General features: G+C 50.4%; 2 protein-coding genes across 2 annotated transcripts; both read left to right on the top strand.

Annotated features, from left to right (window-relative positions):
* Window positions 1–29671: 29671 nt before the first annotated feature.
* On the top strand, window positions 29672–33645 carry AEN (apoptosis enhancing nuclease; the record flags this gene model as incomplete). The annotated part of the gene is made up of 3 exons (XM_080691696.1): window positions 29672–30211; window positions 32691–32891; window positions 33409–33645. The coding sequence occupies 3 exons, from the start codon at window positions 29672–29674 to the stop codon at window positions 33643–33645; spliced, it is 978 nt and encodes a 325-aa protein (XP_080547822.1).
* A 6220-nt stretch (window positions 33646–39865) lies between these two features.
* On the top strand, window positions 39866–59927 carry ISG20 (interferon stimulated exonuclease gene 20; the record flags this gene model as incomplete). The annotated part of the gene is made up of 6 exons (XM_080691695.1): window positions 39866–40093; window positions 47646–47846; window positions 48965–49074; window positions 58419–58524; window positions 59609–59709; window positions 59774–59927. The coding sequence occupies 6 exons, from the start codon at window positions 39866–39868 to the stop codon at window positions 59925–59927; spliced, it is 900 nt and encodes a 299-aa protein (XP_080547821.1).
* Window positions 59928–70903: the final 10976 nt, after the last annotated feature.

Raw genomic sequence — 70903 nt, 5'->3', positions numbered from 1 at the left:
AAACTAAAAAATAGGGCTAGGGGTATAGCTCAACGGTGGAATGCCCCCAGGTTCAATTCCCAGTACTGCAAATAAATAAATAAACAAACAAATAAACCAACCAGCAATTTAGGGTCTCACTAAATTGCTGAAGCTGGTCTTGAACCCACGATCCTCCTGTCTCTGCCTCTCAAGTACTAGGATTGCAGGCTGCATCGCCACACGAGGCTCCTTTCTGTGGAAGTAGGGACGCTGAGAAGGAGCATACCCTGGGGACATCCAGATATGCTGGTCTCACTGACTGAATACAGGAAAAAGATGTCATTTAAGGAACATTCATAAAGAAATGGGCTCTGTCCTAAGGCAGCTGGGATGGGCATCGGGCAGAGAAAATTGATTGCTAGAGAAGCTGGATGTGAAATTTAGCCCCCTTTCATGAGTGAAGACAGTCAGAGTTACTGTCTTTTCCCCTCCATCCCATTGAGCATCTTGACATGACAAAAACTAAAAGATGAGAGGCTAGGTCCAGCACAGGAGCACAGAACCGTCGGGGTTCAGCTGTCTGGTATGCCAAAGCCACCCAGCGTGACCCCAGTAAGATCAGTCACCCTGCTGCTCCGACAGGAATCTGTCCTCACGGGAGCAGGAGGGAGTTGCCTTAGCCCACTCCCCTGCCACTCTGGAAGTGGCGAGCTTGGGAGACAGCCGAGGTCCTTCTAGGAAGCGGCAGGATGGGGCCAGACTGACTGTCCAAAGCTGAGAACCACTGGCTGGCCCTCTGGACAGCATGGGGGACGTTAAAGAGCTGGGAGGCCAGAGGGGGGCACCGTCCCCTGCCGCCTTCACAGATGATCAGTCTGCTGGGGCTGGGCCCACGGTGCATCTGATAAGGTTGCTAAGTCAGCCCGAACACCTGCCTGGCCATCTGGCACTTTCGTCCTTTAGACAGGGCCGTCAGGGCTTCCTTGTCCACCTCTGCAGTGAGCTGCAGGGGTCCCGGAACACCTGCTGAGGGAGGTGAGGGCCCTCCGAGCCCCAGGCACTGCAAAACAGCCTTCTGGTTTCCCAGGAAACACTTTAAAAATACCTCTCTGCCTGATTAGGAGACGGCTCTCCAGTAGTAGAGCGGTGAGGGCGGAGGGCTCACCAAGGCTCCGCGGGTCGTTTAAACACGGCCGGTTCTGACCCTGTGAAGATAACAGTGCAACGTAGGGTAGTGGTGGGGCTGGAAGAGGGAGAGTTTAAACAAGGCTCTCCTCTGTCCATATCAGACAGAATCGGAGCAGCAGCCCGGGGAACATCAATCATCTCAAATGCTGGGCTTATCTGCTGTACAATCACCTCATCCCCTCCTCGTCTGGGCTCTGGCAACCATAGCATTTGAGGAGAAAACACAGCACCTATGTCAGCAAACCATGTTAGGCTTTATCTAGCTGCACATGACCCGTTAATGTATATGCTTAGTTGTTCCAACAGAGTTCTGATTTGTGTCAAGAAAAGCACTACTGGGGCTTCTGGAAATGTCCCAAATCTTGGCCCAGTTGATCATATAGTGGTTCTGCAGGTGTATGCTTTTGGAAGACATCATCAGACTGTACAGTAAAGTGTCCTTGCTACACCTAGTCTCAAGACTCTCATAGGTGTAATATAATATATAATATTACATATGTTATATATTATAATGCAATATACACAATATATACTATAACACAGTATACACATAATGCACAATAGGGCATACTCCACTCTCCGTGCAACCAAGGGTCCAGCTGGGTGTGCACAGGGCAGCCTTGGTAGCCAGGCCTCTGGCTGCTCAGGATGAATCAGGGTGGGGAGAGGAGGTGGCTTTTGAAGGAGAGCACATCCGAATTTGAATCCTGACTACGTCACTCTCTAAACTCAGTCACTCTGGGCCCGGGCATTTGTCCTCCCTGTATCTCCATTTTCTCACTGGCAAAGTGGGGGTGGTGTTGCCTGCCTTACTGGTTGTTGAGATGATTAAAGACAAATAAAGGGGGCCGGGTGTGGTGGCACATGCCTGTAATTCCAGTACACTTGGGGGGCTGAGACCGAAGGATCTCCAGTTCAAGGCTAGCCTCAGCTTTCAAGGAGTCTTCTCCTGGTTAAAGATCCCATATTCCTTCGACCTTATCTCAGGCGTGAACCTAAATGTCCTTCTTGTTGAGTGCTATCCTGTGTTCTGTCACAGAGGCAGTAAGAGATGAAGATTTCGTCACTGCATGATCTACAGAGATCCTTAAGAAATCATGATTATTATCAAATTGGCTCCCAAGAGCCCATTCTGGGCCCTCCTCTGCTCTCTTCACACCCTTCTGGCCATTCTGCACCACCCAGCTCCCCTCTAGAATTGATTCCTGGTTCACGCTAATTAGGCCCTGCTTGGACTAAAACAGGAAGGAGAGCTGTGCCATTTTCTTTAAGGAAAACATGTGAGAGGCTGACCTGCTGTGGTTGCCAGGCAACCTTGATGCTCCTGCAGGAAAGACAAACTCCCGGGGTGTGACGGGGCAAGAGAGTCTAGTTAGCAGCTATTGAATAGGAGCCTCTGCTCCACCAAGAGGTGCAAGAAAGTTCTGGCTGACATTGGCTCTGATTGCTCCAGTGCCTTTTTAAATGGTGTGTGTGTGTGTGTGTGTGTGTGTGTGTGTGTGTGTGTGTGTTTTAAAGGGTGCATAGTTCCATAGTTAAAGGGTGCTGGGAAGGTAAAGGATTATTAGTCTTGCAGGTAGAATAATAATATTGGATCCTATGCGGCAGGATAGATAATAGATTGAAATATTGCACTCTACCTGTTTACCTTTAGTTTCTTTTCTGCTCCCTTGAGTCCACAGCTGACCAGAGCTTGCCATTCCAAATCTGAGAGCAGAGCAGAAAGCAGAGGCAGTGTGTAGGCAAGTAAGTGACGGAGCAAGGGACCAATTAGGGAGACTTGGAGAGAGACGTGAGATGCTAGGGACGGAGGATCTCCTGGGGTCAGGAAAGAAGAGAGAAGTCCTGTGTCTCCGCCGCTCAAGAACCAGACACTGCCCCAGCAGGACACCCTCATGGAATCAGACCCTTACTTGTACATATTTCTGTGCATATGTCAATAAAAGTTTACTTTAAAATGCTACATTGAGAGAGCATTTTTCACCTATTAGGCTGGCAAAAAGCAAATCAGTTGATGATGCATTGGGTTAATAAAGGTATGGAGGGAAAATCTTTTCTCATATATTGCAAATTGATAGAACTGCAATAGGGAGATGGTCCTTTAATACCTGTGGAAATTACAATGTGCTGCACTGCTAAGCTATGGTGTTTGCTATACTATGTATATTAAGTGCTTTTTTGGGGGGGTAGTATTGAGGTTTGGACCCAGCGGGGTCCTACCTCTGAGCTACACCCTTTTTATTTTTATTTTGAAGGAGGGGTTTGTTAAGTTGCTGAGAGCCTTGCTAAGTTGCTGAAGCTGGCCTCAAACCTGTGATCTTCTTGTCTCAGCCTCTCAAGTACTGAGATTACAAGAGTGTGCCACCACTCCCGGTGCTTTTATGACTTACAGTGTTTTCCCTTTAAACGACAGGCTTATCAGGACATAACCCCATCATTAACTGAGGAGCAATAACATAATGCATTGCTATCACAAAGAGACCAAAATATTGAAAGCTAACTGGGCTGAGGGCCCTTACCGGAGAATCCTTACAATAAGATGCTTTAACAAAGAGTATTTCTGTACTAATTAGTATTTCTGTACTAATATAGACCCATCTCCAAGGTGTGTCTTAAGTAAGAATGTAAATTAAGGTATAGAACTACACATAGGGTATACTATTATTGTTTTTTTTTAGAAAGGGAAAGGAATAAAAATAAAAATAGTGGCCAATGATGCATAAATGTCCTTGCATGGTAGTCAAGAAGCTGATACCACTGGCTGCCTCCAGAGACAGCAAGTGACAGCAAAGGAACAGGGATAGGATGGAGATTTTTCTCAAGATACGCAGAAATAGGTCTGGAAAGACATCATATACCAGATATTATCTTGGGGCTAGACGTGGTGCTGAATGGTAAGAGTGAGGGGGAACTTTCCAGTTATGCTCTGTGGATTGAAGCTGAGACTGTACGTGTGTTACCGGCGTGATTAAAATATTGTTTTAAGAACTCATTCCTGCATCTGCAGCGAGTACAAAATAGCAGAAGTCAGAAGGCAAAAGTTTTGACCAGGTACAGGATTCTAGCATCATCTCAAAGCATTTCTCCAAGATACTCATCAAGGATAAAGGTAAAAATGACTTCATAGTAGAGAGACCATTTTAACCAAGCGAACAAGATTACTGACATCCTGGCAACAAGATAGCAACGCCGTGCACTCCCAGAAATGCCATATCAAGGAGGACACATTTCTCTCCCGCAGTGTTCTTCCCAGTAATGCCCAGCATCGATGCGGCCAGTGGGAAAGCACCATTAGATACAGAGACGTAAGATAAAATAATTGAACCCCAGCTCAATGCTCCTTAAAAGTGTTCGAAGGCCCGAAAGGTAAGGAAAGAATGAAGAACTGCCCCAAATGGTGAACGAAGGAGATGTGACAAGCAAATGCAACGTGAGATCCTAGAACAACACACACACACACACACACACACACACACAGTGGGGGAAATGGTGACATGTGGACAATCTCTTTAGTGTCATCAATAGTATTGTAAAGATGCTCATTCTCTGGCCTTGAAAATCAGCCACTGGTTATGTGAACAGTGAGCATTAGGAAGATGAGACAGATGTACATGGGTTCTCTACTGTTCTTGCAACTAAAGGAAAAAGAAAGAGAAAGAGAAAATGAATGAATAATTGTAGATTCAACAGAAGGGAGGTTAGTGAAACGTTGAGAGAGAGAGAGAGAGAGAGAGAGAGAGAGAGAGAGAGAGAGAGAGAGTGTAGAGAAGCAAAATGTGACCATGCTTAGATCCCTTTGTCTAGTGGGCAGTGTTCTAACTCCAGGAAATGACTCAGCTTCCTTGGGATTTTATCCTATTATGGAGAAAGATGCCCGGGCTACTCAATATTGACACCTATATGGAAGGCTCCAGGCCTTACTCAAAATTTGCCAACCGACCACATGAACCCAAATACAGGAAAAAATGGGCCAGCTCCTAAGTCAGCCTAGGAGCTGTGAATGTGTGAGCCCTGAGCGTCTGCTGAGGTTCTGAACCTGCAGTCACCAACATGAAGGCCATGACCCTGGGGCCCCTGGAGAGTTCCCAGCTCTGTCCACTTCACTTCTAACAAACATTTATTGGCACGTGCTACAACATGCCAGGACTGCAACATGCTGGGAATTCAACATGGAAACAAACAGAATCCTGGACTTCATGCTGGCTTCAGTCTAGCTGGGGACATGGACTAGTTAACAGGAAAACCAAATGCCAGATGACCCATGTTGAGGAAGATTCCACAGTGCCGTGGACTGTATGGCAGGAAGACCTCATCTGGACCTGCCAATGAGGAATGCAAACCCAACCTCAGCACATAATCTCAACAGTTGAACCTCAACAGTTGAACCTCCATTGAACCTCAACAGTTCTCCACTGCCAGGGTGGGAGTAGAATTTGGAAACTGAAATAAGGGAGCCCATCCTTTTGAAATGTAAGCCACCAAGTTCTTCTCTCTAGAGGGCTAGCGCCAAGGACATTGCTGGCTGGTCAGGGCACTAACAAAACCAGGGCACACTGGCTCTGTCTTGAGGCAGGTCCAGCAGGAACGAGAAGGGCAGGAAGCTTTAGGAGAGGAGGTGTATGTTTCTCCTCCGCCAGGAAGAAGCTGAGAGGGGCTGTGGGTAACCGGGCAAGTCCTTGCAGCTTCTAGATCACCGTTTTCCTTCAGCATGCCTCCAAGTCCCAGCCTCTATCAATTACCTGCTTGACCTCTACCTCTATAACCCAACCACCTTCATTTAGACCCAAAGCTCTGGGATGTGGTACAAGCCTGTAATTCCTGTCAGTACGTGAGAGCCTGAGACAGGAGGATCACAAGTTTGAGGACAGCCTCAACAATTCAGCAAGACCCTCAGAAATTTACTGAGACCCTGTTTCAAAATAAAAAACAAAGTAGGGCTAAGGGTGTAGCTCAGTGGTAGAATGCTCCCGGTTTCAATCTCCAGCACCACAAAAAATGGCGGGAGGGGGAGATTTATATCTACTACTAATTCTGAAACTGTTAAATGGAAACGCTGCCATGACTGTGCTCCTGACTCATCTTCTAAGAGTTCATATGTAATGAAGGAAAAGAGGACACAACCAGGAGGGAGCAAATTGTCTCTGTGTGTATTTGACACACATTGCAAACCTCCAGTTCACCCGTGGATCTCCAACAGTTAAAAACACATGAAGGTCGCTGAGCCTCGGAGCCGAGGGCCACAAGACATTTTTTACGGAGTGAAAATGTTATTTTAGAATGAAAACCTAGCCAAGGCTGCCGGGGGCTGTGGAACACAATCCCATAAAACTGAGGGTTCTTGGAGAATCTAATAAGATTTCCACCTGACGGCTGAAAAATAATTTTGTTATCGACATTTCCCCCTGTCCAGCTGGTGGGCTGAGCACACCTTCATGACCACAGGAAGGGTGGGAAGCAGTGAGACAGCCCCTGTGCATGTCCATCGACTCAGTTATCCTCCCCAGCAAGGCAGGAGAAGTCACTGCTCAGAGAGGGTCTCCGTGGTCTTTTTCCTAGGAATATCAGGAACTCGCTTTGGTCTCTGGTCTCAGAGTTTATCTTGGAGACAAACTATGGACGGCTGGGTGAGGGAGAACTGCTGAGGGTTGATGGGCAGTTCTGGGAGAGTCAGAGCAGTGATTTATGCTTACCCCTCCCCAGGTCAGCAGCCTTTATCTGCGCTGCTTGGAACACCCTGGGGAAATGCGAAGGGGAAATTGAGTGCCTTCTCTATCTGTAACATAATTCAAAATCAGTATGCGCTGTCGGTATAAATCTGATGCAGTCGTTCTTAGCACGGTAAGTTTTTGCCATTTCATTTTAAGTGATAGCAACGGTACCGTGGGGTAGGCTGAACTGGTAGTTTTTTTTTTTTTTTTTTTTTTGCGGGTCTGGGGATGGAACCCAGGGGCATTTGACCTCCGAGCTACACCCCCTGCCCTGTTTTTTTATTATTTATTTTGAAACTGGGTCTCACTGAGTTGCAGAGGGCCTCACTAAGTAGCTGAGGCTGTCCGCGAACCGCGATCCTCCAGGTCTCAGCCTCCCGAATGCTGGGATTACAAGCGTGCGCCACCACACCAGGCTTGGACTGGTAGTTTTCAAAGTGCCGTCTTTGTCTTATGTATTAGCATATTTGATTGCCATCGGGTCAAAAATGAAGGGTCACCGTTGCCTTCTGAGTGAAGAGGGACTGTGACAAAAGAGCTCCCCAGTTTCTACAACAAAGAGCCTTGTGCAGAGATTGTGTCTACTTTTAAAAATAAATCGCTTGCCAGGCGTGGTGGCGCAGGCTTATAATCCCCGCGCCTGGGAGGCCGAGATAGGAGGATCGCACAGGTTCGAAGCCAGCCTCAGCTACTTAATGAGGCTCTCAGCAACTTAGTGAGACCCTGTTTCCAAATAAAATAGAAAATAGGTCTGGGAGTACAGCCCAGAGGTAGAAAGCCTCTGGGTTCCACCCCCAGTACCACCAAAAAATAATAACAATTATAAAATAAAAATAAAAATAAAAATAAATTACTAACTACTTTGAGGATTTTTTTTTTTCTTGTGGCATTGGGGATGAAACCCAGGAGCATTCTGCCTCTGAGCTACATCCTCAGCCTTATTTTGTATTCTTTATTTTGAAACAGGGTCTCACTGAGTTGCAAAGAGCCTCACTAAATAGCTGAGGCTGTCCATGAACTGCCATCCTTCTGTCTCAGCCTCCCAAATGCTGGGATTATAAGTGTGTGTCACTAGGCCTGGATGAAAATATTTAAAATAGCAAAAATATAAAAGATAGCCAGGTAGCTACTTCCCAGTTTTTGTTTTTATTTTTGTTGGAACTGGGGATTGAACCCAAGGACATTCACCCCAGTGTTTCTTAATTTTCACTTTGAAACAGAGTCTTGTTAAGTCACTGAGGCTGGCCACAAACTTGCGATCCTCCTGTCTCAGCCTCCCAAATACTTGGAATTACAAGTGTGCACCAGCACGCCTGGCTCGAACTCCCAGTTTTAACACTTATTAATATATGCGCCAGATATTTTTTGACAAGAAATGGAATGATAGCGTTATCAGCAGCCCTTTCCTTCTTTCTTTGTCAGAGATTATTGCTACACCGAGGATGCGGCCTATGCTCCTATTCCTATTATTAAACATCGACTACATCTGTATTTACCCATAATAATATCCTTTAGTACTGTGTGTGTGTTATTTTTTAATATTCACACTATTGCTTGTGAATCTCTTTGTGGCTTTTCTCTTTGAACATATTTTCTAGATGTCTGAGTTGACACCTATAGATCTACAAATTAACTGATCTATTTTGCTGATCAGTTAACTGATCTTTTGCACTATAGTGTTTCTGTTATGATAAGTACTATATTTTATCATTTTATATAATTTATATAATTTTATAACTTATATAATTTGCACTATAGTATTTCTGTTATAATAAGTAGACCACAATATATCATCCATACCCCTCCCAGGGGAAATTTAGGTTGTCTCACTAGGAAGTGAACATTTTAGACTGCTGCAGGTGACTCCGGAGTGGAACACGGTTTCCAGTGGTCACGTCTGAGTCTCCTTCAGGGTGTGTACCCAGAAGTAGGGTTGCTGAGGCTCTGTACTCACAAGGGCTGTTGGTCTGCAGCATTTTTCTCTCGTACATGATGGCTTTGGTTTTGAGATCAAGGTAATACTGGACTCGGAGAATGCATTTGGAAATGTTTTCTCCTCTTCTATTTTTTGAAAGGGTTTACAGAGGACTGTTTTTAATTCCTTTTGAGTCATTAGGTAGAATTCAGCAGTGAAGACTTCTGGTCCTGTGCTTTTCTTTGTGGAAAGTCTTTTGATTATCAGTTCGGCTTCTTTGTTGCAGTCTGTTAAGATTTTTCTATTTCTTCTTGAGTCAGCTTTAGACATTTGTGTGTGCTTAGACATTTGCCAGTTTTATCTAAGTTATCTAATATGTTAGTGTCTGATTGTTTATAATGTTTCTTCTTTCTTTCTTCTTTCTTTCTTTCTTTCTTTCTTTCTTTCTTTCTTTCTTTCTTTCTTTCTCTCTTTCTTTGCAGTACTGGGGATTTAACCCAGGGGCATTCTACCTTCGAGCTACACCCCCAGATCTATTTCTTATTCTTTATTTTGAAACAGGGTCTCACTAAGTTGCAGAGAGCCTCACTAAGTAGCTGAGGCTGCCCGAGAACTTGTGATTCTTCTGTCTTAGCCTCCCAAGTACTGGGATTACAAGCGTGCGCCACCACATCTGGCCTCATCCCTGACCTTAGCAATCTTCCTCTTCTCTTTTTCTCAGTCAGTCCCGCTAGAGGATTATTGATGATCCTTCCAAAAAATCAGCTTCTATTTTATTGAGTTTCTCGTTTGTGCTATTGATTTTTTGAACATTGATATTCTGTGAAAAAAAAAACTATATTGGTTCATATCATTTATAGAGTATCCTAAATTTTCTAGAAGAAGATCCCATTATCTGAAGTAAGGACATTTGATGTCTTCAAGGACTGATCCAGTATCATGGCAATTTCAGGCAGTCACATTCCTGACCTTAAGGAGAATGCTTCTCATATTTCATTACATGTGGTGCTAGCTGTGAACAGATACCTTTTATTAAGAAGAGGCAATTTCCTCTCATTCCAGTTTGGCAAAGCTTTTATCTTAAATCAATATTGAATCTTATCAAATGTTTTCTAAATTTCTTCAGTGTTCATAAGATTCATACCCCTTTTAATTTATTAGAGTTGCATTCATTTACATGAATAGATTACCAAACATTAAAATTCTTACATTATGGTCATGATGCGCCAATTTAAAAAAATTCTTATATACCTAGGATAAACCTTACTTGAATATTTTGTGAATTTAGCTTACTAAAAATTTATTTCGAGTGTGTGTGTGTGTGTGTGTGTGTGTGTGTGTGTGTGTGTGTGTTACTAGGGATTGACCCCAGGGGCATTCTACTTCCAAGAAATAGCCCCAGCCCTATTTCTATTTTTTGTTTTGAAACAGGGTCTCGCTAGGGTGCTGAAAGTCTTGCTACGTTACTAAGGCTGGCCATGAACCTGCAATCCTCCTGTCTTAGTGTCCCTAAAACTGGGATGTGTATGATACCTTGTCCAACTTTATTTAGGATTCTTTACATCTATGTTTCTGTGTGTGTGTGTGTGTGTGTGTGCGCGCGCGCGTGTGTGTGTGTGTGTGTGTGTTTTATTGGGGATGAAACTCAGAGGCCTTCTACCTCCAGCCAACACCTCCAGACATATTTTATATTTTATTTGGAAACAGGGTCCCACTAAGCTGCTGAGGCTGGCTTCAAACCTGGATCCTCCTGTTTCAGCCTCCCGAGTACTGGGATTACAAACCCCATGCCCAGTTTACATGTATGTATCTGGACAGGCCTACACATTTTTTTCTATATTTTTTGTTCCTCTGTCTCCCTTCTTTCTTTTCTTTCTTTTTCCTTCCTTCCTTCCTTCCTTCCTTCTTTTCTTCCTTCCTCCATTTGTTTTTCTTTTGTTTTTGTCTGCAGGATTTTATAATATAGAATACTGTTTCTCAAAATTATAGAATTTGCATATAAAACAATCTGAATCTGATAGCATATGTGTTTTAGGGCAAGTGGTGGTAGATTTTTGTTAAATATTTACCATTGTGTGTGTGTTTGTGTGTGTGGTACTGGGGGTAGAACCCAGGGGCATTCTATTTTCTCATGGCTATACTCCCAGACCTATTATATACTTTATTTGGAAACAGGGTCTCACTAAGTTGCTGAGAGCCTCACTATGTAGCTGAGGCTGGCTTCGAACCTGTGTGATCCTCCTGTCTCGGCCTCCCAAGCTCAGGGATTACAAGCATGCACCACCACGCTCTGCTAAGATATACTAATTTTAATCAGTACAAGTCTAAATATTAAAATTTGGTTAGAGCCAGTTGTGGTGGTGCACGCTTGTAATCTCAGCATTGGGAGGCTGAGACAGGAGGATCACAGTTCTCGGACAGCCTCAACTACTTAGTGAGGCCCTTTGCAACTCAGCGAGACCCTGTTTCAAAATAAAGAATAAAAAATAGGACTGAGGGTATAGTTTTTGGAGGTAGAATGCCCGTGGGTTCCATCCCCAGTACCACACACAAAAATTTTTTTTCGAATGTATTAGTGTGCAGCTTTCATAATCTTTTGCCACTTAAAAACTCTTTACTATTTCTATAGATGTGGTTTCTTGTGCTTCTTCTTTATGTATTTATGTATTTGGTACTGGGGATGGAACCCAGGGACATTCTACCTCTGACCTACACTCCCAGCCCTATTTATTTTTTTCTTTGCAGTACTGGGGTTAGAACCCAGGGCAGCCTACCTCCACACTACACCCCCAGCCCTATATTTTATTCTGTGTGTGTGTGTGTGTGTGTGTGTGTGTGTGTGTGTGTGTTACTGGGGGTGGAACCCAAGGGCTTTCTACCTCTGGGCTATACTCCCAGACCTATTTTATATTTTATTTGGTAACAGGTTCTCACTAAGTTGCTGAGAGCCTCACTAAGTAGCTGAGGCTGGCTTCGAACCTGTGCAATCCTCCTATCTCAGCCTCCCAAGCGCGGGGATTACAAGCATGCACCACCACGCCAGGCTGGCTTGCTTTCTTTCTTTCTTTCTTTCTTTCTTTCTTTCTCTCTTTCTTTCTTTCTTTCTTTTGGTGGTACTGGGGTTCCTGGAAACCCTTCTACCTCCGGGCTATACTCCCAGACTTATTTTTATATTTTTATTTGGAAACAGGGTCTCTTAAGCCAGTGAGGCTGGCTTCGAACCTGCACGATCCTCCTGTCTCCGCCTCCCAAGCGTGGGAATTACAAGCGTGCGCCACCACGCCCAGCCTATTTTTTATTTTTGAAACAGAGTCTCACTAATTGCTAAGACTGGCTGAGAACCTGCAATCCTCCTGTTTTAGCTCCCAAATGCTGGGATTACAGGTTTGTGCCACCAGTTTAAAACCATCATTTTATTTTTTTAATTTTTTTTAATTTTTGGTGGTACTAGGGGTGGAATCCAGGGGCTCTTCTACCTCTAGGCTATACTCCCAGACCTATTTTATATTTTATTTGTAATCTCACGAAGTTGCTGAGAGCCTCACTAAGTAGCTGAGTTTGGTTTCATATCTATGCGATCCTCCTGTCTCAGCCTCCCAAGTGTGGGGATTACAAGCGTGTGCCACCACGCCTGGCAACTCATCATTTTAATAATAATTGTAAATGCAATCCTAATTCTGCTCACTTCTTTAATATTTTATCATGCATTTTTTCATGTTTCAACTTTTTTTTTTTTTTTTTTGGTGGTACTGGGGATTCAACTCAGGGGCAATTAAAATTCCCAGGAACATTCCACCTCTAAGCTGCATCCCCAACCCTTTATATTTTTATTTTTTGTTTTTAACAGGGTGTCACTAGGTTAGTTCGTTGCTGAGTAGGGTCTTGAACCTAAAATCCTCCCGTCTCAGACTCCCAAGAATTGGATTACAGGCATGTACCACCATGCCTAGCATGTTTCAGCTCTTCATAGAAGAGCCAGACATGGTGGTCCATGACTGTAATCTCAGTATTTAGGAGGCCAAGGCAGGAGGATAGCAGGTTTCAAGACCAGGCTCAGAAATTGTGAGACTGTCAGCAATCTACTGAGACCCATTTCAAAATAAAACTAGGGCTTGGGGTATAGCTCAAAGGTAGAATGACCCTGGGTTCAATCCCCAGTACCACACAAAATTAAGAAAAAATACAAAATAGAATTGGTAGATTATACCCATTCCATAGATGATATATCAGTCCCCTATTGTTAGATATTTATATTGCTTCCATTTTTGAAAATATTAAGCAATACTATAACATACAGCTTAATGTATCTAGCATTTCCTATATTTAAGATTATTTGAGCCAGACATGATGGGGCACATCTGTAATCCCAGTACTTGAGAAGCTGAGACAAGAGGATCACAGGTTTGAGGCCAACTTCAACAAGCAGTGAGACTCTCAGTAACCTAGCAAGATCCTGTTTCAAATAATAAAATAAGATAAAATAGGGCTGGGGTGTATGTTGGAGATAGAATGCCCTTGGGTTCAATCCCTAGTACTATACACATGCATGTATACACACACACACACACACACACACACACACACACACATACACACACACAGATTTTTGGCTTTCAACCAAAAATTTTAGGCACTTGAGTAGGAGAACAAATATGTATTTCTGTTTGCCCCTCCTAAAAAGGAAAGAAAACAATGTCTCTCCTCACATATTATTGCATACATTCAAAATCCCCATTTAATGGCCATTCCGGTCTGACTGTGAGAGAGAATTATACCTCTCTTGTACAGTTTTTTGTTTTGTATGTTGTATTGGTCAGTTTTTTGTTGTTGTTGTTGTTTTTATTATTATTTTTTTGTGTGTGTGGTACTGGGGATGGAACCCAGGGGCGTTTTACCTCAGAACTACACCCCAGTCTAATTTTTTTTAAGTCTTTTTATGGTTTTTTTGTTGTTGTTGTTTTGTTTTGTTTTGTTTTGTTTTTGTGGTACTGGGGTTCCTGGAAGCCCTTCTACCTCCGGGCTACACTCCCAGACCTATTTTTACATTTTTATTTTGGAAACAGGGTCTCCTAAGCCAGCGCGCGCGGCTGGCTTCGAACCTGCGCGATCCTCCTGTCTCCGCCTCCCAAGCGCGGGGATTACAAGCGTGCGCCACCACGCCCGGCAAGTCTTTTTATGTTTTGAAACAGGGTCTCGCTGAGTTGCAAAGGGCCTCGCTAAGTAGCTGAGGCTGTCCAAGAACTGTGATCCTCTGGTCGTGGCCTCCCAGATGCTGGGATTACAAGCGTGCGCCACCACGCCCGGCATGGTTAGTTGTTCTCGTGAGAATATGTTTTACAGCTGCATCTAACCTGCCAGTCAGAAAATGTAAACCATTGCTAGACGTACCTATCAATAAGTAAGGCTGGGAGTGGTCCCATTTTTTTGTCTTGTTTTTTTCCCCATATATTTACAAATAAAATATCATTCCCTAAGTTGAAAAAGGTGAAGAATGTTGTTTCTTGAGGTGCTGGATTTGATCTCTAGCATTGAAAAAAAAAAAGTGTTCTATGTGACCAAATATCTGGATGATAAATGAAAATTATTTTTAAATGTTTCCAAACACCTGCATATTTTTTTTCTTTTTGTGGTACTGGGGGTGGAACCCAGGGGACTTCTACCTCTGGGCTAGACTCCCAGACCTATTTTATATTTTATTTGGAAACAAGGTCTCACTAAGTTGATGAGAACCTCACAATGTGTCTGAGGCTGGCTTCGAACCTGCACCATCTTCCTGTCTCAGCCTCTCAAGTATTGGGATTATAAGCATGTGCCACCACACCTCGCAACACCTGCATGTTTTGAAATATGAAAATAGAAGCACAAAGCAAACCCCTGTCTTCCCAGCAGGAAATGTGCTGCTACCTGCGCTAGCAGGATGTGGGTGCAGATGTCGGTGTGTTGGTTCAGGTCTGACCTGCTGGGCGCCAGCCAGTAACGCAGTAAGCAGCTCACCTGAGAGAAGCCATCGACGGCACCTGCTGACCAGTGGGGGGAAGATACAGGGCAGCAGGCTCACAAGCCTGTGGGGCCTCGTGGCTTAGTAAGCAGGTGAGGTGAGGACAGTTTTTTTTTTCTGCTTTCCTCTTTAGGGCAAAGAAAAAAATATATAAGATTAATGATCTATAGCAGTGGCAACGAGAAAAAGGAGGGGCAGGCCTTGACCACAGCCCTTTCTCCTGGGGTCAGGGCCTCTCCACAGCTGGCAGGATGCCCCATCCAAAAGATACGGAGGGCCAGCTTGGTGGCCCATGCCTCTAATCCAAGGACTAGCAAGTCTGAAACAGGAGGATAGCAGGTTGGAGGTGAGCCTTGGTAACTTTGTAAGGCCCTGTTTCAAAAAAAAAAAAAAAAAAAAAACAGAGCCTGTGGTGTAGCTCAGAGGTAGAACCCCTCCCCTTCAATTCCCAGTAACACACACACACACACAAACACACACACACATGCAGATGGAGACCCCAGATTTCTGTGTGCAGTCTTCCAATCTTGTTGCCAAGTACTTCAAAAATTTAAAACACAGTAGGAGACCAGCAAACATGTTTCCTCTGGCTCCTTGACCACTAGTTTGTGACCCCCTCCCCCCACAAAGCACACTAGATCCTTGAAGGGTTATTTTCCTGTTGGGCTGGCTGTTTTCTGGAGCCTGGGTTTGTCTGCTGCACTTAAGGATCAGACAGTGCACTTCTGTGTGTGTGCACTGAGAGGGGGCAGCGTCCCCATCCTTGGGTACAAGGAAAGCATGTGTGTGGTGGTGGCCCAGATTCTATTAGGCCTGCCAAGGTGGATGGCGGGAGAACAGAAATGTCCCAGGGGACAAGAACATCCATCAGGAGCACCTTTGGGATCCCGAGGCCCTTCCCAGTCGCTTTCCCGGGCTCTGCCAGTCCCTCTCCAGTCTCACCACCAGCCCAGGCAGCAGGAATGGAACCGGACTCAGGCCGGATTCAGCACCAATCGCTCCAGCCAAGCAGGAGAAAGAAAGAGGTGCGGGTGCGCAGACCCCCACTCCAGAGCCGTTGCCATGGCCACACGGGACTTTTGATGTGAAACGCGGTGACCTCCTCCACCCCCTCCCTCTGCTCGCCTTCGGGATGACGTCAGGAACGTCCGTGTCCCTGACAGGCCACCTGTAGGTTGGTCTGGGCTTTAAAGCAGCGGTTCTCCCCTGGCCCCCGCAGTCGCGTACTGAGGACCGAGCCCGGCCCTGCCTCCCACCCTGGCTACGCGGCCACACCTGCGGACAGGACAGCGGCCGGAGAGAGGCGAGGCGAGTATTGAAGCCTCGTCCCTGCCGGCGCCCTGGCTCTGCTTGCTGAGCAGCAGCTATGAGCCGGCGACCGGGTAGGGAGAGGAGTTTTCTTCCAGAAAGAAGCGGAGCGTGCATTTTCCTCCCTGGAGTAGGCGATCGAGCCAGGTAAAACCCCAGGCAAAGCCCCTGTCCGCTCACCCCAGGGGCTCGGGAGTGGACGCTTCCACGCGTTCTCTGGCCGCCCCCAACCCTGCCCCCCAATCCCCCAGTTCCAGGTGGAGCAGACCTGTTGCACGCAGAAGAGTGGCCGGGTTCGGCGTTCCGGGATCTCCGCGCCAGGAATCCCCGGACTTGGCTGGCACTCAGCCCGGGAGTCCAGCACCGGTGGGGAGAAGGTGAAAAGTGAGGAATTGACTGGGTAATTATCTCAGTGCAATGGGTCCTTCTTCCAGCCCCTCGCGATCGCTGCAAATAATCCCGATAACCCTGGGAAGGGAACGGACAGGCTCAGGGATCGCGCCCCGGGGGAGCCCCATCTGCCAAAAAAGTGCGTCTAGCTCAGATACACGTCCATCTCGCCTTCCCTCCCGTCGAGTCCCTGTCTCCAGGTGAGAAGCGGGGTGGGCAAGGTCCCGAGCCCCTCCCGGGCAAGGGCAAGCTCCCAGCTTCAGCACCAGGCGCTGGACAGCGACCTCCCCACCGCGCGCTCTCAGACCCACGCGAGGAGGCCAGGAGGTGAGCTGGGATTTGTGGAGGAAGGAGGGACCCATCTTTCTCGTTTCTCTGGGAGGTTGAGGTGTCGGTTTCTAGGAGGGCAACCGCTATAACCAGTGAGAAAATAGCGCTGAGTGCAAGAAGCAAGCGGCCCAGAGACAGGGTCTAGCCGAGCTCCAGGCACAGGTGTTCGGTGAAAAATCGCCACATCCGAGTCCTTTACCCACCCCCTCTCCTTCCCTCCCTCCCCACAATCTCCGTAAACATTTCTGGGAATGAATGGAGGGAAAAGCGTGGGGGTGGAGAGAGAAGATATTGAGGCCAAGGTGAAAAGCACATTTTATCTGGGTGTCAACCTTTGGGCGTAAATGAAATCTGTCCAAAATGAACAAGGTACGTTTTTATTCATCCAAAGGAGACCAAAGTGCCCTTTGTACGAGGAACAGAGATTATTGTTTTGCCAGGAAGGGGGGGAGACGACGGAGGGGGGGAAGCTGTCACAAAAGGGCTAACGGAGAGGTGGGGGAGGAGGAGAGCGGATGGAACGCAAGCTCAAGCTGGTTACCAGGCAACCAGCAGCAGCCCCTGCCTCCAGTTGCCTTGGTTACAGTGAGTAACCAAGGGGCTTTGGCCACTGATTATCTGTGAGCACCTTGATTCTTTAAAATGTCTCCTGGGAGTCCCTACCTACCTTCCCATGTCTGGGTGGGAGTCATCACCATTCTTTTATACCCCCCCCCCACGCAATACACACACACACATCCACGTACACACCCAGGGAAATCCTGAAGAATGAATTTTTCCCTTTTAAGTCAAGGCACACTTGCAATTCACCGGCAATCCTTCCCACCCCCGCATCAGAGAAGTAATCCTAACCTACCCTGCCTTTGTGTGTGTGTGTGTGTGTGTGTGTGTGTGTGTGTGTGTGTGTGTGTGTGTGATTTGTAGTTTGGGCCTTTTTTTTTTTTTTTACAATTTCTTTACACTGGAGGAGCTGATCTCTGCCCATCTCTGCTCTCCCTGCTTTTACACAAGAAATATATGTTTGCATTTCATGGATGAGCAAAAGGGAGTCAGGGATGGTGCCCAAGTGTGTTTACTCTCAGGCTCTCTCCTTGCATGGAGAGGGGTTGGATTCTGGATGGTCTCGCCCACACAGACCTCACAGAAAGCACAGGTAGGTGGAAACGGGTCTTTGGGAACAAGCAGCCACTAGCATCCCCTCCCTGTGATTCTTAGAGATTCTCTTCCCTTTTCTTCCTCCCCAACACCGGCTTCATAACTCGCACAGGCAGCCTGGACCCTGCCTGTCTCCCTTGATTGACAAGTATTGACTGGGCTATTTACCTGTCAGCCTAGCCTGCCTGTGTTCACTTGTAACATCATAATCTCACAGAAGGCAACTCTGACATTCTCAGGGTGACTTGAGGAAAACCTCAAGTGAGTCACTGGAGCAACCTGGGCTCTGTGCATTTTGTCATCTAGAATCTTCTCATTAAGAACCTACAAATTTCTATTCCAAAATAATATCCTCTCTTATCTATGATGCCTTGCATCAGCCAATGCAAACATCTTTCCTTTTCTCTTCACCCATTGCTAATATGATTTTAAAAATTATTATAATTTCAATATAAGTTTAAGGCCAAACATGCCCTTTAAAGACTTGCTAGATACAGTTGGGGGCATTTACATAAAAATACCTTTCTCACATGTTACTATAAAGACTTCCTTTTAGATGAGACCAGACAGCTGGTCTGATTTTTGTAGTTTTCTCTCCAAAGTGTTTTTCTTTATCAGTTCTCTGGAGCAGCTATCATGGACCACATCAATAATGCCCCATAGCAACAGCAGTTTTTGTTAATTAGTATTCCTTTTTTTTTTCTCTCATTTCTTTATGGACAAAGGGTTTACTTCGCTTTCAAGAAGATAACTGCAATTTTATTGGCCATAAAGGAAGAACCATCATTTCATTGGTTGGTATGTATTACTGTGTCAACCAATAAGAGGATGCCATTTATTCTTTTCTGACTAGCTGAACGAGCAGGGTATCCAGAGTGATTGAAGCTGCCTTCGTTCTACCCAGAAGCAAAAGACAGAACTGTGTTCTGGGACCCAGGATCTGAGATTTACTTTGGCTAAGATTTTATCTGACTAGCAAGGATGAACTTTTTGACCCAGCCATTTGCAGATTGCTTTAATATATTTGCAGAATACAGTGTTCTGCGGCTACTTTGTCACTTCATAGTATTATCATCCTTCCAAGTCAATGCAGGTTGATCGGTATCAGCACACTGAACGTTTGGATTCACTCTGCTGAGTTGTAGCGTCCCATGGTCAGATTCGTTGCTTTCTTCACTTGTATTCTTTACAGCTGTCCTATTGGCCTGAATCTTCAGTGACAAGGAGAAAAGCTGAGTGGAGGGAGATGCCGACCCTCTAATTCAGTGGAAGAGCGGATCCATCACTTCCCAGGAACGCTCGTGACAGGTCGGTGTTGGCAATCTTGGAACTGAAGATTATCCCAGTCCCTCATGTCACTGGAGATGAGCAGGTCTGTCTCTTCCCTCCCTCCCTCCTTCCCTCTTTTCCTCCCTCCTTCCACCAAATAGTACTATTTAAGGATGCTAGCAATGATTTCTACTCTAAAAGAAAGGGGAGTCACAGATACTCCTTTTTCCAGGGCAAACTCTCCCATAACAACCTGGAAGCAGTCTTAAGGTGAGTACGCACACCACGGGCCGGTGTGCCCTTGTCTGTCACTAGAGGGGCTACTGGGAGTGGAGAGATGCCCGATCACGATGTCGCCATCGAGAGCCAGCTCCTTGATGGGCCCCATTAGAGTTCAGTGGGACCATGAACTCCACATTAGACTATAAACCCTTCAATATTAGGGACTATGTCTTGCCATTTTGGATTCTCTAGAGCTTTGTCATGTTTAAAGTACGGGCTCAACACATGTCTGAACTAAATCCCGTCAGCTAGTATTAGGACAGGAACCCTCACTACCTCTTATGAGATGGCGGCTCTAGCCCTGCTCCCCTAGCCCCCCCCCCAATCTAAAGCTTTATATTCCCTAGCCCTCCTCACAAAAGATAAATGAAGGCTCAGCTAATTGTTGCCATGGTTACATGGAGTGGCCACACCGAGGATCCCTATCACCCATTACTGTCATGAAGTAAAAAGAAGGAGGGGTTGGGGAATCGTTGTCATGGAGGAAACCATAGCAACCAGTGTTGCTAAGGGGACAGCTCTAAATTCAGAGGAAAGGAACTGGAAGTGGGGAGTGGACTTGGTGGGCTCAAGGGCAGGTCACTTTTTCAAGGTACATTTCTCGGAGCTTTTTTTTTTTCTCTTTGCACCCCACCACCACCAAGATAGAGCCCAGTGTCAAAGAATCTCAGAAATTTTAAAAATCTGAGCCTGCCACTGGCTCATCCATCAATATATCTACAAGGGAAAAAAGCCAATGAAAAGGGATTTATCCTAATCACACCACATAATGCTACTCTATCTCTGAACTCTGCCTCTTTGCCAACTATTATGGGCTGGGCTGTGTGCTAGGCGCTAGGAGAGGATGCTGAGCAAGGTTCTCTGTTTTCATGGTGAGCTTGCAGCGGGGCAGTGACTTGGTTGGTGGCTTTAGAGCCAGGTTGCTCTCATGCACAGACCTGCAAGCTGGTGTCGAGACCTGCCAAGATTCTCCAAACTCCCTTTGTGATATCTTTTGTGAATCTCACTTGGGAGCTCCCTGCGAAAGGCCTGTTTTTTTTCTTAGAGACTAACCTCTCTGGTTAATACCTTAGACTTGTTCTCTGGTATTACACACAGGTCTTTGTCTTAGAAACAAAACACCAAGGCCGATGTCCTAGCCCTGTCTCAACAATGGCAAAGAAACATTTCTTTTAATTCTAAGAGAAATTAAAGATGATAATTCCTGTCTGTTACATGATGGGTTAAATGGGGTGGAAGCAGCTGCCTGCAGGTTGTCCAGCACTCCACTGCGGAACACAGGAGTAGACTGAAGATAGTCTCAGCCTCCTGGGGAGGGATGCCTCTCCCTCACATCCTCTAGGTGAGAACTTGCCGGTATTTTCTCAGGACCATTCAGGACTGCTGTCTCTGGCTGACTGGTGAAGGGGGCTGGGCCCCCAAGCTGGCCAGCTTTCTGCTCATCCTCCCTGCCCCGAGTCTCTCGTCTCCAGGCAAATCTTTCCACTCTGGAAGGGAAGAATCAACTGAAGGATGGAGGGGTGGGCTAAAGAGGAAGAGGTTGCAATTAAGATGCAAAAGAATTAAAAGCACCAATAGGGAAGGTAATTGTCCTTCAGCTGCTACAGAAATACAATTAGGGCCATGCTCTCTGGGCTGCCAGGATATTGAGGTTTTTGCTAATTAAGGAGCGGATGTGCCCTGCCAGAGCAATTAGAGGCTGGCCCAGGCAGAGGGGACCTCCCACCCCTCCATCCGTGCCACCTGCAGGGGAAATTAACCGGGAGTCCAGCCCTGTGTCTGCGGGAGGGAATGCCGGGGCTCACCCTCCCAGGCCTACCACCATTCACCTTCTTCCTTTCCTTTCTGTTCTGCGTGCCCCAGCCACTGGCCGGGCTGTGGGTCCATTAGCCCTGCAGGAGGAGCAGGGGAGCTGGTGTGGGGCAGGGGCACCTCTGCCTGGAGCTGGCTTTTGCTCCTTCCCCGTGACAGGAGGTTGCTTCGTGATTTGTGAAGAAAAGATAGAGACACGGGGTGCCCGCTGGCTGCTGATTTTTAAAAATAAGATTTCCCCACTATTAAAGGAAGTGTGTTCATTACAGCAAGTAGAACTCCCCAGAAAGGAAGCATAAAGATTAAGAGAATTAATTCCCCACCTTGAGCAGAGATTTCAGGGGATTCCAAGAAGAGGGAGACACAGAGGGATGGACTTGGAAATTCTGAGAAGAGGTGGGAGGGATGGACTTGGTGCCGGGAGAGGGGACGAACGCTGGCCCTCCCAAGGAGAGTCTGCGGGGCTGGCTACCCTGGAGATGGGCTCCGAGCCCGGGAGAGGGGTGGTCAGGAGGCCATGATCGGCTGGCCCCGTCTGGAAGACTAGTGATTTTGTTGTTGTATGGCTATCTCAACAACAAGTCCCGGTCTGCCACACGGTGCTGGTCACTGCAGCGGGGCTCAGGGAAGCGGTGGGGCCCTGTCTGACTCTTTCCATGTGGCCTTTTCTGCGCCTCAGTGCTTCTAGAAAACACCCCCAGAAACTCCCTGCACCCCACAGCTGAGCGCATCTCAGGAGAACTTCAGAAACAACGACAGACTCAGGGCCTCTGTCTGCGGGGAACCCTGGGCTGCTTCTGCGCCCCTCACCAGGCAGGGAGAGTCTCCTTTATTCTTCCCTCATTCATGAAATGTCCAGGTCTCGGTCCCCACTAAGGGAGGCTCCATGTGGCCCCCATGCCCGGGAGCTGGTGGATTCTGGCCTGAGAGCCACAGTGAGCGCTCATGACCAGCGTGTCCCGGTGCTCTGTGCCCCAGCAGCCAGGTGCACCTCACACATGGCCCTGGCCATCCAGGAGCTTGTCCCTTTCCTGAAGCCAGAGGGGTTTGGGTCCCTGGGCAAGGAAGTCCTTAGCCCCAGGAGATGCCTCAATACTGACACCTAGTGGTAACACTGGAGAAGAACTAGGGCAGGGGAGCCTGGTCCCCTTCTACCCAGCCTTTCTCCACGCCCCTGCTGGGGGCTGCTTTAAGATGGGCACCTCGTCCCCATGTTGAGACCCTTGGTGGAGATAAATGTCTCAAGCAACAAGCTCAAGCTCCCCGATGTTTCCTTCCAAGTTTGTTCTTACCCTCTGACCCAAGCAGCAGAGAACACTAAAGCACCCTACAAACTCACACTGGGTTGGGAGCTGCACGCTTTTCTGAATGATAAAAAAACACAACCCTTTGCTGAGCTCTGCTCCTGCTTGGGAGCTGTGTAACCTCTGCTAGGGCGTTTAACCTCTCAGAACTCAAGCCAGCCCTTCGCTTTTGCGCCTTCTTGGCCGCTTCTTGGCCCCCTCCCCTCCTCCAAATGGGCCCACCCTTTTCCTACATCCACTCTGGTCTCTTTAATTTCTCTTTACTCCTAACCTTGTCTGAAACCCGTGGGCAGCCAGTCCTATTAGAAATCTCATTCACACTTGAGCAGTCTGTAAATTGGTGTCACTCAGCAGGTGTCTGTTCTCCACAGGGGGAAAGGGCCCAAGGGATGGACTGGATGGGCAGAGCTGGGGACAGAGAGGAATCTCCCCAGGCAGCCCCGGGCATCTAGGTGGGTGTGGGGAGGAATCCTGCCTCCCTGAAATAAACACCTGGGGAAGGAAGTTGGGTACTCTCCTGAGCTGAGAGGTAGGTAGGAGGAAAGCCCTGTTGACGGGTAGTGTGTGTTTTTTCTCATTTCAGAGTTTTTCCTCATTAAATACTGATTCTTCCTTCCCCCAGATCAGTAACTTGTCCATTTAAGGGACTCAGTATACGATGAAAGAATGAATGCAGCCAAATCCCGCCTTATTTTATTTTTATGGTACTGGAGATTGAACCCAGGGACATTCTACCTATGGGCTATACCCCCAGCCTTTTTTACTTTTTTATTTTTGTTTTGAAACAGGGTCTTTCTAGGTTGCTGAGAGTCTCTCTAAATCTCCCACACTCCTTAAATTGCTGAGGTTGGCCTCAAAACTGTGATCCTGCCGGGTGTGATGGTGCACAGTTGTCATCCCAGCACTGGGGAGGCTGAGACCGGAGGATCCCGGTTCCCGGACAGCCTTAGCTACTTAGTGAGGCCCTCTGCAACTCAGTGAGACCCGGCTTCAAAATAAAGAATAAAAAATAGGGCAGGGGTGTAGCTTGGAGGTCGAATGCCCCTGGGTTCCATCCCCAGACCCGAAAAAGCAAGCAAGCAAACAAACAAACAAATGAACAAAAAACTGTGATCCTCCTATCCCGGTCTTCCAAGTACTGCACCACCACACCCAGGCCGCCCTATTTTAAAAACACAGAAATCAAGGACTAGAAGCCGGGCATGGTGGCGCGCACTTGTAATCCCAGCTTTTGGGAGGCTGAGACTGAAGGATTGCGGTTCTCGGACAGCCTCAGCTACTTAGTGAGGCCCTTTGCAACTCAGTGAGACCTGGTTTCAAAATAAAGAATAAAAAATAGGGCAGGGGGTGTAGCTCGGAGGTCGAATGCCCCTGAGTTCCATCCCAAGACCCGTAAAAAAAAAAAAAAAAAAAATCAAGGACTAGAGAGGTGGTGACTTACCTGTAGGCCACTTAGCAAGGTAACTTTATAGGTGTCTCAAAACAACCAGGTCAAGGCATCTGGGCACCTTGCCTTATTCAGGTCTATGAATCAGCGGGGTTCAGCGCTCACATCCTAACTGCAGCCGTAGGGCTTCCCCGATTCGCAGGGACGCGGCTCCCTCTCCTGGCCACATTAGCTAACTGCTCCTTAGTCCCAATTGTCAGTCTCGGCAGCAAACAACCTGGGAGCTTTGGCAATCTCCCCTACCCAGACTGGTTAATTCAGAATCTTGGGGTGTGACCCAAAGGTCAATAATTCTTAAAGTTCTGCACGTTCAATCGAGGCTGAGGACCTCGATTTAAGGATTCATTTCATATGTGAAGAAATTGGAGAATGGAGAAAGTAATGCTGAAGAAGAAAATCTCTCCATAAAAAAGCATCCCTCTGAAATTCCCCGGGTCTAGGAACCTTGGGAATTCTCTGGAGTTGGAGGCAAGGTATAAATGGCATCACAATATGCTTGCAGACAGGCTGTGCCCCAGTAGGTCCAAAGTCCAGCAGTGCTGGATCTACAGAGCTCAGGGAGGGGAAGCTGCTCTAATAAAATGAGTAAATGATTTACACTTGGCCCGGAGTTCTGACAGCGTCATAGGCTCCAACACTACGGAGCTTGAACTTGGCCCTACATCAGGACCAGCTGCTCTCAGCTTGTCAGAAAACAAACTGGCGTGCCCTACCCTTGATTTTCTGATTCAGCAGGTCCAACAAATCCCAGGTTAAGACTATGCGCTGATCTAGGGCCACACTTAGGGAACCATTGCTCCCCAAACTGACCAGATTGACATCCTCTTTGAGGTCTGCACCTGATCTAGTTCCATGGGGGTCCCCACAACACCCCAAATAAGCCTCAAGATGGGTACACACAGCAGGCAGAATAGCAGTTTATTCATGATTTGTAAGTGTTAAAAAAAAAAAATCAAGTATGTCTCCAGTGCTTCTGATTAGAAATGTGGAAGGGGAAAAGGCAATGTCCCCAGGGGCAAGCTTGGATCACAGCTTGACCCCATAGGTCCAAAGAGGTTCATATAAAGGCCCCAGGCTGTGTCGAAGTGAGAGTCAGGGATATTGCCTCCAAGTGCATCTTTACTGAACACCTGCGACCTCTGATTTTCTAAATTATGTTTATACATAATAAGTGATTGACTGTTACATATTTGTACAGGCACATACACAGTTGGGTCAATTTCATCTCCCTCTTCTTCCCCCTCCCATGACCCCCTGATCCCACTTTCAGAATAATCCTTTCAAATAAAGTCTCTCCTTACTGAATCCATATTTGTTTGTTTTTTTTTAAACAGTAGGTGCAACATCATCTTATTTTTCTCCTTGATTTTGTATTTCTAGTCAACTTCCACTATGGCGTTTAACCCAACTATTTTTATGTTTGGCAGTATTTTATGGGGCATCCCATCATACTTTTTGGTCACAAAATTATGTAGATGAATTTGACCTGGAAAATGGAAAGATTTGTTCTGTGACCATAATGTTGTAAGGGCTCATTTTCCCCCCTTTTCAGACTGAGATATTGTTGGAATTATTACCAGCACAGGAGATCAAAATACATAGCATTTCATTGCAAGAGAGAGAATCTTTGAAATTTCCACAATCAAGAATGTCTCTGAAAAGCTGTCCTTTTGTAAAAGTAATTACATTTAGCAAACAGAGTCTTTGGTATCTGATCCCTGCCTAGGAAAGATCTTTCCGTTGAAAGAAAAAAGACTGGTGTGCTGGGCTCTGACCCAGGAGCGCAGGACTGCCCACCACAGAAGGCTCTTACCTGGAAGTCCTCATCTGCATAATAAGACAAAGCTTGCTAAGTAGTTCTTCCCCCACCTTTTGAAGCCCGATCTCTTCCTTTCCCGCATGACCATGACCACGAGTTCTCAGCACAAGGTTCTGCCATCTTGTCCCTTTTGGAATCTCAGGATTCCCGGCCTTTGGCAAGAAATCCAATTGTCGCATTCTTCCTCCTTTGTGGATTGTCAGTTTATTTCGTAGAACAAATGTATCGACTCTTCAAAGGAGAAGAGCAAACTTAAAAATTTCCCTATATGAGCAAAAGCATCGCAAAAAAAAAAAAAAAAAAGTAGCACCCAAGAAGCAAACCTGACTTTTTAAAGAATAATATTCAGCCGGGCGTTGTGGCGCACGCTTGTAATCCCCGCGCTTGGGAGGTGAGACAGGAGGATCAAGCTGGTTTGAAGCCAGCCTTGCTGGCTTAAGAGACCCTGTTTCCAAATTTAAAAAACTATAAAAATAGGTCTTGGAGTTTAATCCAAAGGTAGAAGGGTTTCCAGGATCCCCAGTACCACCAAAAAAATAATAATAAAAAATAAAAAAATAATAATATCCAGTCGGGAGTGGTGGCGCATGCCTGTAATCCCAGTACTTGAGAGGCTGAGATAGGGGGATTGCAGGTTCAAGATAACAGGGCTGGGGCTGTAGCTCAGAGGTAGAATGTCCTGCGTTCAATCTCCAGTACCAAAAAAAAGTGTCCATCATGTAAAAGAAAGTGTGCATCATGTACATTATTTCTTACTAAATCTTCTTAACCTCAGAAGCCGTAGTGGCTACTGCTCCGTTCTTCATGTGTGGGTATACTCCTAAGCCACTCGGCCTTGGGCGGTGCGAAGTTCAGAGGACACCCACCTCGACCCAGGGAACTGGGTGACTCTAGGTCTCTTTAAAACTTCCCGCCAGCTTCGCGGCCACAAACCCAAGCCACGCCCCTCCAAGAGCCCCTCCCTCCTCAACTCTGTCACGCCTACCCGTCGCAGGCAGGCTCGACCAATCAGAAGAAGCGATGGGCGGGCACTGCCGTGCAGCAAGCCAATGAGTGAACAGCCGGAGCCGGGCTTGTCCGGGCATGTGGACTGTACCGGCTACTCGGAAGCCACGTGCGCGCCGGAAGGGACGCGCGGTCTCAGGTGAGCACAGGGACCCTGCTCGGCCGCGGGGTCCAGGAGTCTGTCGTGTCGAGACCTGGGCGGATCTCTATCGGATCCCTACCGGGGTCCCGGTCGGGCGCCGCGGCCAGTCGGCGACCACAGCCCGGGCCTTGCTGGTGGCCAGGCCTCCTTGCGTGGCTGGTGGGGAGGTCGTGCGGGCGTCCCTGCGGTTTTTGGTCTTTAGTAGCACGGGGGACCTATTGAGCCAGGTTTTCTCCGATTTGGGCGGTTATTAAAGTCGCAGCCTGGGGGTGGGGTCGCGTTTCTTTTCGGGATCGCAGCCCTCTTCTCCCAGGGCAGTTCGGCGGGCGTGGAGGTGGTCCCGAGACCCGGCCTGTAACCGATGTCTGATTTCTGGTAACTAACTGCTTGGGGGAAGCCTTGACCTGACGCAAGGCCCTCGGCACGCGGGGAAGGGGCAGGGGTGGTGCCTGAGCGGGGCCTAGGACGCCAGCCGCCCCATCTGCCCGCAGGGGGGTGGCCTGACACTGGCGATCCTGACTGGTTCCTTGAGGGGTCCCCGGGCCAGCTGCGAGTACCCCACCAGAGTGCTGTGTCTAGGCTAGAGGAACTTTGTCTCTGCCCTTGCTGAAAGGGCTGTGTCATTTGTGCGAAACTTGTCCCCAGCTAAGCTGAGCGTCCCCTAGGGCCCCAAGAAGAGGAGGCAGGGAGGCATGCCCTTGATAATTGGTGGTTCTGACTTGTCAGCAAGACCAGGGTGTATGGGAAAGATCGTTTTTGTCTCTCATTCTTAATTTATTTGTTAATTTATTTTTGGTGGCACTGGGGATTTAATTCAGCGGCGTTCTATCTCCAAGCCCTATTTTACTTTGAAAAAGGGTCGGGCTAAGTTGCCGAGGCGGGCCTCCAACCTGTGGCCTTTCCTAGTACTGGCTTTACAGGCATGCACCACCGTTTCTGGCTTGCGTTTATGTCTTAAAACACAAGGCCACAGAGGCCTTTTCTCAGAGAACCTAATTTTGGCTTCTTTAAGACCTTACCAGCAGGCGCAGGAAAGCCACCCACCTTAGCCTGACCTGTAGATCCCTGGGCTCCGGTAAGAGAAGATCTCCCCCCCACACACACCCCCCCACACGCCCTGGGAGTCAGTTATTAGGGTCAGCAGAGGTCTTAGGCCAGGTTGCAGATTCATCAATTCTAAGGTGTGTTTTGTCTGATTGGAGGAGTTGCTTAAGGCTGTTTTAGAAGGGGAGGGAGGGATGGGCAAGCTGGGGACGCATGAGTCAGGATGGGTGACCCAGCCCCGCCCTGGCTCAGCGTCTAATGCTGGCCTCAGCAGAGCTGGCACTTGACCTCACTTCCTGCCCCCTTCCCTTTTCTTTTAGCTTCTCCTCTTGCTACTCAGGTTCTCAGTCAGATCCAAACCACCTCCTAGAAAGCCGGTGTGATCCTTCCTCCCTTTCCCTGAAGCCCTTTGGTTTTCTGCTGTGGCCACTGAGTCCTTTCCCTTTTGCCTGGAGGATTACTGTTCCAGATTTACACAGATGCGCCTCTAGCCCAGTCCTTAACATACTGTCTGCTTCATTTTTCTCTCTCTGGTGAGACTGAACTCAAGAGTCAAGAACCATCTTTTTTTGTTTGTCTTATGTATTTTATTTAAAAATTTTTAATTGGTGCATTGTAATTGTGTATGAAAGGAAGATTCGTGATGATACATTTATTAATGCCTGTAAGACTATTGGTCTGCTTCCCTCCCCGAGTCTTCTCTCTTTCCTTTCACAATTCCCTTCTACCGCGCTCATGACCAGCTCATCTTTGTAACACTTGCCCCAGCACCTGGCTCAGTTGGGCCCCTAGAGCCTCATTGTGACATTGGTGGGAAGGGGGCAGGGGAAAGGCAGTGGGACCAGGCAGCTCTGCCCTGGGGACAGCTGCTCAGTAACCATGGCAAGAGTCTTAGCCTCTCTGGGAGGAGGGGAGCAGGTAGCTCTTGATCTCCTCCTGTGTACAGTACATGTACATCCTAGCGTACAAGGAGATTCTAGGACGCTGAAGCACAGGTCTTTATAAAGACCCGAGTTAAACCCTGCTCTGCCCTGTTCTGAGCATCATTTGGGAATTAGAGTTTCGGACTTAGATTTTTAGATTAGGGATGCTCATCTGGAATACTGTTTCTATAACCTGTAGCTTCCCTGTAGCCTAACTTCTAAAACTCTTGGGTGCTAGTGATATTGGAGGTGAACTGTGGCTTGAGGTTGAAGGCATGGAGTCATGGTTCTTCTCAGGCTTTATCTCTTACTAATTGGGCAGATTCCTTGACCTCTGACCCTTGGTTTCTTTGCTGTAAAATGATGGTAATAATACTTTGCTGGGTCACTAAGGGAGATGGAGTGATTTCATGTAGTGCTTGGGGCACTGGTTTGCAGGTGGTATTTATGAGTGTAGTTCTTAGTAAAGTACTTCCTCCACCCTACCGGGTGCCGTGAGCTCTGGGACGGAGCTCTAGGACAGTCCAGCAGTGGCGTTCTGCAGGGTGAGAGGATGCCTGGCTCACTCCTCACTGAGCCCTCTTCTGCCTGTGTGTTCTCTCTGCAGGGCGCTGCTCCACGGGAAGACTCCCTCCCGGCCTTCCCCTGTCTGGCACAGTGAGCTGATTGGCATGGTGCCTGAGGAAGCCCCTGAGTCCTCTCAGTGCCCGTGCCTGTCCCTTCCCAACCCCAGTGCCAAAGATGTGGCTCGGAGAAGGCACAAGAGGAGGAGCCGGCAGCACCAGCGGTTCTTGGCCCGGAAGACCTTGCTGCAGGAGCAGGGGCTGCTGAGCATGCCGGCAGAGCAGGGGTCCTCCCCGCTGCCTGTCCCCTCAGAGGTGCTGCCAGGCGCGGAAGCTGCTGGCAGCGGGAGGCAGCATCTGAGGGCCGAACTTGGTGGTGGCCCATCCAGCAAAAGGCCCACTCTCAGAGGAGCCTCGGGGCCCTCGCCCAGCAAGTGTGTAGCTATTGACTGTGAGATGGTGGGCACGGGACCCCGAGGGCGGGTGAGCGAGCTGGCCCGCTGCTCAGTGGTGAGTTACCATGGTGACGTCCTCTATGACAAGTACATCCGGCCCGAGATGCCCATCGTTGACTACCGCACACGCTGGAGCGGCATAACCCGGCAGCACATGCGCAAGGCCATCCCCTTCCAGGTGGCCCAGAAGGAGGTGAGGGGGTCAGCTGGGTTGGGTGGGGCAGCCCTGAGTTGGGGTCCACTTTGCTACTGAGGTGAGAAACCTGGGGAAAGTCACTTGGTTCCTCCAAAGAGTAAGTTCCTTCTCCATAGAATAGGGTAAGTAAAGTCCTGACGCACCTCTCTGAAAGGCAGTTGGGGCTCGCACGGGCTGATTTTTGTAGGGCTGGGGAATGGACAGCTTACTTACTGAGTTTTGTTTTCTGTTATGAAAGTGTCACATGTCTAACATTTACAAGGCCAGTGTCCTGCCATCTTAAGGTGTTGCTGTAAGCTGGGCGTGGTGGCGCACGCTTGTAATCCCAGCATTTGGGAGGCTGAAACAGGAGGATCATGGTTTGCAGAGAGCTTCAGCTACTTAGTGAGGCCCTCTGCAACTCAGTGAGACCCTGTTTCAAAATAAAGAATTAAAAAAATAGGACTGAGAGTGTAGCTCATAGGTAGAGTGTCACTGAGTTCCATCCCTAGTACCTCAAAAAAAAGTATTAAGGTGTTGCTATCTCAGCACATTGCCTTATGTTAATTTTTCAGTGCTTTATAAAAAACTGATTAGTGGTTGGGACCACATGAATATGCCAGAAATTCTCAAACTCATTTAACCACAGGAAACGCCTAGAGCCTTCTTAACATGGAGGCTCCTGTCCCAGGGTTCCTTGATGGAGATTCTGACGAAGTCTCTAGGCTTGGGGTGGGCTTAGACTTGTGCGCTCCTGTAAGTAGCCATGCAAAGCAAACTTGTACCATGAACTTTTCTCTATGGGGAATGGTGTTTGCGCACACCGCAAAAGATTTGGTCAGTGACACCACAGAAGTAAAAAGAGAAACCTAATAAGAGACAGTAGCAAGGTTTGCACCTGGCTAAGAAACACATAACACACTGATAAGGAGGGCCCATCACCTAGAAAGAGCCCACCGTTTGCTGGTGGGCGCGGCACGGGGATGCTGTGGCAAGGTGGCAGGAAGCAGCGGCCCCCGGGAGTTGAAGTGACCAGTGTGCCCCTGTGTCTGCACACGGCCAGCCAGAGGGGGCTGTGGGTGCTTGAGGTGAGTGCACAGTGTGTCTTCTGGTTGGCTCAGTTTGGCTACAGTTTTCTGCCTTTGTTAGTGTTTCTCAGAAATAAGGTTATGCGTAAGCAAAGGCGAAATTCATGTCTTAAACTGTGCCTTATTACATCAGTTGTCTTGGGACTTTTTGTTTTATTTTTTGTGGTGCTGGGGATTGAACTCTGGGGGCATTCCACCTCCGAGCTACACCCTCAGCCCTATTTTATTTTACTTTAATTTGGAAACAGGGATCTTACTAAATTGATGCGATCCTCCTGTCTCAGATGCCCAAGTACTGTGATTACAGGCATACGCCACTGTCCCCGGCATAAATTTTTATCTTCAAAAGCCCAACCACCTTTTAACATTTCTTGGGATTAGGCAAGTTTAGAAAATACTGGTGTGCCTCATTTTGTGTCCTTTTTTACATAAGATTAAAGCATACGTGTTTCTTTATCTATGAGGTTGATCAGGAATAAAAGCAGCAGGGAAGAAGGTCTGTGGTGAGCCCTCCAGCTCCTCGGTGCAGCTGGTCGGCGGTGGTCGCAGGAGCAGGACCACTTTCATCTGTCTAGACTGAGAAAGTGGGGTGGGCTTGATCTCCTCTCACTATGGCTGAGGGGGGATGAGACGAGCATGGTGGCACATCCCACCATAAAGTCACATCTTATCCATCTCCCATGAGAGCTGGGTTTGGTGGTAAGTCTTATGCTGCCAGGGAGGTGGGCCACGGGAGGCCAGGAGCTGGTGATAAGGATATCCCATGCCCAGGTGTGAGGAGGAGCAGCCAGATAGGGAGCGGAGAGGAGCCAGTAGGCAGAGGACATGGGGACGGGATGCAGGGACTGTCCCTGAATCCTGTGAGAGATTGCACGTACGGTGTGTCTCCCGTGCCAGGCATGGTCCTGTTGACTTCACCCAACAGGTATTTATAGATGAATAATAACGTCAACAGATAGTCCCTGCGCTGCTCAGATTCCAGCAGGGCAGCAGTGGCTAGACCCTCTTGAGAGCGAAGTGCGCACTTGGAAAACATGATGCGAGCCCTGATGGAGAGGTGGGGTCCCCGAGCAGGTGGAGTCATGGGAAGGCGCCCCGGGCGGGCTGGTGAAATTTTCGGCTGAGCAGAGCCTGTGCCAGAGTAAAGAGCTGCTTGTTCGTGTGAGCAGGACGCCCCTCGTGGCTGCCTTGAGGTGCTATGGGTATTGTTCACCTTGTTCCGAAGGGGACAACCCAAGCATGGCCTGGTTATAGTCGGAAGAAGGGCCTGGGTGCAGACTTGGGTCAGCGTGGTTGCCGTGGGGCTGGTCTTCCCCTTGGTGCTGCCTCTGCAGAGGGGTCCGTGCTGTGAGGGTGTGTGTCTCCTGCCGGCCTGACGGGCCTTCCCGCCGCCTCCTCTCCATGCACAGATCCTCAAGCTCCTGAAGGGCAAGGTGGTGGTGGGGCATGCATTGCACAATGACTTCCAGGCCCTCAAGTACGTCCACCCTCGGAGCCAGATCCGGGATACCACATACGTCCCAAACCTGCTCAGCCAGCCGGGCTTCCACACCCGGGGCGGGGTCTCTCTGAAGGACCTGGCCCTGCACCTGCTGCATAAGAAGATCCAGGTTCGTGGCTGGGCGGCTGGGAGGGAGCGGGCCACGGGGGCCAAGGCTGTCTCAGCCCTTTGTCCTTCTCCCAGTGAAGGTCGCTTTCAGAGAGCGTGGGTCTCGCACTCACAGCAGCACCCCGGTGTCATTGTGACGCCATGTTCTTCCAGGGCTGCCCCCACCTGACTCATGGCTGTCCCCGCAGCCCCACAGGATGCTCTCCTGTCTCCCACTCCCAGGCAGAGAGCCTTGGGTAAGGAGCGGAGACTCTTGATCCTGGGTGCTTCATAGCCACTGTCCGTCTGGTCTCCTGGCCTTGGAAGCCGGAGATTTGTTACCTGTTGAGGGGATAAGGGGGCAGGATCCCAACCAGCTCACAGAAGCTGGGCGGTTGCATTGCGCAGCTGAGGCTCGAGCCCTCATCTCTGTACTCCCACTCTGGGGTGTGTTCTTCCTTTACAGGAAGCCCTGGGGGCAGCTTTGCTACTGGGGTGACGCCATCTCTCTAGGCAGTGACATTGGCTCTCGTCCTCAGGTGGGCCGGCACGGTCACTCATCGGTGGAGGACGCCATGGCGGCCATGGAGCTGTACCGGCTGGTGGAGGTGCGGTGGGAGCAGCAGGCGGCCGGCAGCGCCCAGGCCCCACCTGAGGACACGGAGCCCGACAGTGGAACTGACGTGGAGCAGTTCATGGAGGACCAGTACTGGCCCGAGGACCTGGCCCCGCACCCCCGGGGAGGTGCAGAGGGAGCCCAGGGTGGAAGGGAGTGAGGAGGGAGCAGCGAATAGGAAGTGAGACCAGGAACCTGGGCAGGATGCAGCCCGCGCCCAGGCTCCCAGCCGCCGAGCCCGAGCCCTTTCTCCCCTGATTTTGCTAGTGGCACTTTATAGACTGGAAGTGGCTGGGGTCAGCATGCTGTGCTGGCTACAGGGATAACATCCCCCTCCCGGGTGGGCGGAGTAGAGTGGGGTGTCAGCACCCTGGGCCTCCCTTATCTCAGCTTGGTGCCTGGGGTAAAGTTCAGTTCCCATTGTTGCCACCTACCTCTTCCACCAGTCTTGTTCAGGTTCAGAATAAATGTCTTCAATTTAGAGTTCAGGCTCTAAAGGACGGGTCTTCCCCATCTCTGAGCTAGAACTCTGGCCTTGTGGCCGAGGGGCCTGCCCTCCCACAGGAAGCTGGCCCCTTCACAAGCTTGGCGCAGAAGTCACAGCTCGGAGGAGGGAGAGCAGAGAAGCTTAGGATGAGAACTGGCATATTTATTTTGACCCAAATCAGGGCTTCCCCTAGCAGTTGCTGGTCCTGGGAAGCAGAGTCCACGGCCACCGGGCCAGGTGTGGCAGCTCTGGTTACCCTGCGCCTCACTTCTGCCCCTCAGCCCTGTGGTTAACGGTACTGTGGCTTTGGGTTTTCAGTTAATTTCTTACAATGTTCTCTTCCCAGTTTCCTAAGGGGCTACTCTGGTAGCCAGGAGCTCAGCCATATAGACCTCAGCCCATCTCTACTGCCACTGAGTATGGAGACTTTGGGCAAGCCTTTGACTTCCCCTTGAGCCTGTTCCCTCGCCTGTAAAAAGGGGAGCAGGATACAGCTACCTCAGGTGGTTGGGGGACTGGGTGTCAGGTGCTTCATGGCGCTGGCACGGGTCCTGATCAGCAAGCCGCTGTTCACTTAGGATATGGAGCCCCAGGTGAGGTGGTCAGGTCCCAGACGGGAGGCCTGGTGAGGACAAGGGCAGCCTGGAGCTGAGCTGAAGCAGCAGGGTTATCTGTCTTGCCCGAGGCTCTAGGTGTTGGCTCCTCTCTGCCTCCTGTGTCCAGGACATGATAACACAGCAGTGCTGGGTCTGGGAGGAGGGCACCGCTGATACCACCCCACCCCACTCACACCACTGATTCCACCCCACCCCACTCACACCGCTGATTCCACCCCACCCTACTCGCAGGCGAGGCCACCGCACAACTCAGGGGTGTAGATGCTCACTGGTTCCCCCCTGACAGCAGAGGGGCAAGGCTCTGGATCCAAGATCTGCACTCCTTAAAACTCCTGCCAAGCTCACAGCCAAGCAGTAGCTTCATCTGCTTGGTTTGTGGGTTCAAGCAAGATGGAGCTGTTACCAGTGGGCAGCTGTGCTGTTGATATTGCTGTGTTGTGAATCCATTTATTCTGGAATAAAGCTCGGTTGGGAAGGTGTCAGGTTCTCTACGCAGGGTCGTCGCAGGGGGTCTGGAGAGGGCTGGGGCGCCAGGCCTTGCTGGGTACTTTGGCTTAAAAGTCAGCATCCTTCACAGTGATGCACTGGGGCATGGAAAGAAGAGCTAAGAACTTACACCGTCTATTTAGTTATATTTTAACTTTATTGAGCACACGTTTGCTTCTTCCTCAACTATGTACTTCTTGTAAAATTGTTTAATTGCTAGAATATGCATATAAAATTTCCCGTCAGCCATTTCTAAGCGTACAGAAGCATTAAATACTTTCATACTGTTGTGCAGCAGATCCCAAGCCCTTCATCTTGAGGAACTAAAGCTGCCTGCTAGGCAGGGCCCCGGCCGCTCTACTCGTGGTTTCTATAGACACTTTATAAGAGTGGAGGCGCGCAGCGTTTGTCTCTGACTAGCTTACCTCACGTGCCAGCATCGACTCGGGAGTCATCCAGGTAGTGTGTGCTGTGTCAGAACTTATTTTCCAAGGTTGATAATCATTTATGTGCACATACTGTGTTTATTTGTTCTTCTACCCTTTCAGGTGTGTGTGTGTGTGTGTGTGTGTGTGTGTGTGTGTGTGTGTGTGTGTGTTTTGTGTTGGGGATTGAACCCAGGGTCATTCCACCTCCAAGCCACACCCCAGCCCGATTTCTTACTTGGAAACAGGGCCTCACTGAGTTGCAGAGGCTGGCCTTGCCTGAGCTCTCCTGTCTCAACTTCCCAAGTACTGGGGTCACAGGTGTGCGCCACCACATCTGATCCTTTCGTTCTTTTGGACATGCCTAGAGGGGAATTGCCACTACTTGCTGAGGCTGTCCTCAAACCTGTGATCCTCCCGTCTCATATGGCAATTTTATGTTTAATTTTTTGGTGAGCTACCAAAGTTCGACTGTGGGTGTGCCGTTTTACATCCTACCAGTGCCGCAGCAGGTCTCACTTCTCTTCCATCTTGGCAGTTACTGGCAAGGATTGCTTTCTTTTTTTTTTTTTTTTTTGGTACTGGGATTGAACCCAGGGACATTCTACTTCTGAGCTACACCCCAGCCCTACTCTATTTTATTTTTATTTTAAAGCAGGGTCTTCCTAGGTTGATGAGAGTCTCACTACTTGCTGAGGCTGTCCTCAAACGTGCGATCCTCCTGTCTCAGCCTGAGATTGCTAGTGGGTGCACACTGGTGCTTTTTTTTTTTTTTTAAGTAACCATCCTAATGAGTGTGAAGGGATAGGGTTAAACTCATTTGATCTTTTTATAGGTGTGTATGTATTCTGTTGACATGGTTTTACAGGTGTTGAACCACGTGAAATTGCTGAAATTGCCATTTCACATGGTTCAGACTAATATATAGTTTGAAAGCAGTTTCATGTTTTAGGGGTACATGCACAGTCAAGACTGCATTATGAGTTTCTTATCCTCTTTTGTGTTACTATAACATAATACCCGAGGTTGGGTACTTTATAAAGAAAAGGTTTATGTAGCTCACAGTCCTGCAGGTTCAGGAGTATGGTGTGGGCATCTATCTGCTTGGCCCTGCAGAGGGCCTCATAACAGATGTCACAATGGTGGGAGTGGAGCACGTGTGGAAAAGATCACAAGACCGGACAGGAAGCAGGAGGTGAGCTGAGAGGCTTCCTGATAACTCACTCTGGCAACACTAATCTAGTCCCACTTGACCCATATCCTGAGACGGTTTCAGTCCATTTATGAAGGTGGCCCTTCCTGGGCTTGCTTCCCACCCCGCTAGGCTTTACCTCTCAAAGGTCTCACCACCCTGGGAACTGAACTTCTGGGTCTCCGAGCCTTTGAGGGACATGTGAACCACCTCCAAACCAGAGCTTGAGGACCCCCGTGGTGGAGCTGTAGGTGGGCCCGCACGACGGCAGCAGGGGGCAGGATGTAGGTCTTAGAGAATGGCCCTGCTGCTGTCACCTGATCTGATGAGATCTGTGGGCTTGGCCTATGGACGCCATTGGCCTATGGATACCCAGCCAGGTAAAGCTGGGAAGCTCTACATGTGAAACCCACTGATGTGTGGGGCTTCCTCCCAAGGTGCTGCTCGACCCCAGAACTCAGTACATCCCAACAAAAATTCAACCTGACTCCGGTAGGGTTCTCGGTGCTGGGCCCCAGCAGTGACCCAGACACAGGGCTAGGGCTGCTGAAAATGATCATCCCAAAGAAAAGGCAATGGGGGAAAGCAGGGGCCTCCCTCCCTCCCTTTCTTCTTTCTGTGGTACTGGAGACTAAACCCAGGGTCATTTTACCTCCAAGCTATGATCCCAGCCCTTTTTAAGTTGAACTGGGTCTCAGTAAATTGTTGAGGCTGGCCTCCAACTTGTAATCCTTTCCCAGCCTCCCAGGTGCTGGGATTATAGGCATGTGCCACTTTGACTGGCTGCTGGTGTATGTTTAAACAGAGCTCAGGGGAGTTCTTGTGCTGTGGCTGGCTGGAAAGGGAACCAGACTTGGGAGAACAAGGGTGCCCTGAGATAGGAGCACGCAGGAGTAAATGCTCCTTTATAGCATGGCTGTCCGCCTCCCGCCTGGGGCTGACCTGGTCACTGGCCTCTCTAGCCATCAGGCCTAGCACTGGGGCAATGACCAGCCTCCCTGGAAGGAGGCAGATGCCAATAAGCCACAGCCCTGAGTGTGTTTAAACCTGCAAGAGAGGTCGTAGGTTGGAGCATGGTGCAAGACTAGACTGAAGAGCCCGTGGGACAGAAGAAAGAGGGCCTGGGGACTGCCCAGGAGTTGAGGTTTGATCTTTTTTTTAAATTTTTTTGGACAAGAGGAAATCCCTAAGTTCTTAAGCAGAATAGAGCTGTGGCAGGGAGGTTGGGGCGGTGGATCACCACTGGGTACTTCTTGGGGTCCCACAGGTGTTGCAGAAACAGACCTCCGATCTCTCTCTCCTTCCCTCTCTCTGCCCCCTTCCCCTCTTCCTCCCTCTCCCTCTTGCTCTGCCATGCTGAGATTAAACCTAGGGCTTCACACATGCTAGGCAAGCACTCTATCACTGAGCTGCATCTCCAAAGCCCTTTCTAAATTTTTATTTCCAACCTTTTCTAAATTGTTTGTTTAAGCTGGCCTTGAATTTGTGATCCTCCTGCCTCAGCCTCCTGAGTACTTGGGATTACAGGCATGTGTTGCCACACCCGGCAGGAGATTACTTCTTTTATTAAGTATTTACATAAAGTAACAGGGACTTATCTCTTGGGGACTTATCTCTTGTTCGTGCCATTTCGTCTCCCCCTAATTCCCTGAAAATGACGCTTACACATTTGAAAAGCAGAAAATTTCCCAACAGTCTGAAGCAAAAGTCATTAACTCAGAATTTGCCCAACAAACAGGAACCAGGCACATCATTGACATCTAGTTCAGTACTTGGTTTTCTTTTTGAGGTCTCTTAAAGTCAGATATCTGGCTTCATAAAAACACCACAGATCTGGGATTTCCCTTCCAAAACACAAATCTCTGTGACATGGGAGACAAGCAGATCAGACCCGTGGTTTATTCCGTGTGGACCTGGGTAGGGGGCACACAGGGGGCTCCCCATCATTGTACACTCTCACCACCGTGTGCAGTGCTCCTCATTGAGACCTGCGCCCACAGGTGGGGACGGTGGTGGTCCCCGTTATCCCAGCTACTGAGGCAGGAGGAGTCCAACTTGGACGCCAGCCTCCACAATTCATCAAGACACTTTCAAAACAGAAAATTAAACAAGGGCTGGGGATGTGGTTTAGTCGTAGAGTACCTCTGTGTTCAGTACCACAATAAAAAATAATTTGAGAGTCAAGGCTGTTTTTGACCCAGTTCTAATTCATTTACTTATTCAGTAAACACCACGTGTCAGGTAATACTCTAAGACTTCAGAGTTGCAGCCTGGAGAGTGAGCCCCCAGGAAGTCTGGCTGGGCTGGCGGTGGCTCCCTCGCAGCCAGCTCAAGGCAGAGCCCACTGAGAATGGACACTTGCCTGTCTTGGGGCACCCCTGAATCAGTGAAGGCCCGTTAGGGCTCCCCACTGTCTCCCCTGGATCGGGTGGGGGTCGCCCCCTCCCACCCCAATCTTCTGCCCTTCCCAATAAGCAGTCTCCAGCTTCCAAGAGCAGCTATCTCTGCCCTCAGAAGTCCTTACAACATAGCGCGTGCCAGCCGGACATACCCAGGTTCTAATCCCGGGGAATTTTATTCTCCGGGCGGAGAGTGAGGAAGCCAAGATGTTGCAATCCACCCTATCCACTCTAGATGCGTCACCTGAGCGGGGAGGGCGGGGCTGAGGAGGGACACTGCACTGCACGGCGCCAGCCTTGACTCAGCCTGCCAGCTCCCACCTGCCGGGAGAGCCCAGCCCACAGGCCTGCCGGCCTCCTGCCCTGACTTCCCTTGATAACCAGAAACTGAAACAGGGTCGGGATGCCCGGCAGAGACAGAGATGAGTCACTGCCCAGGGCGACTCCGGTAGCTGAGAGGTGGGGCCAAGAGGCTGACAGGAACCCAGGGCGCAGAGACAGACAGACAGGTGAGCAGAGGCTGGCGGCGAGGGGAGAGGGTCTTCCAGTCCCCGGGCTGCCACTGGGCAGGACCGGTCCTGGGACGGTGGCCGAGGAAACTGGGTGGAGTGCAGGAGGCCAGCTTCTCCTGTTACCAGGTGGCAGTGGCAAAGATTGGCAGGGCTGAGGGTGCAGGCCAGCTGGGAGGTGGCCCGGGACACCTGGAGGCTGGTCTGCCTTCTTGTGACACTACCCACTCCGCCCCTCCAACAGGTCTGAGAGTCCCCAGGCAGCATGGCAGGCAGCCCAGAGGTGGTGGCCATGGACTGCGAGATGGTGGGGCTGGGCCCCTCCCGGGAGAGCGGCCTGGCTCGCTGCAGCCTGGTGAACCTCGGCGGCGCCGTGCTGTACGACAAGTTCATCCGGCCCGAGGGGGAGATCACGGATTACAGGACCCCGGTTAGCGGGATCACGCCCCAGCACATGGCGGGGGCCACGCCGTTTGCCCAGGCCAGGACAGAGGTGAGTAGAGGGCCAGGAGCCAGCCAGGCCAAGGGGGCTACAGACACCCCCAGCTTCCTCCCTGGGATCTGTGCCTCTGACCCCACCACAAAAGGTTCTCCACACCACCGCTGCAGAGAGAAACTGGGGTGGGGGTATATGAGGAGCTTCCCCACCCACAGAGAACCTTGCACTCCGATCTGGGAGCTGCGTTTGGGAACCTGGCCTGGCTTCCTGGTGTTGCAATGGGAAAACTGAGTCCCACCTGCTGCTCCTGCTCACGGTGATTTGGCTGCATCCCGTGCTGTTCTACAGCAGGCTGCCAGGGCTGAGCCCTAGGTGGAGGACAAAGCCTAAGGGCAGGGAGAGACCTTGCCCCAAGAGCCCAGTGTGAAGCCCCAGTGTGTGGTCCCAATATTTCCCACTGTGGCCCTTTAACTTGCAGTAATATCCTCTGCAGATGTAACTTTCTGTTTCTCTGAATTACTAAAGGGAAAGCAAAACTCAGCCTACAGATGTCCCCAGGGTTAGTCACTCCTGGAAAGGCTCCACGGGGCAGGTGAACTCGTCACTTTCTAGATGGCTCGGGGAAATACAAGAGCAAAGGACAGAGATTCACTCAGCCACACACATGTAGCATGTGCAGGGCTCCGGGTGCTAGAGACAAAATCACAAAAACAGACGCTATATGCTGAGCTCTCTCGGTGCACAAGACACTCGCACATACCATCTATAAGCCCACATGGTCCACGCCGACCGCCCTCAAGGTGGGTTCTCAGGAGTCCGCGATCTCAGAGCTAAGTTGGAGCCCGGTGTGGTGGCCCACACCTGTAATTCAGTACTTGGGAGGCTGAGACAGGAGAATCACAAGTTCAAAATAAAAAGGGCTGAGGTTTAGTTCAGAGGTAGAATGCCCCCGGGGTTCAATCTCCAACACCCTCCCCCCAACAAAAAAAAGCATCCATTTGTATTCCTGCTCCATTACTGACCAGCTAAGTGACCTTGGACACGTTATTCAGCCTGTCTGGACCCTGTTTTCCCGTGCATAAAAGGAAATGGGGGTAAAGATGGTAGCAACCTCATAGGATTATTATGAGAGCAGGTGGGTGCCAACCCCTCCCCACAACATTCTCCTGCACCCTCAGTCCCCACAGTTCCGCATCGGTGGACTCAACCAACCCACCTTCAAAATATTGGGAAGAGCCAAGCACGGCTGTGCGCGCTTGTAATTCCAGAACTTGGGAGGCTGAGAGGGGAGGATCGCGGGTTCATCGGCAGCCTCAGTTACTTAGTGAGGCACTCTGCAATTTAGAGAAGCCCTGTTTCTAAATAAATAAAATAAATAAAATAGGCTGGGGATGTAGATCAGAGGTAGAATATCCATCCCTAAGTTCCATCCCCGTACCATAACATGTATATATGTATATACATATATAAATATAATGTGTAAATATTAAATATATTGTATAACATACATATGTATTAATTATATATACAAATATATGCATATTACATCTATATTTCCAATATATATAATAAATATGAAAGAAAATTGTGTCCATACTGAACATGTCCAGACGCTTTTTTATTGTCAGTATCCCCTAAGCAAGATAGTGTGATAACCACTGACATCCGTTTACATTGTGTTAAGGTTTTTTTTTTTTTGTTTTGTTTTGTTTTAAGGGAGATACTGGGGATTGAACTCCGGGGCATTCTACCTCTGAGCTATACCCCTGGCCCTATTTTATTTTTCATTTGGAAACAGGGTCTCACTAAACTACCCACAGCCTCACTAAGTTGCCAAGGCTGGTTTTGAATCTGTGATCCTCCTGTTTCAGCTTCCCAAGTACTCGGATTACAGCTGTGGGCCATCCATGCTAGACAGGATTAGAAAGTAGAACATGTGAGCAGAAGACCACAGGAGAATCACCAGGAAGGGAGGACAATATGAAGAAGAGGTGGGCTCTGTCAGGTGACCTGGGGCCAGGGACCTGTGATCGCCATTAGCAGCTGGGCAAATGGTTTGTCCCCATCCATCCTCCTCGTCCCCAGCCCCCTTCTCTATCACAGTGACAAAAAGGCAGAAGAACCCAGCGCAGGGCAGAGAAAGGCCCCTCATGTTCCCCAGCCTGGACATCAAGGCCGCACTGGGCACTCGGGAGCTGGCCTGGGCATCAGGACGCCTTGGTCATTATCTGGACTTGGTGCAGGACACCACTGTGTGCATGTGTCTGGTGCTAGGGACGGAGCCCAGGGCCTCGCCCCTGCCGGGCAAGAGCTACGCCTCTGCGCCACTCCTCCAGAGCCTGGCGCCTCAGCTCCTCCGCTGAGGGCTATGCACGCCCGAGGCCCCTGACACAGAGCAGGCACCGTGTGGCCACGAAGAACCAGTCAGGTCTCTGGAACCTCTCCTGGCCTCACAGTCCCGCTGCTGTCACTCCCAGGTCTGTGTGACCTGGGGCAAGTTACAGGACCCTCTAAGCTGCCACCCTCACCCCACCTGCTGGGGAGCGCTGGGGAGGACGGAACAAGCACTCCGTCTTTGACTCGGCTGGACCTGAGTCCAGCCCCAGCTCTGCCACCAGCAGTTGTGTGTCCCCTGGCTTGTTGCACACCAGCTCTGTGCTCACCTCCGCTCCATAGGTAGGGTGCAATAGTGCAGATGAGTCTAGCACCACAGAAGCACTTTGCAGACCTGCCTCCTTGACTTTCTACCATGTTGCCGGGAGGAAACTGACTAGTATCGTCGCCCCATCTTCCGGATGAAGATGCTGTGCTGCGAGGCAGGGTTTCAATCCTGACTCTAGTGCTTACCTCTTGCGTGAGTCTGGGGTCGGCCAGTCTTGGTTTCCTGTGCACATTTTTTAGATTTTTCTCACCTGCTGGTTTCTTCCTCCCATGCGGGCTGTGAGTAGGTTTAGCCCAGGGCAGCCAGAAGGGCTCCAGGGTGTCTCTGAGCCCCTCCAATCTACCCAGGGGTGCTGGCACCATGGGGTACTGAGGTTATGAGCGGCCCCCTACCCTTGTCTCACTTTAGTATTTTATTGTAATGCGATCATGTTACATTTATTTATTTGTTCATTTTGTGGTACTGGAGATTGAAGCCAGGGGCATTCTGCCTCTGAGCTACACCCCCAGCCCTTTCTTAATTTTTTTTTTTTTTAATTTTTGAAACAGGGTCTTGCTAGGTTGCTGAGAATCTCACTAGGTTCCTGAGGCTGTCCTCAAACACAATCCTCCCATTTCAGCCTCCCATGTACTGGGATTCCAGGTGGCTACATTACTTTTATAATGTAAGGAAATTGTCCCTTATCTTCTGACCTCTTTGGGTCTGGCCATCATTAGAGCTGTGGTTCTTAATGAGGGGGGAGTATTTGTCCCCTAGGAGACATTCAGCCTTGTCTGGAGACAATTCTGGGAGGCATGGAGGCTGCTAAGGCCAGGGAGGCTGCCAAACAGCCCCTCCCTGGCCACAAACACAGTGAAGAGGCGTCTGACCCCAAGTATCTGGGGCTCCAAGGCAGAGAATCTTTATCTATGGGGAGCCGCATAAGCCAGGGACAGAGGTCCAGCGAGGAGCTGGGACCTGCCTGTGGTCGCACAAGAGGCTGTGACCTAAGACAGGGCTTGGATCCAGGGCTCTCTCGCGCTGGCCGGTGCTTTTCTTCTTTTAGTCTACTGGTAATCTTTAGTAGGCCACAACTAACTTTTGTGAGATCATACTCTTTCTGTCAACCTGCCATGGTGAGCCTCGAAGGCTCAGGAGCGAGGTTCACAGAGAGAGGCCACAGTGGCTCAGGAGGGAGGCTGACAGAGAGAGAGGCCACAGGGTCTTGTGAACGAGGAGCGATTTGGGCGTCACCGTGGCTTTTGTGAGGGTCAGGTGTCCTTCTGGGCCTCTGCCACCCGGCAGGTCTCTCTGGGGCTTACCAGATGGGGAGGAAGGCTTCATTGTCCAGGTTAACCCCAGGGCCAGTGGAAGAAACTGGGAGCAGAGGAACCCGGTGGGTTAGCAGGGACAAGAGGAAATGGAGGGCCGGGGCCACCTCTGAAGAGGATGTTCAGGGGCTCGGCCCTTAGCCAGGGTCCCATACTTCAGGGGCAGAAGGCTCCGAGCTGCCCATGGGCTCCAGGCTACAGATCTCCTGCCTTGTCTTTGGGAAGACCCCAGAACAGCTGCCCTCCACCCGCGGTTTTGGTCTTAGTTCTGGAATGGGGCTGAGTCTTTGGGATTTTCCCAATCAGGCACATCTTGGAAATGTTTGGGAATCCAGTGGGACCGCAGAGAAAGCGCGCGCAGGTGAACAGCACTGTGTGTGCCTCAGGTCACAGCCCGCGGTTGGTCAGACGCGATGCCAAGCCCCGCCTCTTGGGGCCTATGTTTCTGAGTCCAGAAATCTTCCTGGTGTGCTGTCTCCAGGAGCTCAGTGAGCTTGATGACAGGGTCAGGTGGATCCAGACGCCATCTCGCCCTTAACTCGCTGGCTGCGGAACCGGGCAAGGCCCTCGACCTCGCCCACGCTTGCTTTCTTCCTCTATAAAATGGAACAAAAAGCCGGGCGCGGTGGCAGAGACAGGAGGAGCCTGGTTTGAGGACAGCCTCAGCAGCTTAGTGAGGCTCTCGGTAACTTCATGAGACCCTGTTTCCAAATAAAATAGAAAATAGGTCTGGGAGTATAACCCGGAGGTAGAAAGCCCCTGGGTTCCATTCCCAGTAACACACACACACACACACACACACACACACACACACACACACCAAACAACAAACAAAAAAACTAAAGAGCATCTTGTTAGGAGCCTCCTGGAGGCCAGCAAAGCCCTGGTTCAGTGCAGGCTGATAAGAGCAGCACAATGCCCTCCCTCACCTGCTTCAGCTCTTTCCAGGAATTTGAGTCTCCCCTCCTCCCCCATGCTTGGCAGAGGCAAAACCTGGCTTGTCTGCTCTGACAAGTTCTGAGGCCAGCAGGTCACACAGCCCTGAGGCCTGGCCTGCTGGAGTCAACTCCAGCTCCTCCTTGGGCTCCAGCAGGCCACCCCAGCCCTCCCCAGCCCAGCCGCAGAAGGCAGTGGAGCGAGTCGGGCGCTTGTAATCCCAGTACTTGGGAGGCTGAGACAGGAGGATCGCAGGTTCAAGGACAGCCTCAGCAAGTAGTGAGACTCTCATCAATCTTGGTATCCCTCCACTAACTAGATTGCTTTCTTTCCCTTCTGGACTAATCCTTCTTATTTTATTAGTCTCATGATGAGTCTCTAATGCACCCCCTCTACCACCCCAGGACTCTGGAATTCAGGAAGTGATTAATTTTCCAGGAATCCACATCATGATGACTTGGTCCTCTTATGTCTGGGACCAGCTGTGGCTGTCGCTGGGACGGCGGATGGTTTCCTTCAGAGTTCTGTGTGAACTGGGCCTGAGCCAAGCTCCTGGGCAGAAAAGCAGGCTGCATTGTTCAGAAACATAAAGGATGTTAGCCAGAGAAGGCACATGACCACAGCTGCCCACCCCAGCCTCCTCGGCACCCCCCATTTCCTGCTCACACAGGATTCCCCCAAGACTGCTGCTCTGAGGTTGTGTGCCCCCACTGTTATCTTTTGAGAGCCTCAGTGTTACCCCGCCAATCAGCAACATGGCAAGCAGAGTCTGGCCCTGCCTCAGACTTCCTGAATCTCCATCCATATAGTCAGCCCTGTGTGCTCACAGGTTTCACGTGTCCGAATTCAACCAACCATGGATGGAAAATATTTGAAATGCAAACCAGGCATGATGTCACATGCCTGCCATTCCAGAACTTGGGAGACTGAGGCAGGAGGATCGCAGTTGCCAGCCTCAGCCACTTGGCAAGACTCCCGGCAACTTAGCAAGACCCTGTTTTAAAATAAAATAAGGTTGAGGGTATAGCTCAGAGGTAGAATGCCCCTGGGTTTAATTCCCAATGAATTCACAGGAGCTGGCCCGGACAGGAGGGGCAGGGAATTAGATTCCATCCTTCTGAGAGATGTGTCAAGGAATTTGCAAGCTGTCTGAAAGTCACCATAGGAGTTCTGGGCAAATCACTTTTCTGTCCTTCTGGGGTTTTTTGTTTGTTTGTTTGTTTGTTTGTTTGTTTGTTTTTTTCCATTTGTAAATCCCTTTAAACACAGTACCCCTCTCTCCCTGAATTCATTGATGGCTGAACAAAGCCATCAACTTAATAGCTTAAAACAACATAGATTTATCATCTTACAGTTTTGCAGATCCAAGATTACAAGTCTTCCTGGGTTAAAATTAAAGCGTCTGCAGGGCTAGGTTCCTTCTGAGGCTCTGGGGAGAGGCCGCTTGCCTGTCCTCCTGAAACGGGGGTTTCTTGCGAGAAAACCCCGGCGAGTTCTTGTCTACGGAGAGCGAAGAATGACACCCGCAGACCTCAGGAAGGGGAGTAAAAGGTTTATTGGAAGCAGCAGGGAAGGGGGCAAGGGTGGCTGAACACCCCCAAAGGGGCTGGAACTCTGGGTCCAGCAGCTGCCTTCAGTACAATACTTGAGAGTAGCCCAAGCCGAATTGCCTTCAGGTGCAGGAGTCCACGCGATCTGCCAGAAAAGAGGTACAGGTCACCCCTAGGGGCCTGGTCAGCCATGATGTCCAGCAGAGGCCTTCAGGTCACTACTCGAGAGTCGCCTGAGCAACTCTGCCTTCTCTCAGTGCCAACACGACCTGCGAGAGAGAGAACAGCTCCCCAAAAGGGGAGGGGGTCCCGAGCGGGAAGTCCCCCCTTTTGCCATCTGACTGGCCTATGCCTGACCGCTTGCAAGTCCGTTTGTGGTTAGGGCGACTTTGAGATTTCAAGGAGAATTTGCATAGGACATTTGCAAGTTCTTTGAAGGGTCTCCTTTCAGGAATGCCAGACTTGCTCGGTGGGTTTGTTGATTAGGAAACTCAGGATGGCCTTGTGAAGCTCTGGCCTTCTTATCTCCTGAGCCTTTGGAATTTCAGGCATTTGTTTCAGGCATTTGTCGCCCCTCAGGAAACTCAGGAAATTTTTTCTACCAAGGCCTTTTCCCTCTCTGCCTATTTCCTTTCTATCTCCTCACTCCCAGCTCCTGGGGGCTTCTGAGCACCTTGGTCCTGCCCCTCCTCCATCTTCAAAGCCAGCAAGGGCAAGCAAGCTCCACAACAAAAAAAGAACTTCTTTTTCTTGTACTAGGTATAACCCTGTTTTATTTTATTTTATTTTATTTTATTTTATTTTATTTTTTCAGCACTGGAGATTGAACCCTGGGCCATTCCAACTCTGAGCTACACCCCCAGCCCTATTTTTCATTCTTTATTCTGAAACAGGGTCTCACTAAGAGCCTCGCTAAGCAGCTGAGTCTGGCTTCGAATCTGTGATCCTCCTGTCTCAACCTCCCAAATACTAGGGGGCACCATGCCCGGTTTCAGCCTCCTCTTCATAGATGATATGCGTAAAGCTTGCCTAAGGTCACATAGCAAGTGGAGGTGTAGCCACTGCCCACCAGCCTCGGACTGCACCAACCTCCCATCCCCGCAGAGGACCTGGGCGGCTGTGTGCAGGGCATGTATTTTCCTGGGCAGATTCTGCAGCTCCTGAGGGGCAAGCTGGTGGTGGGTCACGACCTGAAACACGACTTCAAGGCTCTGAAGGAGGACATGAGCGCCTACGCCATCTACGACACGTCCACAGACATGCTGCTGTGGCGGGCGGCCAGACTGGGCAACTGCAGGCGGGTATCCCTGCGGGTGCTGAGCGAGCGTCTCCTGCACAAATCCATCCAGGTGAGGCTCCTCCTCCTGTACCTGTGCCCCCAGTGAGGCTCCTCCATCACTCCTCGCTGGCAGGGAAGCGTTGGGGGCCTCTGGGAGCCCTGGTGGTGGGCACTGGCATGGTGATGCTGCCCTATGAATTCCTTATGTAAACCTCCATGCACCTATCCCATAGCCACCTCCATAGTTATCAGTCTAGGCCTGGTTCTGGGGGCCTGGAGCCCGACCCAGGGCCCCCTCCCAGGCTCGACCCTTGTCCTTGGGTTCACTACGTCTGGTGTTCCAGGGACTCAGCACTCACCCCACCTGCCAGCTCCCATCTGCAATGATGCCCTTAGATAGCACGCCTGCCATCCCAGTGACTCAGGCTGCTAAGGCAGGAGGATTGCAAGTTCAAGGACAGCCTCCACAACTTAGTGAGGCTCCGTCTCAAATTGAAAAAGAAAAAGGGCTGGGGATGAAGCTCAGTGGGAGAGGATCCCTGGTTCAATACCCAGTACAACAACAACAACAACAACAGCCGGGCGTGGTGCACGCTTGTCATCCCAGCATTCAAGAGGCTGAGACAGGAGGAACGCGGTTCGCGGACAGCCTCAGCTACTTAGTGAAGTCTTCTACAATTCAGTGAGACCCTGTTTCAAGATAAAGAATAAAAGAATAGGGCTGGCGATGTAGTTGGGAGGTAGAATGCTCCTGGGTTCCATCCCCAGTACTGCAAAAAGCACCCCCCTGCTGGATGATCCTGGTACTGCAGATCATGTTCAGGACTAACCCAGAGGACAAAGGCCTAAAGTGGGGGAGCAGCCACAATGAGGGGGTGGTGCTACCTCTCAGGGGAAGCCAACAGCAGCCCTGTGGCTTCTGCCCCACGCTGTGGGCCTGAGGGCCTAGAACAGCTGCGGATGGCAGGCACCTTCAAGGCCACAGCCGGATCCTCAGGGTGCTGGCTTTAGTGCCTGGCGGCTCCGGGCCTAATGCCTGTGGCCCCACGGGCAAAGCCAGGCTAGTTTCAGCCATCTGATCAATGCCTTCCAAACCCAGGGAGTCAGGGGAGGCTCGCCCACCTGGGAACTGAGAATCGGGTGTGAGCAGCGCTGGGCCTCTGTCCCCACTCTGCCCTGTTTTCGCAGAACAACTGTCAGGGACACAGCTCCGTGGAAGACGCCCGGGCAGCGATGGAGCTCTACCAGTTCTCCCAGCGCCTCCGAGACCGCCGAGTGCCAGCCCACGTGGCTAAGCGGTACTGAAGCTGCTTGCAGCCCCTCCCCAGGTCCTGAAGCTTTCATTTCTCCAAGACAGCAGCTCCCTTCTTTGGAAAAAAAAAAAAATGCATCTTTAGTAGTAAAATGGCTATATTTTTTCTACTCTATCAGTGGATTCTCTTCCTGTCTTTTCCTTTCTTCTCTCTGAGCTGGGCTAACATGGCCAGGGCCCATGCTGTGTGTCGTGGAGCGTGAATGAGGATGTGCCCTGGAGGTGAGCAGGTGGCAGTTTCCTTCATATTTCGAATCCTGGGTAAGTCAGGTAGGGTGGCCCCTGCTTATAATCCCAATACTTGAGAGGCTGAGACAGGAGGAGCGTAGGTTCAAGGCCAGCCTCAGCAACTTAGTGAGACCTTGTTTCAAAGTAAAAAATAAAATAGGGTTGGGGGTGTAGCTCAGAGGTAGAAGGCCCCTGGGTTTGATGCTCAGTGACTTAATAAATAAATAAAATCCTAGATATCCAAAACGATGCTTGGGGATCTAAGTGACGTAGTTTAATGGCTCCCTCTGCCTCTCTGCCCCCTTATGTCAAGAGGGACGGCATTGATTCCTGCGGTGGCACCCTGCTCCGGGTCCTCCCGTCGCACCTTGAGATTGGTGCCACAGCACTTGTGAGCTCTGCAGCCAAGGTCCCAGCAGCATGACAGGTGCCACCCTTCCTCTTAAATGAGGAAGCCAAGCAAGTGTTTGACAGGGCCGGGAGAGCTAGCTCAGGATCCCGTCTTTACCATTCAGTAGCTGTGTGACTCGTGACAAGTGGCTTAAACCAGTTCGTGCCTCAGTTTCCCCATCTGTAAAACAGGAAGTTATACGGAGCGATTAGGCTCTTAGGAGATGTTGTTCCCAGCACAATACCTGTCCCAGCTTCAGCACCCGCCAAGTGTTAGTAACTTGTTATGCCCTGGCCCACCTGCTGTCCTCTGTTGGAGAGCCCAGCCACGAGGGAAAGGGCTGACTGCAGCCTGGAGAGAGGATCTGGACCAATCAGAATCAACTGCAAAGTAGTTATTTATTTATTTACTTGCTTACTTATTATGATGCCGGGGATTGAGATACCTCCCAGATACACCCCAGTCCAAAATTTTAATACTTTGTTTTGAAACAGGGTCTCAATAGTTGCAGAGGGCCCCACTAAGTAGCTGAAGCTGTCTGCAAACTTGCAATCCTCCTGTCTCAGCCTCCCAAGCACTGGGATTACAAGCGTGCGCCACCATGCCCGGCTTTATTTATTTAGTTTGTGTATGTGGTACTGAGAAAGAATCCAGAGGCATTCTACCTCTGAGCTACGCCCCCAGCCCTATTTTTTATTCTTTATTTTGAAACAAGGTCTCACTAAGTTGTGGAGGGCCTCAAGTAGCTGAGGTTGACCGAGAACCTACAATCCTCTTGTCTCAGCCTCCCAAGTACTGGAATTACAAGCGTGCACCACCACTCCGGCTCAAAGTAGTTATTTTAATCTGAGCTTGGGTCCCACTTCAGATCCACTAAACCAGGATCACCGGGCTGGGACCTGACATCTTATGGTTTTAACCTTCACACATGCTGATCCCGATTCTAGACCATTTGAGACCCGAGGTGCTTTCAGACAACACCGGGATGGACACCCAGCTCAGGCCCTGCACCAGCATCCCTGGGATGGGTCTGGGACGTGACTTTCTCCCAGTTTCCCAGAAGATGCTGATGCTGCTGGCTCTGGGCGACATTAGGTGATAATATTGCGCATCCTCAGTGCAGAGCTGGCCCGAGGGCGAGCGTCACGGGGGTGGATTTGACCCGACTTGGTCGCCTATCCAACCTCTCCTCTCTTGGCCGCTTGCTCAAGCAGAGAGGCTCGCTGCCTGCAGGATGGGTCTCAGATAGCCATACCAGCAATGAGGGACTCACATCCAGACCTGCCCCACCCCAGCCCGAGTTCTTTCCTCTCGGGATGCGATGCAATGGTGGCGCCTGCCATCTGCGCTGACTTCTGGGGGTCTGGAGGCTCCTCGCCACCACGGGGAGGCGTTGCTTTCTCTCCAGCCGGGAGTTGCAGGGTCAGAACAGCCTTTCTTTGGGTCTTCAGAGCTACGTGGTGTCTCAGCCGGCTCTGGCTGCAACTGGCCAGCAGGTGGTGCTCTTGGACCGTTTGTCGGCCCTGCAGTCTTGAGCCAGAACCAGTCTGAAGGCTCTGTGGTATGAGGTGCCCAGTGGCTTTGAAAATTTCCCTGGCGGCTGCTGGAGGACCCTCCCTCAGCTGCAGACGATGACGCTCAGAGAGGGCCAGACGTGCCCCAGGTCACACAGCCTTGCAGCCTGTCCTGGGAGATAACCCTAAGTCCTTTGGTCCCCACCCAGCCCAAAGTTCTTCCAGAGACTTCAGGCTTCCTTGGAAAGAGGGGTGACTGGCCTTCCCCAAGGCAGGCCATTCCCAAGGGAAGTCTCTAGCTGGACCTTTTGCTTTGGAGTGTGCTGCTTGGATGCCCCGAGGGGAGGCAGCCACCCCCACGTCCCAGGCGTATCGGAGGTGAGAGTCAGGACTCCAGAGGAAAGTGGGTGGCCCCGGCCTCTGTGCCACCATGTCACTGCTTAGCAACAGCCCCTTACAGCCCACAGGAATGCCGCACTAGCCTCATTTGTGCGTAAGGAAACCCATCCCAGCCCCTAAACCTAGCTCTGAGGTCCAGCCGACCTGCTCGTGTGGCCAGGCAGCGCCTCACAAAGCAGACCAGGTGATGACCCAGGGGCCAGTGTGGGGGCTTCCTGGCCACCTCCGCCTCTGCTTCCTCATCTGTAAAATGGGAGTGTTAGCTCCACTCTCAGAGCTATCACGAGAGCAAGTGGGTTGCAGGAAGAGGACCCCTTTGCAGTCTGCCACAGCCTAGTCAGCGGCTGTGCGGAAAGGCTGGCCCTGGCACACTTCCAGCCCAAGACCTGAGCACCATCCGCCTCCCAGCTGACACCGCCTCCTGCCACCTCTCGGCCCAAGCACGTCCAACAGCAACGACGAAGTCAGCCTCCTGAGAGCACTCCTTGGAGGGGTGCGCCCCGCTTTATGCATGGCAGGGTCCCCCGGAAGTCCAATCCAGATAAATCCAATTCTACTTTGACCGGGTTGCCTGCCACACACCGTCAAGTGGGTTCCTGTCCCTCTCCTCTGCACCGAGTCCTTCATTTCCAATTGAAAGTCCCTCATTTCTTGAGTGGGGTTTTTTGGGGGGGTGGGGGGAGGACAGGTGTACTGGAGATTGAATCCAGGGGCACTCTACCTCTGAGTGACACCCCTCCCAAACCTATTTTATTTTTATTTTTTAGAAACAGGGTCTCACTAAGTTGCAGAGGGCCTTGGTAAGTTGTTGAGGCTGGCCATGAACCTGCAATCCTACTGTCTCAGCCTCCCAAGTACTAGGATTACCGGCGCGCACCACCATGCCCCCGTTCTTCAGAGTTTTTTGTGTAGTCCTTCCTCCCCGAACCAGCAGACCCACCACCCTGCCCTGGCCCTGGCTCCTTGGGCCTATCCGGCCCCACTCCGCCCAACCTAACTCCTAGTGGATCCTTAACCAATGGGGAAAAGGGAAGAGAAGAAAAATGAATGAATGAACCCAGCGGAGCAGGAAAAGAGCAGCTCCTTCATTCAGCCCAGGGGGCTCCAGGAGGCATCCGGAGCATTGTGGGAGTGGCTGGAAATGACAGACTAAAGATGACGGCTAGCAGAGTCACCTCTGACTCAGGCCAGGGGAAGGGACAGGAGAGGGAGAGGCTGCCTGCCAGCTCAGACTCAGGTCTCCCTCCTCCCCTCCTCCAGCCCAGCCAGGCTGGAGAAAAGAGCTGCCATTCAGAGGGAAGGTCCTCAGTGGTCCCGCTTCCCGCTGGGCACATCCCCCGTTGCTCCATGGGGGGGGGGGGCTCCAAGGCCGTCCTTCCCGACGGCCCAGCCCAGGAGTGGGAACCCGCTGCTGGCTGCTGGGCTGCTGGGTGGGGGCACCCGCCGGCTCCCTGGCCAAGGGCCTCATCACTCACGGAACAATTTCTCCTCTATATGGAAAGAGCATATGCTTTTCCTACTGCGGAATGAGAGGGTTTGAGCAGCTCTGCCCAGACACAGAGGAAAAGGCGAGCGCCAGCCAGGCCGGGCTCTGGCTCCAAACCTGTGTGTTTCGTGGCAGAACCCGCAGCCTCTGCCTCTGGCACTGGGAGGCCCAGGGACGCCTGGTTTTAGGACAGTGAGCTGGTCTCTCTCTATGGGCTGGATGTCCTGGAGACCTTATGATCTTGTGGGGGGTGGACTCAGTGCTGACAGGTAGTCCTGGCTCCGTCCCTGGCCACTGAGACCTGCTGTGGGGATTGGAGCGGCCCTGCTTGGCTGACCCCAATATGAGACCCTCTATCTGGCCGGAGAGCCAAGACCCTAAGAGGGAGCTAACAGGGCCTGGCCGCAGAGCAGATTTTAAATAAACATTCTAAACCAGGTGTGGAGTGCACACCTGTAATCCTAGTACATGGGAGGCTGAGACAGGAGGATCGCAGGTTCAAGACCAGCCTCAGCAACTTGCCGAGAACCTGGGAGAGTGGCCCGCAGCTAGGATGTCCCTGGGTTTAATCCCCGGTACCAAAAAATAAACATTCTTCCTACTGGGATAGTATTTTTCTTCTAAAGGACGTTAAAAGCTGGATTTCTTTGGCAAAGGCTGGCACTCTTCTGAAAAGAGGAAACCTTGGGAGCCTGAACCGTGTGCGGTGGAGGGAAAGGAATGGGCTGCAGTCGTCTGGCTGGGATGCTTCCTGGATGGTGAGCCAGTAGGGAGCAGGGAACCCAGGGAGCCTCTGAGCTGCAGAGTGCTGGCCCAGGAGATGCCCACCAGAGGGCGCGCTAGAGCAAAGTTGGGCAGGACTTGCTCTGGGCGGGAGACTGGCCTCTTGCCAGGGCCGGGTGGCAGCTGGGGACCTCCTGCCACAGACCAGTTGTTTGTGGGTCCGGCAGGATGGCAGCACCCGTCCAATCTACCCCTCAACTGTAACTAGAAGACACACCCAGACTCAGGAAACAGTATTTTCATGTGATTGGAGACCCAGCACGGAGAAAATCTGCAAGTTCTCTGTTCTCGTGAAAAACTTAAAACTTACCCACCCTCCCTTCTCTTCACCTACAAGTCCAAAGGTTGGGTCATGTGCCAAAAAGGGTCTGAATTTCTGATCGGAGTCCACCCATACAAAGCTGTATGACCTCAGGCAAATGGGGCCACCTCTCTGAGTTCCCCTCGGGCAAGCCGAGTGTCTGGCAGCCTCTCTAGCTTGAAGGGCCCCCCAGAATGGGGACATCGGTCGGCAGAGGGCGGCCATGGGATGGGATGACCTCATACAGTGCCAGGCTCTAGGCAGTGCTCAAAAGATGACGGCCAACAGCGGCTGGCCAACCATTCTCTCCTTAAGCCTTCCCAAATGTGAATATATATATTCATGGTGGGTACTAAAGCTGGAACCCAGAGGCATTCTACCTCTGAGCTACACCTCCAGCTCTATTTTTTTATTCTTTATTTTGAAACAGGGTCTCACTGAGTTGCAAAGCACCTCACTTAGTAGCTGAGGCTGGCTGGGAACCGTGATCCTCCCGTCTCAGCCTTCCCAAATGCTGGGATTACAAGCATGGGCCACCATGCCTGAGCTATTTTATTTTATTTTATTTTTTGAAACAAGGTTTCCCTGAGTTGCTAAGGCTGGCCTTGAACCTGAAATCCTCCTGTCTCAGCCTCCCTAGTGCTAGAATTACAGAATGCCTAGATTTTTTTTTTTTTTTGTACCGGAGATTGAACCCAGAGGCACCCTTCTTCCAAGTAACACCCCTAGCCCTTTCTATTTTTTATTTTAAACAGAGTCTTGCTAAGTTGCTGAGGCTGGCCTCAACCTTGTCATCCTCCTGTCTCAGCCTCCCAAGTACTGGGATTACAGTTGTGCGCCACCACGGTTGGCTCACGCCCAGCTCTTAACCATTATTCATGGGCACCTCTGTCTGCTATGCACAAGGTGTGCCGCTGCATCCGCTTCAAGCAAAACAAAAGGAAACTTGGCTCTGGCACCCTCTCCGGCATCATCCTGTCTTCTTCTGCCCTTTTTACACCAACCCTCCTGACACGGTCTACACCCACGGCCTCCATTTCTTTGCCTTGTTCACTCTGCACCGTAAGCCTGCCTCTCCATGGCAACTGCTCACCATCCCCAGGAGCTCCGTGGGAGCAAGGCCAAGACCTGCACCTCAGCCCTCGTCCTGCTTCACCACACCCCAGGATGCAGCTGAGCCGGCAGCTTCTCTGGAGCGATGCTCCTCCTCCGGCTCTGTCCCCATCCCCATCCTCTGGCTCTGCAGCTCCTTGGGACTGGGCATCTGGCCCCTCTGCTCCGAGCACCTCTCTCCAGTCAACTGCATTCAGATTCTTCTGCTCAGTCAGTGAATATTTATTGTATACCTACTATGTACCAGGTACCGTTCTAGATACTAGAGGGTGGACAGCAAAACCTACAAAATGTTTTTGCCCTCGAGGGCTGGGAGCGTTGCTCGGTGGTAGAGCGCTTGCTTAGTAGAAAGTCTCAGTTTAATCTCCAGCACCACTGAAAAAAATTTTTTCTTTCACAGAGGTAGGTAGTATGCAAATAACTATACCCTGCTGCTGTGTCCATTGGTGGTAGAGGCTCTGATGAGAATATCCAGGTAAAAAGGTGGCACCCTTGGGTCTGTGGATAGGATGGGCCTGGGAGGAGATACTGGAATCCTCGTCCCCCTCCACTGACCCTTCACAGAGAGAGGATGGGAATCCACCTGCCTCTCTCCATGTCGCCTGATCTCTCTGCTCTGGATTCCTGCCAAAATAGTTTAGTGGACGTCTCCTATTTCCATTAGTGCCTATCTTTTCCTTTTCTTTTTTCTCTTTTCTTTTTTTTTAATACTGGAGTTGAAAGCCGGGCATGGTGGCGCACGCTTGTAATCCCAGCATTCGGGAGGCTGAGACCGGAGGATCGCGGTTCGCAGACAGCCTCAGCTACTTAGTGAGGCCCTTCGCAACTCAGTGAGGCCCTCAGGCTGCAGGAGGGTGTAGCTTGGAAGTAGAATGGCCCTGGGTTCCATCCCCAGACCCACACAAAATAAATTAATTAATTAATATAATACTGAGTTACACCTCCAGCCCTATTTTACTTTTTTATTTTGAAGCAGGGTCTCACTAAGTTGCAGAGGGCTTTGCTAAGTAGCTGAGGCTGGCCTTGAATCTGTGATCGTCCTGTCTCAGCCTCCTAAGTACTGTGATGATGGGTGTGCACTGTGGCGCCCGGCTGCCTTTTTATTTTGAAATGGGATCTGGCTAAGTTGCTGAGGCTGATCTTGAACCCACGATCCCCCTATCTCAGCCTTCCAAGTACTGGGATTAGAAGTGTGCTCTGCAGTGTCCAACTTCCAAGACATTTTGAGCCATTTTGGACCATTTGCACGGTTTGATAATGAGTTGGCATAGTCCACTATTTGCCATAACTGATTTCACCCACTGTCATCATGATTCACGTTTTAGGCATTCAACAGATATTTTCTGCTGGGAGCCTTGGGTCAGTATCTGGGTGTCCAGTTGGGTCGAAGTCAGGAGACCGCAGTGCCACCCTGCTTTTCGTCCACTTTCCTGTGACCCTGCGCACTTCTCTGGCCTCTGCCTGATCTCTCAGTCCCCCTGCTGCCAGCCTCTGCCTCAGGAGAAGCCCAGGCATGCTATTTCCCTCTCTGCAGTGTGCTGGCTCTGTCGTCAGGATGTTGCTGAACTCTACCAGGCCTCCGTGACCCTCGGGATGGGATCCAGAGGACGCTTCCGCTTCCGGAGCTAACCGGCACTCCCGCAGCGTTTATGGATGCTGCCCGCGCCCCACCCCGCTCCCAGCTCCCTCCCCTCCCCTCCCCTTCTTATTCATTACGTTCCATCCATACAGTGTACGACCCAGGCCTCTCCTGATTCCTCAGGCTGCAAGCCCAAGATACATGCATTCAACAATCGCGGATTAAACTCCTGCCGCAGGGCGGGCCCTCTTCCCAGTGCTGGGAATACACGGATGCTCCCACCCTCCATCTGGAGGGTCTGTCTTCCAGTGTTTATCTTTGGAAACTCCTGTGTTACTTAAAATGTGCAGATGTTCACCTTCCATCCCACAGCGGGATCATAATAATATACTTCTAACACATCGGGGCTTGTTTCAATATAAAAGCGGTCTCTTCGTGCTAAGAGCAGGGAGACGCGGGCCGGGGGTCTCCTCCCCACGAGCCTGTGGGCATGGACGACTGTGCTCTCGCAGGCCCTGTCTGAGAGCATTTTGGGTGACACCGAGTTTGGGGCAGAGAGAAGAGAGATCCTGTGGGAGAGGAGTGGGGGAGGAAGGAGGAGGGACCCTTCAGAGAGGGCCTAGAGCGGGGGACTCTGGAAGTCTCTCCTTCTACCTGTCCCTTCCTCCCCCTCCCTCCCTCCTTCCCTTCCTTCCTTCTTCTTTCTTTCTTCATTTCCTCCTCCTCCTCCTCCTCCTCCTCCTCCTCCTCCTCCTCCTCCTCCTCTTTCTCCTTTTTTAGTTCTGGGAATTGAACCCAGGGGCATTCAACCTCTGAGCTACACCCCCAGTCCTATTTATTTATTTATTTATTTATTTATTTATTTATTTATTTATTTATTTATATTTTTGCTGTACTGGGGATGGAACCCAGGGGCATCCTACCTCCGGGCTACACCCCCAGCCCTATTTTCATTTCTCATTCTTTATTTTGAAACAGGGTCTCACTGAGTTGCAAAGGGCCTCACTAAGTACCCGAGGCTGGCCATGAACCACGATCCTCCTATCTCAGCCTCCCAAACACTGGGATTATAGCCAGGCGCAGTAGCTCACGCTTGTAATCCCAGCATTCGGGAGGCTGAGACCAGAGGATCGCAGTTCGTGGACAGCCTCAGCTACTTGGTGAGGCCCTCTGCAACTCAGTGAGACCCGGTTTCAAAATAAAGAATAAAAAACAGGGCAGGGGGTGTAGCTCGGAGGTCCAATGCCCCCTGGGTTCCACCCCCAGACCTGCAAAAACACAACAAAACAAATACTGGGATTACAAGCGTGCACCACCACGCCCGGCTCTTATTTTTTATTTTGAAATAGAGTCTTACTAGGTTGTGAGGGTCTCTCAGTTGCTGAGATTGGCCCCACCTCATGATCCTCCCGTTTCAGTGTCCCAAGCACTGGGATCACAGGTGTGCACCACTGCGCCGGCTCACACGCTCTTAGTTTGAGGGGCTCGTGTAAAGAGTGGCCCTGGACTGGCAGCGACACCGCTATTGGGTTGTAGTATCCCTGGGCTGGAGGCCACTGGCTCCTGGCCCAGCGCGGCCTTGGCCACCGCCGTGGCCATCAAGAGGCCGGATGGACAACAGAAGCAGCCTCCCTTGGCAGACGTCTAAGTGGGAGGCTGCCTCCGGCTCTGCCCACCCTGCTGGGTGGTTTTGAAGAACCTCATGGCCTAACGCTCTCCTTACCAGGCTGAAGGGATTTATAAAAAACAGATACTGTCAGGACAGGGGGCCAGGGGGGTCTGGCTCCCCACCCTGAGGGGAGGGGGTGGACTGAGCATCCGCCCTTCTCCTGATCAGGTCAGAAGTAGACCCAGAAAAGACCAACTTGGGGACACTCGCCAGCCCCGCCTGGTAACTGACAAGGCCCTGGGATTACAGCTCACACGCTGGCTCAGCTAAAAATGGGCCTAGGGATTGGCTGATGTTGGCAGCTGTGGGCATAGCACCCGCAGGGTGCCGTGTGGTGCTCCTATGCTCTGCTCCTCCAGTGGCCCTGTGAACTAGGCACCCACTGTCCCCATTTTCAGCCACAGAGAGGATACTAAGTGGTTCAAGATCACACAGCTGCCAAGGGGCGGCCTGACTGGGATATGAACCAGGGCAGCTGGGTTCGGGGTTGCGGTTTAATGCCTGGCATTGACCTCGAACTTTCTATTCCAGGGGCAGACAATCGTCAACACACACACACACACACACACACACACACACACACACACACACAATGTGTGTGTGTGTGTGTGTGTGTGGTACTGGGGGTGGAACCCAGGGGCTTTTCTACCTCTGGGTTACACTCCCAGACCTATTTCATACTTTATTTGGAAACAGGGTCTCACTAGGTTGCTGAAAGCCTCACTCAGTAGCTGAGGCTGGCTTCGAACCTGTGCAATCCTCTTGTCTCCACCTCCCAAGCGAGGGGATTACAAGCGTGCGCCACCGCTCCCAGCCGTCAATATATTTTTTTAAAGCACCAATTCTCTAACAAGGTGATTTGTTATCCCGATGTTACTTTCTTCAGGGAGATCATTATTGTAATCCCCGCTTTGTGGATGATGGAGCCCAGCGTCATCAGGTAACCTGTTCCAGGTCCTAGTTACAGAGCCTGGATTTGAATACACATCTGCCTTGCTTCAAGGCCAGGCATGTAATAGAACTTCAATGAACACCCAGCCCCTTCCCTCTTCCCTAGACCGGGAGCCCTTCCCTGGACTCCGATGTGTCTGCTCTGGAGCCAGGGCAGCGCTCTGGGGTCACTGCTCTACCCCATCTCAGCCTGACCACTGCCTTTTGGTGAGCCAGCCAGAAAGCACCAGAGTGTGGCGCCCTTTAGACGGGCCCGGGGAGCCTCTCCCAGCCCACCGCCTCCCGCAGGCACCTCCAGACAGGAGCCAGGGCCAGACAACGGCTGCTTGGATAGGCAGCCTGTGGCCGCCCCCAGGGCGGGCAGCCAGGTGCCCGCGGCCGCGGGAGAGAAGGGCCCCTCTTCTCTCGGCTCAAAGGTGGATTGAGGAGGGCTGGCTCCGCGATTTTTCCAAGAAGTTCGTCGGGAGCCAAAGAATGGGAACATCTGTGCCCTGGGTTCTGTCCTGGATCCGGCTCAGGCCGCAGTCTGGGGCTGGCGTCAGCTGGAGCCGGCTCTGCCTGGAGAAGGCTCTGTCCTGTGGGCCGTGGGCGTTGCGGCGCTCCTGGACCAGCCATCGGGGGCAGGCTCCAGCTCCGCCCTGGCAGAGGGAGCCAGCAGCAGCCCAGCAGGGAGAGAGGGGGTGAGGCTGGGCACGGGCCTCTCCACGTGTGTGCGTGTTCGTGTGCGTGTGTGTGCGCATGTGTGTGTGTGCGCACGCGCCCGCACACTAGTGTATGGGATGGGGAGGCTCCAGCAAGAGCGCAGGAACGCTCCTCCTCTGGTCCCAGACTCTTACCTTGCCCCTCTGCCTTGGTGACAGGCAAGCATTTGTGGACATTTCTTTTTTCTTCCGCCAAACTGCTCATCAAAGGCTGCAAAGGAGCCAGGGGTGGTGGCACACGCTTGTAATCCCAGCATTTGGGAGGCTGAGACAGGAGGATTGCAGCCTCAGCTACCTAGTGATGCCCTTTGCAACTCAGTGAGACCCTGTTTCCAAATAAAGAATAAAAAATAGGGCTGGGGGGTGTAGCTCAGTTAAAAAAAAAAAAAGGCTGCAAAGGAATTTGGAGGTTGGTCAGCTAAACCCCCCCCCCTTTTTTTTTTTTGGTGGTACTGGAGATTGAGCCCAGGGCCATTCTACCTTCAAGCTACATCCCAGCCTTATCTATTTATTTTTTAATTTTGTTTATTTTTATATTTTTTTATTTTTTTGGTGGTACTGGGGTTCCTGGAAGCCCTTCTACCTCTGATTCTACACTCCCAGACCTATTTTTTTTTAAAATATTTTTATTTGGAAACAGGTCTCTTAAGCCAGCGCGACTGGCTTCGAACCTGCGCGATCCTCCTGTCTCCGCCTCCCAAGCGCGGGGATGACAAGCGTGCGCCACCACGCCCGGCTATTTTTTAATTTTGAAACAGGCTGTGTTACTGAGTCTCCGTAAGCTCCGGAGGCCAGCCGCAAACCTATGATCCTGCCGGGCGTGGTGGCGCACGCTTGTCATCCCCGCGCTTGGGAGGCAGAGACAGGAGGATCGCGCAGGTTCGAAGCTAGCCGCGCGCACTGGCTTAGGAGACCCTGTTTCCAAATAAAAATATAAAATAGGTCTGGGAGTGTAGCCCGGAGGTAGAAGGGCTTCCAGGAACCCCAGTACCACCAAAAAAAAAAAAAAAAAAACCCAAAAACATAAAACCTATGATCCTCCCAAGTTCCGCGATGACAGGCATATGTCACCATGCCCCGCGAAACTTTACTTTTTTGAAAAGGTGATGTCTTTACCTGGTTTTTAAAAAATATAGATGCTTTTTCGCTGGGCGTGGTAGCACACGCTTGTAATCCCCAGCTTGGGAGGCTGACACAGGAGGATCGCATGGGTTCGAAGCCAGCCTCAGCTACTTAGTGAGGCTTTCAGCAAATTAGTGAGACCCTGTTTCCAAATAAAATATAAAAAAAAGGTCTGGGAGTATAGCCCGGAGGTAGAACGCCCCTGGGTTCCACCCCCAGTACCACCAAAAAAAAAAAAAAAAAAAAAAGGAAAAAATATATAAATGCCTTGAGATAGTATACATGGATAAATCTCACTTATATCTGGGATTTTTACATCCTCTCTCTCTCTCTCTCTCTCTCTCTCTCTCTCCCTCTCTCTCTACACACACACACACACACACACACACACACACACACCACTTTATACCCTTCTATCACCCAAGTGACTTCAAGTGCAGCCTTCCCAGATTTCCTTATGCAAACTAAACATATATGGATATATTTCTCCCCTTTTATTTCATAATAAATAGCATACTATATATTAGCATATATTGTATTTTTTAACTTAGAACATCCTGGAGATATTTTCTTATTTGGTCTCAGAGCATCTTCATTCTTTCCAGCTGCGTAATACTCTATCATGTGACTATTACATTATTTCTTAACTAGATTCTAAAGATGAACACATGGTGGTTTCCAGTCTCCCCCTACCCCCACCAAATGAAGTCTTGTGCCAAGCTTGACTTTATGCCCGTTTCTTCTGGTTGAGAGGACAGCAGGCAAGTCCAATAGCAAACATGCGCCCTCTACCATTCACTCCAGACCTTGAAAGTACTTCTTTATAACTCCAGGGCTCCATGAAACTGCTTAAAAACTAGACATTTTTGCCCTCTCTGCTCATTTTATAAATAGGAAACAGAGGTTCATAGCAGGGACAAGAATGACTGTGGCAGTTCAGCCTGTGGCAGAACAGGAACTGCAGACAGACCTCCTGGCCCTAACCTGCAGTCCTTCCCCAGGGGGGCCCACACCGGGCTCTGGGGCCGGTTGATCAGAATCAGAGGCAGGTCACAAAACAGCCCTGGACCTAGCTGAAGCCCAGCTGCTCGCTGTCCACGCACCCAGCGCTGAATCTAAGAACGTATTCAGCCATAGACTCAGCCCTGGACCCAGCCTTGGACTCAGCCTTGTGCTCAGATGAGGGGCCCAGATGAACTCTTCTGATATTCTGGGCTCTTATTTCCTCTTTACCCCCAGCAGCAAGGGCTGTGAGTTCACTAGAGAAAAGATGAGGTACCCAATCAGGATGAGGGAATTAGGGCTGCTGAGCTAGGCTCGGAAAGGAAAACCAAGGGTGTGTAGGAAGGAGGACATCTGGGGGACCTCAGACTTCAGAGGCACACGTCAGTGATTTGTGTTTCTGAGAAGAATCGCTGGAGAGTTTTTATAACTGGTAAGTGAGTGCGGAAACACATTTTATGAAAGGGCAACATGTTTATAGCCAAGCAGAAGCTGGGGGCGGGGTCAGGGGAGGGTCTGTCTAATCAGGAAGGATTTAACTAGTAAACAGGATCCCTCCGGGGCCAAGAGGAAAATAGCAGAGAAGGTAGAGGGAGGGAGGGAAGTCCATTTGCATCTGAAAGGCGGAACCTCTAGACCTGGCACAGTCCTGAGGTCCCCAAAAGACACTCTTTTGAGGATCCACGGTTCTCTGCCACCACTGGCTGGCCCTGATCTTGCGGGTGGAGTCTGATTCACTCGGCATTGAAGGTGTCTCCTGGGGTAACGTGGCAGGCTTGTGGCAGAACTGGGACCCCCTGGACCACAGGCTTCCCCGAGGCTGAGGTGGGGCCCAGGTGGGGAGCAGGAGACATGGATGCTGGGTCTGGCTGAGACAGCAGTGCAGGAGAGGACGGGAGCTTCTGGCCCAGCGCCGAGCATCTGCTCACTCCTGAGCCTGAGATGAGTCTGGAGCAATGGGATGGAGGCTCAGACACGGGCATCCAATCCAGTTGCCGGGTTCAAACCTTGTAGCCGGGTTCAGTCTAGCGCCTGTCGCAGCCCAGGCTTTAGAAAAGGCATGGCGGATGGTATTGCTACTCTATTTTACAGATGAGCAAGCAGAGAACTGGAGCTCCTTCCCCAAGGTTGCATGGCTCAGAAGTGGTGGCTCCCGGTGCAACCATCGCAGCCTTTCCTGTGCACCCAGCACACAGCAGGGCCTGCGGGCAGCAGCTCAGGACCGGGGCAGGCATCCTGGAGACCCAGGCCAGCCTCCCTCTGCAGACCCAGGGTCTTCAGGGTACGGCCTCCTTTGGGACCACCCTGGAGTCCCTGCTGCACTGTCACCTGGACCCCCCAGAGGACAGCACAAACCCAGAAAGGGGCAGACGCAGAGGTGGACAGGCAGTGTCAAAGGTGAAGAGCGAGCCAGCGGTGACAAGATCGCAGGGAAGTGTTCGCTGTTTTGAATTTCTTCTCGCTTTTGCCTTATCACATGACTCTTCCCAGTTTGAGAAGGGAGACAGACCCAGCATCGGTCCGAGGAGGAGCACCTGGAGGACCCCAGAGGAAAAGGGGGAGGACGTTTGGTTTTAAGTTCCTTCATCAGGGTGCACACGGCCACGCTGTCTCTGCGGGCTCTAGGGGATGGACCTGCCCGGCCCCTCGCAGCTTCGACATCTCTCTGACGTGAGGCTTCCTCCCTCTGTCTCTCTCTCCCTCTCCCCAAGGATTTCTTTTGCCTTCAAAGACCCTGTTTCCACTGAAGGTCACGTTCTGAGGTTCCCAGTAGTGGTGAAGTTTTGCAAGACACTATTCAAGTCCTCTATCATATCTGCCTATTCTTTTCTCCAGGCTCCTTTTTCTGGTGAGAATCCTTGCTATCTGTGTCTGTGGACGTCCACCCAGGAGGAGTTTTCATTTGCTTCTGCTGCAGGGCTCTCTGGGCTATGATGCTATTTGGGGATTTGGGGCACTCATTTTGCTAATTTCTCAGCTGAGGGTTGCCGGGACTCAAAAATCATGTATATTTTGGCCTAATGCTGTGTGAAGAACAAACCTGGGATTTTGATTTCTCCCTGTGAATTGATTTTTAAAATCCAAAGCTCAGCCGGGTGTGGTGGCGCATGCTTGTAATCCCCGCTCTTGGGAGGCGGAGACAGGAGGATCATGCTGGTTCAGATCCAGTCTCACTGGCTTAGGAGACCCTGTTTTCAAATAAAAAAATATAAAAAAAAATAGGTCTGGGAGTGTAGCTCGGAGGTAGAAGGGCTTCCAGGAACCCTAGTACCAAAAATAAAATAAAATAAAATAAAATAAAATAAAATAAAATAAAATCCAAAGCTCATATGGAGACAGATAGGTGCCTTGTTTCCTCTTGCTGACGGACAGGTCTTCCCTTCCTAGCCCTGCTCTGAGGCTACAGAGCTAGGCGCTCCTGGCTTGGCTTAGGTGTCTCAGCTCCAGCTCTCTACCTGTGCCCCCCCCCAGCCTCATTTCCTGGCCCAGTTGGGCAGAAAGACCCTGGGCTCCAGGATGGCCACGCTCAGTTCTCCCCTTTGCCACGCCTAAGCAGCTGTGGCATCGACTCTGACCCTTATGGCCCATTGAATCCGTGAGCAAGTCCCCCCTCTAAAAACTCCCCCTGACTTTTTGCCTCATGAACCCTAATTTGTTCTCTAAGGCTTAACTCCAATCTCACCTCCTCTGGGAAGCCTTCCCAGATTCCTCCAGCTCCATCTCCCCACTGCCCACAGACTCCCACTTCTGGGTCTTTGCCCTGCACAGCTGGGCTACATTCCTGAAGCAGCACGGTGTGGGCAGGTCACCACAGGTCACCATTCTGTGGTCTTCCCTGGGAGTGAGTGTCCAGCGAGGTAGGGGACAGAGATCTGTGGCAGGAACAGCAGACCGGATCCATTTTGGAGGAACTGAGGCCAGAGAGGAAGAGTGATTTTATCTGTAAGAATAATGCTTCATCGAGGTTGTTATTATTATTACTATCATTATTATTAGTTCTGGGGATTGAACTCAGGGGCATTCTACCTTCAAGATACACTCCTGGTCCTATTTAGTTTTTCTTTTGAAACAGGTCTCACCAAGTTGCTGAGGCTCCTGCTAACTGGCTGAGGCTGGCCTTGGACCTACAATCCTCTTGTCTTCAGCCTCCCAAGTACTGGGGTTACAGGTGTGGGCCAGCATGCCTGGCTTCACAGAGGTTATTAAAGAGGGTCTACTCCCTCAAATTTCCACTCCACAGTCCAGGGGTGTGAGGTCCAACCTTGAGCAACGGCAACGCAAGGATCGGGGAAAGATTTATGAGGTATTTTGGGAACAAACAGTCAACAAATCTTATGTTGTGGAGGGGCCAAGAAGGGCCAGCACTGACGCTCCCAAGAGCAGAAATAGTCTCGCCTCTGTCTCTTGGTCCCTTAACCATCCCTGGACCCCTCTGCATGCTCCCCGCCCCTGCCCACCTCTGAGAAGCAAAACACTGGGCACTTAGGAAGTCTAAGAAGGGCACACACAGGTCCACGTTCAGAGAAGTGAACTTGCCTTCTTCTGCAGTCTCCTTGCGGAGCCAGCCTCAGTAAACACACGCATCCTCCCTGTACCTGGGCTTGGCTTGCGTGTCTCGAGATGGTTTGAATTTTTTTTTCCAAAAAAATTAAAATCCTCTGACAGGCGAGCCAATGCCCAATGAATGGCCACATAGTCAAGGGTGACCAGGGTCCCTTTCATAGGTCCAGGCCGACTGGAGGGGGCGCTCAGTGAAACAGCTTATGTTAGGTGAGTCCCCTGAAGCTTGCTCTGCCCTGGAGGTCGAAGTGGAGAGCAATAGCAGCATTTACGACACGTGGCGGGAATTTCTGCATCGTCTTGGGTGACAAGGACCCCTTTTCCTGCCATGATTACTGACCTAAGGTGAATCCATTCAACCAAAATGTACTGTGTTCAGTGCCAGGAGCTGTTCTAACCCAGAGACCCAGTGATGACCACGGAGGCTGGGGACAAGTATTTTAACAAAATAACTTTGAGCAGGCATTCTACCCCCGAGTTACACCCCCAGACTTTCTATTTATTATTATTATTATTATTTTTGCGGGTTTGGGGATGGAACTCAGGGACATCTGACCTCTGAGCTACATCCTCTGCCCTATTTTTTACTCTTTATTTTGAAACAGGGTCTCACTAAGTTGCAGAGGGCCTTACTAAGTAGCTGAGGCTGTTCGTGAACCGTGATCCCCTGGTCTCAGCCCCCAGAATGCTGGGATTACAAGCGTGCACCACCACGCCCGGCTTATTATTATTATTATTATTATTAATTTTTATGCTACTGGTAATGGAACCCAGGGGGCATTCTACTCTGAGCTACATCCCTAGCCATATTTCTATTATTTACTTTGAAACAGAGTCTCACTAAGTTGCGGAGGGCCTCACTAAGTAGCTGAGGCTGTCCTCGAACCGTGATCCTCCTGTCTCAGCTTCCAAAGTACTGGGATTACAAGTGTGCACCACCAGGCTCAGCTTTTATTTTTTATTTTGAAACTAAAGGGTCTCACTCAATTCCTAAAGCTGACCCCAAACCTGCTGATCAGGTTGATAAGTAACTAAGAAAACAAAATGGGGCATGGGATGGAGAGAGACGGGTGGACCCACTTCTGGAAGGCGTCTCTGCAGAGGGACGTTTCAAGGAGACCCAAAGGAGAAGGCAGAGGTCCTGCTCCAGGCAGAGGGAACAGCCCCGCCAGGGCCTCAGGGTGCAACGAGCTGTCTTCCAGGAGAGCACGTGTAGGACAGTTGGGGTGCAGAGGTGAAGAGTATTAAGAGATTGGACATCGGGCGCATGAGCCCATAAAATGGCTCCGCGGGTCATTGGTAACAGGCAACCAGTACGGTGGATAGCCCAGAGATAGAAGCAAAACGAGGTAAGAACAGAGGGAGGGAGGGAGGGAGGGAGGGTCTTACGCATCCACACACTGAGCAACCATTTGCCAAGTGCTTACCGAGTGACAGGCGCCGGTGACACCTGCAAAGGAGCACCTGGCTTGACACTGGGTCTAGAGGATGGAGAAGAGGAGGCTGAGGACACATGAGGACTTTCTAGAGGACTCTCAGCAGGACAAGGATTTGTTCTGTGCTGCTCCGGAGAGCAGGAGCGGGCAGGGGGGAGGCTCTGCTCGCCCTAGGAACTAAAGCTGCCTATAAAGGGGATGGGCCACCGGGGTGACAGCGTTGGAGCCAATACTGGTGACCACTCATGGGGGAATGTTGGGATGGGTGGTTCTCAAAGGGTGTTCCACAGAACACTGGTCCCTCAAGGTGCTTCAGGAAAAAAGAATTCCGTGGCCATATAAATTAGGGAAACACTCCTTGCTATATTCCCCTTTGGGTAGTTTTATAATGCATGCACCCTATTAAGATACTGGGCAGTCCTGCAATAAAGAAAATTGTTTAACTTTTTTTATGGAATTGGGGACTGTACCAGGGTCTCATTTCATGCCTGATTAATTTTATAACCCAATGTTTCCCAAAAGTATTTGGCTGCAGAACCTCTTTATATTGTAATTCCTATCGCTATCCTGTAGGACTTTCGTGATGTAGGGCAGAGCTTCTCAAACTGCCTGTGGTGGTTTTTCATCACCTTATACTTTCTGAAAATAAAATACAAATAAACTACTAGAAAAATAAAATACATAAAATGCTAATTCTGATTCTTATTATATTAAATGAACATAAAAATTACATCTTAAGAATTATAACTAAACGGGGCATGGTGGCACATGCCTGCAATCCCAGAACTTGGGAGGCTGAGAAAGAAGGATCACAAGTTCAAGAACAGCCTCAGCATGTAGCAACCTGGGGAAACCGCGTCTCAAAACAAAACAAAACAAAACAAAGAAAAACACGGCCAGGGGTGTAGCTTAGAGGTAGAATATCCCTGAGTTCAATTCTCAGTAACACACACACACACACACACACACACACACACACACACACACACAATATAACCAGAACAAAAATAACATAAAGACAAAGAAAATAATTGCAAAACTCTACTTGTTGCCCATTGGAAGTGTATGTTAAGATAATCCCCATTAAGAATTGCTACTGTAGCCAGGCGTGGTGGCTGCACGCTTGTAATCCTCCCACTTGGGAGGCGGAGACAGGAGGATCATGAAGGTTCGAAGCCAGCCTCGCTGGCTTAAGAGACCCTGTTTCCAAATAAAACAAATATAAAATAGGTCTGGGAGTGTAGCCTGGAGTAGAAGGGTTTCCAGGAACCCTAGTACCACCAAAAAAAAAAAAAAAAAAAAATTGCTACTGTAGTCAGATGTAGTCAGATCCTTTTGTCTTTGTATAATCATAATGAAATAATTTTAGTGAGGATTCATCTGGTCCCTTGATTCTGGAACAAGTCAATATCTGTATGGCCAAAAAATAAGCCTTGACCTCCACCCTACATCATACACAAGAATGAAGTCAAGATGGACCATAGGTCCAAATGTAAACGTCGAAATCACAGAGCTCCCAGAAGACGTAGTGGAGAAGGTACTCATGATTCGAGAGTTGACAGGGGATACAGGAAGCAAGAACCTAAAAAATTGATTAATTTTATTATTAAACACTTCTGCTCATAAAAAGATACACTTAAGACGCCGGGCGTGGTGGCGCACCCTTGTAATCCCCGCGCTTGGGAGGCAGAGACAGGAGGATTGCGCAGGTTCAAAGCCAGCCGCGCGCGCTGGCTTAGGAGACCCTGTTTCCAAAATAAAAATGTAAAAATAGGTCTGGGAGTGTAGCCCGGAGGTAGAAGGGCTTCCAGGAACCCCGGTACCACACACACAAAAAAGATACACTTAAGAAAATGAACAAGTGAGGCAGGCTGGAGAAAATTACCTGCAAAACATACACGTCAGGCATGGGTGGGCGGAAGCTTGGGCTCCCACTCTGAGGTCACCCCGTGGTGTCCCCGGCACAGAGGTCTCCAAATGGTAATGGGGCTCCCAGGCCACAGTCCTGAGTCCCAGCAACGAGGTCCACACTCTTCCTCAGGTCTTTTCCTGGTATGACTCAAGAGTGGGCACCCCATCACAGGACCCCATAGAAGGTAACATTGGGTATATTTATAATAGTTTATAATAGTCCCTCCTAATTGGAAGGAATGTTGCAAGAATTAAATGAGGTCTTGCACCTGAATAAGTATAGTGCCTGCTGCTAAATACACATCAAATAAATGTGAGTTATCGTCATAGTTGTTATCAATTCTGTTACTGTTTTCTTACCAGGGAACTATCTTTCCTATTAGTAAGCACCCTGTTCATTCAGGTGTCTAACCCAAAAAAGGCTCCTTCATTGACTAAGGGTTGCAAGATGCTACAAATGTCCTTGATATTTGGGGACACTCAGTTTGTGTTAAATTTCCCTGGACTGAGCTACATGCTGGTATTTACTCTACCAGGACTGATCACAACCTGTGGTGTTTGAAGACTCAGGCTCAGTCTCCCTCTTACCTTCTTCACCAAGACACTGAGTGGCAGAGCAGGGACCAGTGCCTGGCCTCCCGAACTCACTCCTCCTGGCTTGGAGTTTTGGGGAGCCCCGGGAAAGACCCTGCCTTCTCCAGACAGCTGACCTGGCAGTTGTTGGCAAGAGATACCTGGGCAAATCCTGGCTAAAATGGCAATCACAGCCTAACCGCTTTGTGTGAAGACCGTGTGCGCATGCCCTGCTGCACACAGTGGGTGGTGTGAACGCCCATGGATCCTGCAAGCAACCAGAGCCCAGCTCAGACCAGCAGCATTTAATGTAAGGCAAGAGTGTCCCCCCGTAATGACATCACAGCTTCTTTATATGCATTGAAATCCGATTGGTTAATAAGATAGACATTTGCATGCTAAGAAAACTACACGCCTCAGCAAAGACCTCACAGGAAGCCTCTACAGCCCCAAAAGTGTGAACTCATAATATGTCCCTCAACAGCGAAACAACACTTGCGCCGCCCTGCCTGATTGCCCCACGCTTTGTTTTTTTACATCACCACAGAGTGGCCCAGAATACCGCTCACCCTTGGGTTGTCTTTGGTAGACATGGCAGAGCCAGCCTGGCCCCCAGAACAAAGTGTGGGATAAAAGACTCATGCCAGAGTTATTACTCAAACCGCCGATCTGAGGGCTGGAATAGCAGCAATTATTTAACTATTCTTGGAAACCCTGAAATTTTCTTTCTCCTGCTCAGTCTGTGCTAACTTTTTCCTCTGGGCTTCGGAACAGACCTACAATTGTCAGCACGAGCTCCTTCGCCTCCTCCTCCCTCCCCCAACACACACCATGAGACACACAGAAAAGAAGCCCAGGAGGCAGGTCTTCTGTGGGTTCACAGAGCACCCATAGTCCCAGGGAATCTACGCCCGTCTTCTCTGACAGCTCTGTATGGCAGATTGCAGTATCCCTGAAACAGGAAGCAGGTGGAGGGGCCCATGGTAACAGAGGGGATGCCCCTGGAGGAAAGGCTCCTCTTCAAACGGCTTGAGCCCTGAAAAGTGGCCCAACACATTGGGGGTAGGTGCAGGTGCTTCACCCGTAGCGGATCCA

The sequence above is a fragment of the Muscardinus avellanarius genome (assembly GCF_963383645.1).
Source record: "Muscardinus avellanarius genome assembly, chromosome: 3".
Classification (NCBI taxonomy): domain Eukaryota; kingdom Metazoa; phylum Chordata; class Mammalia; order Rodentia; family Gliridae; genus Muscardinus; species Muscardinus avellanarius.
This window is presented reverse-complemented; position numbering and strand designations above follow the sequence as displayed.